Source organism: Apus apus, chromosome 10 (genome assembly GCF_020740795.1).
Source record: "Apus apus isolate bApuApu2 chromosome 10, bApuApu2.pri.cur, whole genome shotgun sequence".
NCBI lineage: Eukaryota > Metazoa > Chordata > Aves > Apodiformes > Apodidae > Apus > Apus apus.
In genome coordinates this window covers 15,269,024-15,340,039 of record NC_067291.1, presented here as the reverse complement: position 1 = coordinate 15,340,039, position 71,016 = coordinate 15,269,024, and the positions used below count along the sequence as shown (strand labels likewise).

At 46.9% G+C, this 71,016-nt stretch overlaps 2 protein-coding genes across 2 annotated transcripts in view; one reads left to right on the top strand and one right to left on the bottom strand.

The window, feature by feature from the left end:
- Positions 1-16,444, top strand: part of FAM174B (family with sequence similarity 174 member B) — a 19,242-nt gene extending 2,798 nt beyond the window's left edge. Inside the window, exons 2-3 of the mRNA XM_051628546.1 lie at positions 6,070-6,201; positions 12,590-16,444. Of these exons, the coding sequence (XP_051484506.1) occupies positions 6,070-6,201; positions 12,590-12,593 (136 nt within the window). The 3' untranslated portion in view covers positions 12,594-16,444. The remainder of the gene's footprint in view (positions 1-6,069; positions 6,202-12,589) is intronic.
- A 21,028-nt stretch (positions 16,445-37,472) lies between these two features.
- Positions 37,473-70,807, bottom strand: ST8SIA2 (ST8 alpha-N-acetyl-neuraminide alpha-2,8-sialyltransferase 2). Its single transcript, XM_051628729.1, has 6 exons — positions 70,586-70,807; positions 55,232-55,294; positions 53,161-53,289; positions 52,371-52,628; positions 49,912-50,205; positions 37,473-39,955 (listed from the first exon to the last, which is right to left on the bottom strand). The coding sequence occupies exons 1-6, from the start codon at positions 70,681-70,683 to the stop codon at positions 39,670-39,672; spliced, it is 1,128 nt and encodes a 375-aa protein (XP_051484689.1). The 5' UTR covers positions 70,684-70,807; the 3' UTR covers positions 37,473-39,669.
- Positions 70,808-71,016: the final 209 nt, after the last annotated feature.

The following is a 71,016-nucleotide window of genomic DNA, read 5'->3' as shown; positions in this document are numbered from 1 at the left end:
ATGTTTATACAGTGTCGTGCTTGTAGCTGACAACAGAGGTTGGAGGAGATTCTGTTGCAGAAGAGATAAGGGATTTACTCTCAATAAATGTAAAGATTTTCCCTATCAGAATAAAAGCTTTGTTCATACTTAGTCAAAAACATTGCTCCTTTTTATTATTATTATTATTAAGTGTCATGGATTCCTATTAAAGAGATTTTGCTGAAATCCAATCTTTGATTAAACCCTCACTGTGAAATTGCTCTGGGTTGCTGGAAATAAATTATCCTTCTAGATATGGGTTGTAGAGATGAAATAAACTAGTGACTAGCCAGATATTCTTGTCAGAGGCATTGGATTTTTATTTTTCTATATTTTTCTATAGCCCGTTTTTATATTTTTTAATGTATATATTTTTCTTTTTTTTGTTCAAGCAAGGATGGATATATTTCTCCAGCTTTCCAGCTCTGTTTTTAAGACAATGCTCGGAAATTCCTCTCCATTCCTTTTGGGAATGTTATGTTCTGATTCTGATCATCCTGTAATTCAGAATGTGGTATCACCCAAAGTGGTCTGAATTTCCTTTCCCTCTGTAGCTACTAGGGACCAGGAAGGCCAGCCAAGACTTTGCAATAGGTTTTTTGGGTTGTGGTGGTTTTTTGTTTTGTTTTGTTTTGTTTTTTTAAGCTCAGTTTTATGCTTGGTTTCCTTCCTATATCCCTGGGCACTGCGTGCTCCCAAATCAAAACCATTTCCACAGCAGACCCAATTTCATGTTACTCTCAGTCAAATAGTTGGGTGAGATGCATTACCAAGAAACACAGTGTCTGGCAACAGCTTGTAAACAGGTTTTGTGGCTAAATTCACTCTTTGATCCGTGTTTTTGATTTTGCCTCTTACCCCCATACTCTGCCCTGGTTCTCTCTCCTGGTGCAGCTCAGTTCATTTCATTGCAGAGCAATTCTGGGGATTGCCTCCCAGGAAACGTATTCTTTCAGATGTGGCTACCTGTGCTGGCAGACTGGATGCCTTCTAGGGAAACTGGTTAAGTTACTTCTGCTCAGATGGGCCAGCTGAAAGCAACCTAAAGCTTTAGTTGCAGAAGGCTGTGTGCTATAGGTGTTTGCTACATGTCTTGACCTGTTCTTGAATGAACAGAACCCAGGCTAGAAATGATTTTTTATCTAGATTTTTACAGAGAAGCTACCTGCTTAAATCATAACTCATTGCTTTGTTAAATGGCTTGCTGTTTGATTTTGATGTCTTCCTCAAATACCACTTCAAGCTTAGTTTTCCAGTAACTGCAAAACTGGTATAAATTACTGAGATTGAGGAGAGAGGTTCAAGCATATGATCATAGGATACAAGACCCATTGTTCTATGAACTTGGCAATTGCTCTGGGCCATCCAAGGCTTAACCCCAGACAGTTTGACTGATGTAAAATTAATTGTATTATAAGCAGACTACTACAGCAAAGAGAAGATCTCTGCCAGGTACAGGAAAGAAAAACTCACCATTAAAATGAGAAGGAAAAAAACCAAAGCAACAAAACAACCAGTCCCAAAACATAGATTTGTGACCCATATTGAAAGCTTCATATAAGCTGCATGTAGTTTGGTTAGGGCCACAGAGAATTACGAATGTGACACTTGCCCTGAGTCTCAGAGGTCCTGTCTTTGAGAAGACTGGCTTGTCCTGGTGTGGGTGTGACAGAAACTGGCAGAGTGAAGGGAGAGGGGATTGCAGTCTTGTACTCTGTTGGGCTCTTTACAGCACTGATGTGAACAGTCACAAGAGAGGACAAATGCTGTTTCTTGTAGGATTCACTACATTGAAGAGTTTGCATAGATCCTAAAAGTTTCTATAGCTCTGCCCTATAAAACAAAGTTACTTCTCAAGCACATCTCAGAGGATATTGTGCTGTGGTGTTTGGAAGTGCAATCTGGCACTGGTACTGACCACCAGATGTGAGTGGCTGTATTTTAATTACTTACAGACATCACTGCTTCACTGAACTGCAAAAATGTCCCATTTAGGTGTTCCTGAAGTTAACTCCCAGCAGCAGCAGCCTCTGATCCATCCCTCCTACTAGCAGCACAGTTAAACAAGGAGGTGATTCTGTTCTTTGTGGCTGTATATATTCCATCTTAAAGATTTGATTTTTAGAAAAAACCAGCAGCTTCAGTTTGTTACAGCAAAATATATATCCAGAAAACATGAGGATTTAGCTTCGTGGTTTAACATGGTCATATACAGCACTGTCCAGAGACCATAGCTACCCAGGCAGATCAACAGTAATGAAATATTGCTGATCTAATTCATCAGTTGGTAATAAGTCTAGAGTTTCCTCAGGTTTATATTTCCATAATTTTTTATTAACTGGTAAGGGAACCTATTAATAGCAAATAAACTGGCCCCAATTCCATTCTTGGTAGAACATTGCTGCAGGAGGAAGGTTGTATCTGGGTTTATTAGACTTCCAATAAGTGCTCTGCTAAGAAGGGATGGAGGTGTGGTTTTTTTGTTTGGTTGTTTTGTTTGTTTGTTTGTTTGTTTTTCCCCAGGGAGATAGTCCTCTCCCTCTGGATCTCTTGACAGGAAATGTTGGTGCTAGAGTAGAAATGCAGAGACATCCCTCTGGGTCAAGAAAAACATGATCTTTGAATATCAGGGTTACTGACTAAAATAGATTAGAGGCATAAATAATAAAACAAACTAGTGAGTTGACTTGAGCATTTACTTCATCACATGATGCCTCAGAAAGGAGGAAGAAGTGCTGCATATGACTGGTGCTTGATCAAAATAGCCCCCGGGTCAAAATACAGAGACACAAAGTCAGCGTTCTGCTCCAGTCCATCTCTGTGTCATCCCTCCCTGCATGGTGTGGTGGGGGAGTAAATCTTGATTTCTGATGGACCTGAGCTTAGTGTGGTGCACGGTGCCAGAGGCATTGAAGCCCAAGGGCAGTACTCATGTGCGAACAACCATCCTGGACAAACAGCTCAGGAGGAACTGGAAACAGGCCCTGGTGTCAGGCTGAATGTGTTATTCTTCATCTTCTCTCAATTAAGTGCTGCACGTACTATGCCTGCCTTCTGTTACTTGGTTTTGGTAGAAGCAGCACTGGGTCTAAAGTGAAAGGTTAATATCTCTGACTGTAGTTAACTTACTTTTTTTTTTCCTCCTCATGATGATTCAGTGCAAGACCTGTAGCATCCCCTTCTAATTACAGGAGGTGGCTGAAGTCAGACAGCAGAAGTAATGTGTTTTTTTTGTTTTTTTCTTTTTAAGTGGAAGACAGTTTTCTGTGCTGAAATACCAAGTACTGCTTCTACCTTGGTTATCCACTGGAGGAGTGTTTCAGCTTGTTGTTCTGCAAGTGGCACACTCTGACCACAGCTTCCAGCACACTTCTTGTTTGCCTTAAAAAACCCACTCAAAACAAATGTGGCTGGAAAGGAGATCCTCTCTTTGTCCGTGAAGGTTAAAGTGTCCTGATCCTACCCAGGCGGTCTATAGAGTTCACGGAACATTTATATTCTGTAGTTCCAGCCCTGTGCTATTCCTCTGACCCTGCTGTCTGTCTGCAAACAAAAGATGTTGCTTGGTCCCACCTGGTGGATAAAGTGCTTTTCCTTTTGCCTTGTCACTGATGATTACAGGGATCCTACTGAGGTTCAGGAGTTTTAATGAGCAGTGGTTTCCTGATGGGAAGGCTTGTTTTGCGTGCGGGCAGGGACACTCCCAAGGCTTCCCTTCAAAGTTAGCTCGGATAATTCTTCCACTATTTATGAAGCCTAGGGGAGTCATTCAAATGAGCAAGTGTGAGAAAACAGACTGCTGAAAAGTACAGATTAATAACAAATCAGCTAGGTAATCTGGTGTAGCATTAATTGAGGAAGAAGAGGCAAGGAAAGGCTCTTTTGCTCTGCCAATGGCAAAGAAACAGTGATAGGAGATTAGCCAAAAAACAGGAGCAAAATGAGCTGCCTCTGTTTTCTAAATGAGCACTGTGGTTAAGTGAGGGTTGTGGAGGATTAATAGATGACTGTGCAGCGAGTTCTGCTTCAGGTCCTCTTAAAAGTGTAGCCCAAATAGACTAATTGCTGGAGGCTAAAGGGTTCTCGTTTTCCATTTCTAAAAATACCTGTTCTGTAGTAATTGCTTCAGACACTCCAATATTAACTGTTCTAAGATGAACTCTGTAGAACAAGTTATGTTTTTTAATGGGGCGAATGAGAGAGGATGTCTCTCAATACAGTGGGCCTCATGTGGAGTCTTAAATGAGTGATCCTATGGAAACCCCCTGCAAACTGTATGTCTAAGGCACAGTGGTGAGGTGGTGCTTGGTTTGTTCTGACAAGTAGGCACAGGTTAGTTTTGGTCTATGTTTAGGTTTCCTTGTGTGACTAAATGTTGCTTGTAAAAGCAATGCGTTACTTGTAAGATGAGACCTCCCTGCATCACTTTGCTGTTAGGGCTTGGCTGAGAAGCAGAATAATACAGAGAAGTGTTTTCTAAAGGATTTTCAAGTGTATGTGTTAAGAGCCCTACTGTATTGAAAATAAAATTGCTTGTTGCAACAATAGCAGTAATAGAACAAACCACCTTGTGCTCTGCGTGACACAGCGACACGGATTGGTGTAAAGATTAGATGTCAGGAGACAACTTTCTTCTCTCTTCTGATGCAACCTTAGCCTTCAGAACAGGGAGGAAATGCAAACTGCTCCGTCCCAAGGGCTGGGTCCTGTTTGTTCTGCTTTGAACTACTGCCCCAAAGCAATGCCAGGCAGAGGCACTGAGACTTCCACATCAGAGCTGTTCTTAAGCCTGGAAAGGACCAGTGTGGTGGAGATGCAAATGCAGGGCTTGAGTCCCAATCTCTCTGTTACGCTCACACCCTGGTTCTTGCCACTGTGAAACTCTTTAAAAGGCATCTGTTCTTGATGTAATAATGTCCATGTCATCTGGCAAACCTTGCATGACGTGCCAGGGCAAGACTTCTTGACAGTGAAAGTGTACTCATGACATGCTGTCTGCTCAGAGCAGTTGTTGTCATTACCAAAAATCAGGGGCTGCTTACTTGTGCCTGCAGCAGCTCCATTCTTATGCTTGCCAGTTGCCAGTTTTGTTTTATAAAAGGTGAAGGGGAATATTTTGCAGTTTGTTAATAAAAAAAAAATGCACTTTTCTCCCTGGAGGCTAGCTGTACACATTAGCACCATATTTAATGTATAATCACAAAACTGGATTCATGCATGAGCAGTGTGACCCTCCCAATATTCATGAAAGGAGGAGGTGAAGTAAAAAGGACCCATGCAAGTTCAAGCTAGAGGCAGAGAATGAGTTGAGAAGCCATGCGCCAAGTGTTTGTTCAATTGAAAATAAGTATTAGACATTAGATCTCTCAAGCAAGTGCTTGAGCATCTCTGTCTCAAAAGGAAAGTAAGGCTGGCATCTGTAGGAGAAGAGGTGGTAGGTACAGTTAGCTTTGAATAGTTGTTTGTTATTTTTTGTAGCACTGAAGCAGCATTGAACACAAAACTCCTCAGATGAGGCTCAAGGTTATTGCTGTGGGAGTCCTGAGCTTGGCCTGATGGCAAGAAAAGAGAGCAGGAAGTCTGTTTATAGCCAAACATCACCACCTCTCTGCTCCTTATAATCCTGCCCATAGCATTCCCCTGTCTCAGCAGGGCTTAACCTAGGCTTTCTCATCTAAATGTGTTCCCATTGGCTGCTTCAGCTGATTAAGCTTGTGTCTCATTTATTGAGTGTGGCAGCAGGAGGACACAGTGGGCTGCTGTGCTCTTGTGCCTGCCCTGGATGCCAGAGGATCTCTGGTTTGTCAGCAGCTGGAAGACTGACATTTACCTGGATTGGAGTTGACAAAAAACTGTTCTACACTGGTGGGCCCAACTGGTGGCCTTGGAAAGGCAGTGGGAAGGAACACAAGGCTGCTTCCACAGCCTTCATGTCTGGGGAGGTCTGAGTCAAACAGGTCAGTGACTCAGTGTTGGTAGGAAAAGCTTCAGCCTCTCCAAGGAATCCTGTATAAAGATGATGCTTCCCTCCCCACCTCTGTGTTTCAGGTCTGGCAAGAGGATTAAGAAGACCAGGAAGTATGACATAATCACCACTCCAGCTGAGCGAGTAGAAATGGCTCCTCTGAATGAAGAAGATGATGAGGATGAAGACTCAACAGTGTTTGACGTGAAATACAGGTACTGCTGCGAGCCTGTCTGGTTAGACCTCCTCAGTGAGCTCTTATCAGTGAAGACAGCTCTCTTTTTCTCTGCTGGGCCAGCTTGGCAGAGTTGAGGCAGTCACAGTCTCCTTTTCACTTTACCCAGGTATTATCACTGTCCTTTTTAGTCCAGTCCCTCTGCCTGCTTTCTCAGCCCCCGTTGCTCTGTTCTCTCCTGCTCTTGTAATAACCACATTGTTATTCCCAGGCTATCTGCCCTCCTATTTCCTCTGCAACTCAGCACAGTGGGATACAGAATGACAGAATCACAGAATATTAGGGGTTGGAAGGGACCTCTGGAGATCTAGTCCAACCCCAGTGCCCTAAATTGCTAGCAAGGTTTAACAGGCTGAGGTTCCCCTCCTGGGCAGCTGTGAGCTGTCGTTCCTCTGCGCTCTCCCTGTCTACGCACAGGCTGGATGGAGAGCTGTGGATCAAGGATTGCCTTTTCAGGCACTGCTTTTCCATGAGCCTTGGAGGTGGTGAATCTATCTCCATCACCTCTGGATTTGCACCAGCACGCTCTCATGTTGTTCTGTGGCAAAGAGAGGTCTGTGGTCCCCTGCTGATATTGTTAGCAGTTATCCCTTAACAACAAACTTTCTTTAAATGTGTTCATCTTTTTGAGATAGAAACAGTGTGACAATCCAAAACCTTTGCTGCCTATTCCGGGCCTGAGATTTATAGCAACCACTCAGCACATAAAGATGTTGCACATTAATTTATGGCATCAGAGTATCTGCATCCCTTGTTTTTTATTTGCATCAAGCCATCCACAGCATTTGAGTTGTGTTCTCATCCAAATAAGGCCTACTCTAAAAGCTGTCTCACTTTGGCTGAAATAAGCTCTCCTAATTATAAAAACACAGACCTTGGCAATTTCTAACTGGTGATTTTAGAGACTTTATTCATGTTGCCTATCTCCTAACTTTGGGAAAGGAGGAATAACTCGTTTGCTCTAAGCACGTGTGCCAGCATCTAAAGCACACACAGTCACATGCTCTGCTGGTCACTTTCAAAATAACTCTGTTTTTTCTATAGAGAAGTCAGGCAATAGTTGGAAGCCATGAAACAATGAAGGTTATGAGTTGTGCCTTTATGTGTAAATAATTAGTTCTTGAATTAGAAGACTCGTATCAGTCCTTGCCTGACTGTTGCCATTCTCTGTAGCTGCCCTGTGTTTGCACTCATCATTTGCACTCATCACTCGTGGATACAAGCTGTGCCAGGGGAGGTTTAGGTTTGATATTACGAAGCATTTTTTCACTGAAAGGGTTGTCAGGCATTGAAATAGATTGCCCAGGGAGGTGGTGGGGTCATCATCTCTGGATGCATTTAAATGGCATGTGGACCTGGTGCTTAGGGACACGGTCCAGTAGCAAGCTTGTGCTGTTTGGTCTAGGGCTGGTCTGGATAATCTTGAAGGTCTCTTCCAGCCAGAGACATTCTGTGATTCTGTGATTTCAGCTTGTGCAGTTTTTACTTTGGGATCAAGCTTAGTTAAACCCAGAGTGCAGAGATCTGTTTCACCATGGCTTACTTTAACAGCCTGTTTCTCCTACCCCTCTTTCTTTTAACTAGCACTTTCAGTGGTGGCAGTGCTTCAGGATAAGATGTCTTATAGTAAAATGCAAGATAAAGAAAGAAGAGAGCTTGCTGGAAGCCATCTGACTCGTGAGAGCTGTAGTCATGCTACCTGACGTTGCTTCCCTGGAGCACACACTGTGCCGATGCTTTCACAGAAGTTATTTGGTCTTCCTGGGTTCCTGCTCAGTACAAGTGGCTCTTCACCTCATGTGATGCTCTGTTCAGAGGCCATAGGGGTTTTTGGCTCTTGGCCAACCAGTCCTATTTTCAGCTGCAGGAATTCCTTCTTTCTGGCACAGTACAACAGTTACTATATTCCACATTTTCTCAAATCCTTGCTGTTTCAGATCTACATTTTAAACTCAAAGAGAACTAGCTCAGTTTAGAGGGTGAGGTCATCTTACAGACAACCCCAGTAGGACTGATTTTCAGAAATCTTCTTTGAAGATACGTTTGCTGCAAAAGGTATCAAGTTCTCTGATTCCTTTGTGTGGCTTGAAGATTACGTCCCCAAACAATTCTTATCTCCTCTCAGCAGTAAAGACACTTCTTTACAAATTGGAATTGCTGAGTTTGACTATTGATGTCCCTGTTAAACCAGTCAGGAGTTTCTTCATAGGTGCTTGTGTTCAGATGGGAAGAGAGGGCTAGAGCTGCAGAAAGGGCACCTCAGACATGTCCAGAGCAGGTCAGTGTGCTAACTTCTACCAGGTCGTCTTTTGGGCTTCCTTCCCCAGCACCCTGCTCACCTCCAAAACTGGCATTCAGGAAGTAGTTGCCTTGTGCCATTTTTGCAGTTGGGTGTAGATTCCAGGAAAACAGGGTATGGAAAGGTAACTTTATCCCTCTCAGAGGTTAATGGGAGTTCTGTACTCATGCAGGTGGCTGCACAGCTGGAGAGAGAGGTTTGTTTTGGATATTCAGCAAGTGACTACAGTTTTATAAGAGTCTTCATTAATTGCTAAGTCAGGAAAACTCCTATCTACCTCAGAAACCAGCTTTCTATAGCTGTTAACTTAGAGTTTTGAAAGTCTCCCTGGCTCCCAAATATCACATGAAATGAGCTGGAGTCTTTTATCCTGTTCATTTTTTATTTAAAGGCCCTGAAACATTGGGGAAAACAGTCCATTCTCCATAAAATTGTGATTTGCAGTGATGTTTGCTCAGTGCTTTCCACTAGAAAGGCAACAAAAATATTTTTTAAATACAGGCTTCTGAGAAAGCAGGGGAATGGAGTGGAAAGGAAAACAGTTTTCCAAAGAGCACCGCAGCAGGGACATGTTGGCTGTGATGGACTGTACACATTATTCAATTCAAGTGTTATTATATGTACTGTAGAACAATCATATGCTTTCAGATCTCTAAGGTTACCAGCAGCACAGCAGAAGGGGAAAATCTGAAGAACTGGCCTGGAATGTCATAATATTGGATACTTTCTGTGCATAAGACTAGGTACATTACCCTGATATTAGCCTACTCTGACTGATATATAGGTCATAAATGGAGCCTTGTTTTGGCCTTGTAGCATAAGTTTTTGCTGAGGATGATGTGAGTAGGCTCTGGGTTGGTTTCGAGGTCCCCTCCCATGTTTAAAAGATCTGTACTGGCACTTGCATTTGCTTTTGGAGGAGTAATTGAGATTCTGTGCTCTCTCCCCCATGTAATGCAAACAGCACTCTAATTAAAAGGCAGTTGGTGTCTAGGAGCAACAGGGGAGAAGCGACATGTACCTCTCCAATTGTTCTCATGCAGTTAATTTTCTTTCCTGTAATGTTTTGTCCTGTGTGCGTTTGTTTCCAGACTTACATGAGGCACCAAAGAACAGCAGACAGTGTAAATTGGGCTGTTGGATGAAGATTGTTACTTTTTTTCTTTTTAATTTTACTTTTTCAGGCAGCTTTGAGGTTTTGGGCTCCTGAGAGATCCTACTTCCCAGTTCCCCTGGTCTGGGGAGCAATGAGAAATAACCACCTTTTTCCTGCAAAGCAGACTAATGAGACCACTTCAAAATCTTAACCAAACACAGTCCTTTTTGTGGATGCAAAAACCACCCACTGCCTGCCTCTGACAAATGCAGAAGCATGTGTGTGCTGGATTAGGTTCCCCCTTTGCCATCTCGTTTCAGTAGCAGGGAAGCAGTTCTGACAATGGCCTCTCTAATCCTGCAAGCACAATTTCTGTGTGACAAGAGACTGAAAGTTTAAATGAAAGATTGTCACAAAGATGCCAAATCACTTAGATACTGACACATCCTTGAAAAGCTTCATGGAAACAATTTTTTTTAATATGGAGGATGATTTTCTGTATGTATTTGTGCTGGTATTGAAGGAGGCATTTGATAAGAAGTTCAGAAATTGTTCTGAAATTATTATAGAACTGTACAAAGAAAGCAAACTGAACATGGAAAGGGTTTTTGTATCTTGAGTGCCAGTTAAATCTCTGTTGCTGAAGGCTGAAAAGTATCCCTGTCCAATTGATTTTTGGAGCAGATGAACTGTATTGGTCATCATTTTTCAGATGTCAGATATTTTTTTTTTATGTTTTATGATGGGATTACACTTGCTGTGCATCTTGGAAAATGAGTTTGTGGAAAGCTAAATCCCATTTTCCAGAGTGCTCTTTCTCATCCCGCCAATAGATCTTGATTTGAAGATTTTTCCTCTCCTTCTTGCTCCTTTAGGACTTTCTTTCAAGAAGGTGAGGGGAGATTTTGCAGGTTTTGTGATCTTCTACTTGATGAGGCTAAGCCATTGGTTCATCAGGCAGTTGGCACTGTGTGACACTTGAGAGGAGTGAAGTAAAGTAGGTTATGGGCAGATGTCCCCGACAATCTGGTGTTAGCATCCATCCCCCATCACAGAGCACTCTGCTTGTTTTGTGGAACGAGAGGAAAGAGATTAAAACAGCTGCAAAAAGAGCCAGTTCCTGAAAAGGTAAAAAAATGATTAGCTTATTAAGCGTATTAACTCTAGCATGGCTCATTGAGGGATTTCTTGTCAGCTTCGATAGAAAACTGAAAACAAGTACTGAATAAATTCTGTGGTGCCTTGCACATGAAAGGCTTTGAAAGCACTTCAGTAATCTGGGATATCAGCAGTGTCTCCTCTCCCTGCTGACTTGCAGCTGTTGAAGGCAGTGCATTCTGCTCCTGCCATGCTTGCTGAGCCCAGCGGGGGGAATTTCACAATTGTCCCCACAGAGTATTTTGAGTCCGGGTTGGTACGTGCCACATGAGAGCCCAGAGTCAGGAAAGAACTTGAAATTTAAATGTCAGAGCTGAAATTGTCCCAGCCCTGATGTCAGGCTCTTAAGTAAGTACTGAAAGAAAGTTATTCTTGGAGCAGATTGAAGCCTCCATCCTTCCTGTCAGCTAAGTGAAATTCCTCAGTTTGTTTTCCACACGGATTGTCATTTTTCCCTATAACAGCAGCAGCACCACCAGCAAAACACAGAAGAATTTTAGGAATGTATCTTCCAAAGTGCTCTTGAAAGCACAGAGATTAATGTGTAAGGAGCGGTGTCAGGCAGAGGGAAGAAGACGGGAACATTTATTGAACCATCACGGGACTAAAGGGCTTTTAAGAGCTAGCAGGGTGTTTTGGAGGAAAGGTGCACCACATGTAAAGGCTGGATTCATCCCTCTTTCAGGCACCGATAGCATTGAACTGGGGGAAAACATCTTCATCACAGTTGCAGGGCTCAGCCTTTGACGTGCTTGAGTCTTTTGGGAATCTCTGTAAAATACAAGTTATACCTTTGGTGTCTTCTCTTTGAATATGTCCTTTCCAGATCCTGACTGTGTGTGCAGGTCTGAAAGGAGCATGGTATTGTCTGCTGGTTACAGCAAGGTGTTGACTCTCAAGGGAGCAGCTCTAATGGATTCTTTTGCCAGCAGAAGCTGTAGGCTGTGCTGGATGGTGCCAGGTGAATTGTGCTGGGGTTTGTAGCAGCTTAATTGATTTTTCGATTTCCAGCAGGCAGCAGTGACAAGTTGTGTATAAATGGAGGGGTATCATCCTCATCTGGAGGGGGGTGCAAATCTCTAACACAGTCAGCTGCTTACTATAAATACAATAAATTGCCAAAGCTTTGGTGCTGCTGCTAAGGGTTTCCTGTGGGTCCATAGCAGGGGAGAAAAGAGATGGTCCAAATCAATTTTTGTTTGGTTTTTGAAGGCCAAGTTCTGTCTCCATGTGGCTGTAACAGTTGTTACAGGGCACACCACATTCTCCAGGCTTGTTCAGTCAATTTTAAACTCCCTCATACAGGAGGGCCCTCACCTCCTTCATGGAGTGTAACAAGTTCCTATTAAGACTGTTTTTTTTAACCCTGAAGCAGTTAAAGCAGTAGGGTGTCAGGAGGAGAATCTATAGAAGGGAGGAAGATAGTCCATGTGTGTTGGTTGGTAAGAGGCTGTACTGGTGTGAAAAAAGCTGCTTGGTGTGCAGTGCAATAGCAGCCCCACTGTGCATGCTCCCTCAGTCCCTGCACAGTGGCTGGTCACAGGATCTCTCAGCATCTGGTTTTTGTCTGCTGTAACTGCTTTTTTCTTTGCTTGGTCTAGCTTCTCCTGGCGTGGTGTTAACATCACATCAGTGTCCAGTGTCACCATGGAAATCAACTGCTGGAGACAACTGATGGCAATCACAGCAAAAAATGGTGCCTTTTCCTTTGTGGCTTTTGGGGTTTTTTTTCCGCTGTGCACGTGGGTTCTCATCTCTGCCTGTAAGCTGTTTAATTACAAAACTACAGCTGTAATAATTCTTTCTGCTTTCCAGGTAAAGCAGCTTGGTGCCCTGCAAGATGTCATTCTGCTGTTGAGGGACCTGCTGAAGCTGTAACTGTGAAATGGGAGACTTTCATCTCTGCAGTGTTACAACCAAATCAAGTCTCACCTCCTCGAGGTGCTGTTTGTACAGCAGGCTATGGATCTTCAGACCAAAACATCACCATTTGGTTCCCTGTGTTGGAATGACTAGAGCTCTTTGCAAATTCAGCTCTCTCCTGCTTTAGGAGGGCTCCATTGTCACTAAAACACGACAAGATGCAGCCCTGTGTACTGACCTGCAGCTCATTATGGTCTAAATAAGTTTTGCAGAAGGCTCAAGAAAAGGAGGATCAAACCAAGCTGCTCCAAGGACTTATTTTCTAAAACCCTAATTCAGTACTTCAGTCACTGTTAAACTTTGGTCATTGTTAAACAGATGATGTGTTTAAAAAAAAAAATCAAGAAGTGTATTTTTCTGGGCCTTATGGAAGTCATTTATGAATTTAGGTGGTAAAAATGTAAGCCATGCTGGAATGCCACAGTGTATGTTTAGTGTAGGATTTTTTGGGGGGTGGGGTGTGAAAGGTTGACTCGTGTAGAAAATTTTCTTGACTTGCTACTGATTTTTTTTATTTTTTAAACAACAATTGCACTAAGCTTTCATGATGACATTGTCATTGTCCTGAGGAGCTCTGATCAGACCAACTTGAATAAACGAGACCACAGGGAAACAGGAAGAATCAGGCATGCCCTAAAACACAACAATCCTGGATTAAAGAAGATATATTTTTGTAATTTTCTGCCCTTCCACAGGGAGTAAAAACAGTGTTTGTACTGTCCTGTGCTGACTGTAACTTGTCTACAATTCATCTATATTACCCTTTTTCTAAGCAAAATAAGTCCTCATGTGGAAAGATTAGATTGCAGGAAGAACACCTCTTATTTTTCATGGAAGCTTCATATAAGTGATCTTAATCTGTATCAAACTGGAAGTTTTCCCCTACCAACTGCTTGACAAATCCCATTTAACTCAAGGATGCATTTTTACCCATCACTCCCTGCCATGCTTTGTGCTGCAGAGGTCAGAGCTGTGGGATCACACTATGAGGATTAGCTTGCCACATCTGGATGGATTTGGTTTAAGAGACCACAGGCATGCATGCTTTCCAGGCCAACATTAGAAAGGGCAAACCTAACTGGTTTAGTCTTTACTTTGTGGTTTTCCTTTAAAGTAACCACAGTTGCAGTTCAGACTTTACTGCACCCCTTAACACATTTTATTTTGGGTTTTTAAGCTGGCTGGTACCTTGCTTTTCCTGGGGAGCGCATGTTTTCCAGTTGTTTTAGGATTGTCTTGCTCTTCGCTTGACCCTCTACCAGCCCCCTGCAGTTACAACCCCTCAAGGAGACTGCAGAGTTTCTGGCAAAGCACCAGCCTTGCAGCAAGCTGCCGGTTTTGGGATTTCTGGGCTTTGGTTTTGGTTTTTATTTTTGAAGGCCTATTGGGATTCAGGGCTTGCTGAGAACACTGAACTGCTGTGTCACGATACCATGACCTGTGCCAGTTCTGGGGGTTCCCTGGGCCCTGCAGTCAGTGCCAGGAGGTGAAGAGGAATTGCTGTTTTTTCCTTGCACTTTCATCAGAGGAGCTCCTGGAACACCACTTGCTTTCCCTCCCCATGACTCAGCAAAGGCTTTGCAAACAGCTCACTCAGCCTGGATGGTGAAGTCCCACAGCAGACTGTTGTGTTACTGTTAGTCATCAAGGCAATATAGGTGTGCTGTGTTATTTTCATTCATGGAATGAGTTTGAGTCATTCCGTATTACTTTTACTAAGCAATATTTAACATGTCAGCTGTGAGGTGAGGATGGGGCCGAGCTGGTTGTGTTCTGGCTGGGAAGAATTGAAGGGACCAGTAGCTTGAATGGTGCTGTGGGTTGAGAGAAGATCTGAGGCTCTTTCCCAACCTGGGTAAAATGGGTTTCAGACTTAGGCTGGATGAGTCTGAAGGAAATAGTGTCTCTTCAGGACTAAAGTACTTTGAAGACCAAGAATTGAACTTCTTTGGCAGAATGAGTCCTTTTGAAGTCAGAGGAGTGGCAATCCTGAGAGGAGAGAGAGGTGAAAAGCTTCTGTTTGCTTTTGCAGAGGGAGGCAATGGAGTGAGGTGGCTGCCCTGTCAGAGCAGACACCATGGCAACGTGTTCATGTCCACTCCTCTGCCAAACTCATTAGGCTGAGCATCAGACAATCTGGATGAGTGGTGGAGAGGGAATGAAACCTCCTCTTCGTACAAAAGAAAGGTGAGACCAAGTTATGTAGGAGAGGGATGAGAGGAAAAGGTGCATAAAGGACAGTTCTCCATTCCAAGGGTGAGTCAGCTATTGAAATAAAGAGGTTTTCTAACAACTTCAGGTCACTTGCTGAGTTAGGCTGATAAAGGCCATCCAGTCCCTTGTGGCCAAAAAAGCCCACTGTTTCTGTAATGTGGCCAAATCTCAATGGTAAACAGGGACCAGGTAATGAAGATATTGAAGATGGAGGTGCCCAGCTGCTGCTGGGGTGCTCTGGCTCCTTGGGGAGGATCCGTGTGTGCTGTAAGCTAAAAAGTTGTTAGGGGGAAGCAGCAGCTGCTTGGTGGAAATAAAAGGTCAACCTCACCAGTGGCTCATGGTCATGAAACAATCTGAATGCTTTGTTTGATACTCAGTTGCTGTTGCAAATGTGAGGCAATGTTTACCTCTACAGAAGTTGCTGTATGTGATTTAAAGTGTCTGGTTAAATATTCTATAGCTATATTTAGTTAAGATTCTAAGAGCACTTGAAGTGACTCATCTAATAGTATATATATGAATATTTTTTTAACGGTAGGAAGTAGTTTAAAAACATAGTTTTAATAATTTGGACTGTTTGGTTCAGGTAGTTCTAGGAGTTCATCAGAGAAGAAATAGCCATTAACCACTACATGAATGTTTTACCTTAATGTTCTCTGTATCTTACCCTGCAGATTTAATCTCATTGTGACTGTAATGTGTCTTAGTATCTGCTGCTATTTTGTGTTGCATAGTCAAGCTTGCTTTGTTCAAGAGCATTTTTAAAGGCGTATTTTTTTGTTACAGAAAATGAAAAGAGAAATGTTATTACAGATGTCTGCCTGTAGCTTGCTCACTGCTTAAAAAATCTACTGACTGGTAGCAGAGTCAAACAGAGCAAGCAAATTAGGGGCTTTCCTATTTGTGCATGCTGTGGAGAGAAACTCTGCACAGAATTGCAGCTTCTTTACTCCAACCAGAGCCCTGTCACTGGAGATTACACTTGAGATGCCCAAAGTTGGTGTGCCATGCTTGCCTGCAGAATTAACTTAGAAGTACACAGATAGCGTTGTATTGGGGGATTTTCTTTTGCTTTTTTCCCCCTGAAAGATGTGGAGGTGACTGCAAATGCTCGTTTAGCACACTAACTTAATGCTATCCTAATGTTTGTCTTAACCCAAACTGACTTGTCAGAGTCTACAAGCACTAATGCAGCTTGAACACGCAAGCATTGATGCGTTCAAATGTTTTGCTCCTAAGTGTTCCCTCTAATTCACTGTACATGGTATAATCCCTGCAAGGTGACAGGCTGTGGTTTTCTTTAAGGTTTTTTTCTTCTGTTAGATGATTTTCTGCTGCTGCAGTTCTTGTGTGAGGAGTTATCAGGACCATACGTTTTGTTTTGTGCAATTGCTTGAACTTTTAAAGAAATTGTTTATGAGAATTTGTCATTGTGACCAAAGCATCTTTTTAAGAAAAATTGGTAAGCTGAGTTTGAATGGACTTCTCATATTTCAGTAGAAACTGCCATCATTAAACATGTTCTTGAAATCCCCCTCGTGTTTTGTGTTAAGCTTAAGGAGGGAAGGGGCTGTTGCATGTTGAAGTTTGGTGAATGTGAGAATTGTGGGATCCCTCACCCTTTGTCTCATGCTCCTGAACCAGAGCGTGACAAGGGGGAAACTGGTTGTAGCAGCATGATAAAGGAATATATTTAATCACAAAAAGTCCTATCAGCCATCAGGAAGCTAGGCTTATATCTGTGTTCAAAAGGCAAAAACTTCTGCAACAGGGAGAATATCTCAGCACTTTCTACTGCAATCGTGTTTGGTAGCTTGGAACTCACAAACTCTAGACCTGTTACCCCAGACTCCAAGGCCAGGTGCGTGAACCAGGCCATACCACAGCATTAAGCAGACTTTCTTCCACTTCAGTCTTGCTTGATCAAGTTCCCCATCTCTGAAGCAGTTTTGTCTTGTGGCTTCCAGGGCACGGTGGGATGCTGAAGTGCTTGAGTTAAGGATCAGGGCAATCTGAGGCTTGTTTGTTGTCCTACAGGTTTCATCAGTACTCTCAAGGTGCTTTTCTTCTTGCACTATTTCTACATGGACTGAAGACACTCCTAGACCCTGGAGCAGCTACTGCACAGGCTGATCCAGTACCCTGTGCACAAATTGGCTCTGACCTCCTCCATGCCTACGTGATTGCTTCTGCCTTGATGTCTCAATCTCTTCAGTAACAGTCTAAGAGTAATGCCTTGCTGCAGACAAAAGGCAGCTGCTGTCCAGCCAGTGCCTTTTAAATTATGTCCTGCCAGTAAAGCAAAGCTCAATGTAATTCAAAATACTTCACCAAATGCTGCCGGGCCTCAGCCACAGGGCAGCTGTTGTGCAGCAAAGCTGGCTTGTGTAGGAAGTTCAGGACCCATCAAGGTGGGCCCCAACCTGACACAGCTGTGGCTAAATAGGACAAGCTGCCCTTAGCACAGGCTGAAGAAGTCAAGATGCCATATAAGGAAAAGGCAACACCTGCAGTCTCTGGGTGTACTTACCTTTCTGATGGGGTGCTAAGTGGAAGATGAGCTAATGACCACACACCTGGTATAAATTACTAGATAAGTAAGAGCTGAAAAGCTAGAGTAAGATTGAAGGTGGGGCTCTGGGCAGGAAGGATGAGGCTCAGTTTAGCCCTTTCTGAATTTTGGTGTGGGGGAATCCTGAAGCTGCAACTAACAAGAAAAGTTTTCTCAGGTAAGCCTTGAGTTTTTTATATATTTTAAAATGGATCCTATGAAAGGGTTATTTATCTGATATCTAGAAGAGTTCTGGATGGACCAGAGTATAACGCACTTCCACTCTCTCCTGCCTGTGACTGTTGCCACCTTTGTACAAGCTGCTGCTCTTATTAGCAAGTCTGTGTTAAAGTGTGAGGTTATCTGAATGATGCTGTCTAATACACATTTATTACCCTGGAAATGGGAGGGGGGGCCTTTGTTGTGTCTCTTGGTGTCAGTGATCTATGGGTGCCTCCATCCTGATAACTGTAAAATTGCCGGTGATGTTTGTCAAGTGCTATCAGAGGTGTTATCTTAACACTGAGATGATTTGAATTATGCCTGACAACGAGCTCTATTAGGAGTGTGAAACATGAATAGGTCTAATTGCTTAAGAACAAGTAGTCTGTAACTAGGCTGCACAAAACCATCATTGAAGATAGTTCATCTCCCTATCAGCTGTCAATTGCCCATTCCTAAGAGACTGGACACCCCTCTAGCTTGGGTTCCAAGCAGACATCTACTCTTCTGAGCTTGGCCTGCTAAGCTCCCAGTTGGCTCACTTCTCCAGTAACCATTTAAACAAGCTGAGTATAATTCAGAACAGCACTGGTAAGTCATGAAAAAGAACTCTTTGAGAAAGCAGTATGGAAGGGGTGGCCGTTGCTTTTAAAGCTAAGAAGCAAAGGGTCTTAACAATTCAGTTCTTGCTGGCTTATGAGGCATAAACCTGATTTCTAGGCTTTTCTCTCTTTCCTGCTTCCCTCCATGTTAAGGGACTGGCAACATGGAGGAGCCCAGCTCCAAGGGAGAACCCACATAGGGTGCAGGTGGATTAGGGAGAGGAAGGCAGATCCTGAGGGGCATGAACAGCTGCTTCGCGGCTCTAATCAGCATGTTTCATCTCTGGTTTGGAAGAAACTATGACCTTAATTGCCAGCTTTCAAAGGCTGCCAGCCCTGGCTTGAGAACACACTGCTAGTTGCTGCTTGTCACTGCCCACTCCATCCCTCCCAATGATGGAGGGAACCCGCTGATCTGAGCATGAAGCAAGGACTAGGATTCCCTGGCCAGGGTTTCAGCTCTGTAGTGTGCAGATGGGGGACTGTTGGTTTGAAAGATGAAGAGGGATAAAGATTAGATGACCCACTGCACCATTTCAGCCAGGTTGATTTATTTTGAGGCTTTTATATGAAGGGTAACAGATAGCATCTACTTAAAGCTCTTCCTGACTCCTCTGGGCTTCTTAAACTGGTTCTTTATAGATAATTTAATTCAATGTGCCTGTTGTTATTCTGGCCTAGCAACAGATACCTGCTCAGGACCTTTACCAATTCCAAAACCCAAATGACCCAGTTTGGCCATCTTCTCTGACTTGTGTTAGGCAGCACAGAGAATTGTCCTTGGGGACTTCTCTGCCAAGCCTCAAAGCCAGTGAAATAAACTGGCAGCACTTCCACTGACACAGGCAGGAGAGCAACTTGCTCTGGGCTATAGGGTCAAGAAGCCAAACTCTATCCTCCAGACTTCCTGGCCCTGCTCACAGTAAATCCTTAGCTGGGACTTTCAAATGTGCATTTCTTGCCAGGTAACAAGTGTATTCAAGGGACATTAGGAGGGTTGGACCGATGTGGCTGGTCCTCAGCAGCTCTAATGGCAGACCAGAATAATCACTGTGGTGCTGCTGAGCAAAAATTAATAAAATGCTTCAAATCATCATCATTTCCTTGACTTACCAGGTCTAAATGTTTGCCTCCCCCAGCTGTTTCCCCCTCCACTTCTCTCAGTTTCCTGACTGCCTCTGTCCTGATACACACATATTTAGCTGAAGAAAAGCTTTTCTTTACAGACTCTTTTCTCTTCTCCTGCTCTCAATTCAAAAAGCTTTAAGATCAGGTCAAGAACATTTGACATTTCCCCACTTCATTTCTGTCTGGCTGTCAGCAGACTTGTCTCAGCAGCACCTTTTGGACAGTGTCTGAAATTACCCAGCTCTCTCCATCTCCTTGTATAGGGATTCCTACAGTGCAGATGTCAGTGGCATCAAGATGGTCCTCACATAAACAGAAAAAATAGTCTATTTAGGAGATGTTTTCTGTTTCCTTGATCTGATAAATTTTTTGGAGAGTCAGATGAGTTCCTGTTGTTGATGGTGCAACAATGCTCTCAAAGCTTGGAAGTGAATGTCGTGGTCCCTGCCCTTCTTCTCCTGCCACCCCATTTGCTAACCAGCTTCTTCTCACATTTCTGCCACCAATTTGCCAGTTACCTTATTCCCTCCCCAACCACTGCGGGTTAGCAACAGCCTAGTGGATAAAGCTATGGCAAAGGAGAAATAAGGCTATTTTTTTGTGGACTAAGAAGATAAAATATTGTTGCAATAAGGATGAGTCTTGCTAGAAAAGCTGATACTGGCCAGAGTGATCCCGAGAACCTCAGGGCCCACTAATCCCTGAGGCTGACTCAACAACACAAACCCAGCAGCTAATAAAAGCCATGTGCCAGCCTGGACAGCAGCAGTGAAATCCATCCCCCAGGTCAGCTGTTTGGTGCTCCAGCTCTAACCCTGTCCCTAAAACACCACAGGCTTGACTATGGAGTTTGGAAGTGTGAGATGTGGAGGTTGTGCTACACCATAAGTTGAAACGTTCAGAGTTGACAGTCACCACAGTCTGCACAGCAAAGCATGTGGCCCTGAGTCACCCAGGCACCCTGGCTTCTCCTCTGGGCTTGGGAATGGGCATCGTGGGCCATTCTCCAGCCACTACTGCTTGGTAACCAGCAAACTTCAATGTGACTGAATTCAAGGTTCAAATCTGAGCTCCTGCAATTAAGAATCAGGTCTATTTAAGCAGTATTAGCATTCCTGAAGGTTTCCGAGCTTAAACAATAGTACCACTCAGGATACTTACAGACAGGGTGGGGTTTTTGCTGAAGAGCAGCTATTTAATGAGCTGCTCAAACTAACAACGTCCCCCTGCGTATATGTAATATTTTTAAAATCACACATTTGCAGCACATTGTTTACTGCTGTTCAAGGAAACAAATTATTTGCTTTTAACATAATTGCTATCAGAAGTAAATTATTCAGCATTTGCTGCTTGGAAGTTAAAAAGGGAATCTGAATTTCTTTTTAGTTCCTTCCTCTTTTTTTTTATAATAGATATACAAGCTGCAGGGCATGCTTTTATGCTCCTGTAGTCAAGATTTTGTAGAATTGACTAATAATCTATTTTGCATATTTATAAACACTTTATTATTTATTAATGGAGTATTTCAGGAGTAAATTTATAATCCTGCCATGTGATCTCAGCCTTTCAGAGAAAAATGGTTGCTTGTGTCAAAGAGTTGGAAATTAGAGCTGGCGTAACAAAGAAATGAGTGAGAATATCTCATTAGTGTGAAAGGAAACAGGCAAGAGCCTTTCATGAGAATGAATGCACGCACGCAAGATGCCTCAAAAAAACCCCCATTAGATGTCAAATGGAGAACATAGCACTCAAGATGTATCAATTCCCTGCTCTGCTTGCTATAAACCCACAGGAATACAGTGCTGCCCTGAGCAGTGGTCCAACTCACTCTCCAAGTTGCCATCCCTGCACTCATCCACTTCATCTCCGGGCATTTTAAGTTTCAGGGATTTTGAAGAGAGTGCTGAACCCTTTAGGACTCAAACCTAAAGACCAGGTATAGGTGTCCCATCACCTCCCCACATCCCACTTTGCTGATGCTGGGAGCCACAGGCCACTCACCCATCTCTGATATCAAAGCTGGATTTTTCAGGCAGATGTTCAGAAACAGGCACAAGCAGCAAACAGACACACATATGCATTCTGATACCATCACTGCTTCACCTAAAGATAAAAACAAAACACCAGTTAGGTACTTAGAAAAAAGCCTCTGAGCTCCTTTTTTAAAAATTTTTTATTTTTTAACATTACCTGTCTCTAGGAAGCCCCTGGAAATTCACCACCCTTATCAAGAGCATCAGGGTCCTCTGATCTTCACAAGCTCTTTGCTAATGAGGCATCTCCCAACCACCTTCTACCACTTGCAATGATTGCTCCTCTTGTGCCTTTTATAATTTTCTGTTCTTTACCACCTGGGTCACCTCATCAAGTGACCCAATACCTGCCAGGTGCTTTCCTTGCTAGAGATACTTCTCCCACCCCAGTCCTTGTCTGTCAGACCCAGGTGGAGGAGGAAGCCCAATGAAGATGGCACAAAGCTACTGATCCAAAACTGAGTTGTCAGCTTCCATAAAGACATAGTTGTGATCTGAAGGTTTCTGGATTATACAGAATTGTTTGGTTTCTGAATTATTACAGCCCTTTAAGTGCAAGGATGCTGAGGCTATCCCAGGGCTTGCACCCTGACTGTGTTTCCCCTGGGGCATGGGTGTAACATGCCATTTTTGGAAGCCGTGTGTTCAGAACTTCAGAATATAAGGCAAAACCCTCCAATATAAAGCAAAAATGTCCAACAGCTTCAGTGGTGTTGCATGCATTTCCCAGCCCAAGAAGATGCTTTCTCCTGCCTGCTTCCAGCCATAAAATGAATGACACTTGCTAGGCCCTGCCAGGGCAGTGTTATTCAGCCATTTAACTGTGTGCTGGGCTTGGCATCACCAGCAGCTGCTGCTCTGCCAGGCTGAGCTTGCAGCTCCTGCCAACCTGTGTAGCCTGAGCCACAGGGAAGACCTTACAGAGCTCCATCATTTACCCATGGCTTCACAGGTTGAGCAGGACACAACCATCCTGCACAGAGGGCTGCAAAACCTAAAGCTCCCAGAAACCTCAGGTCAAGAGCCTGGGAACAGCATCCATCTCACTTCTATCCAGAGCTCGCTATGCACTCCCTGCTTGCCAGGTCTCCCTTGATAAGGGAGAGGTGATTAATTAGTCTGGCTCATAAAAGCTTGGACAGAGAACTGAGGTGACTTGCTGGGCTTTTCAGCAGCAGAAGAAGCAGCCAGGTGCAAGGTGGGTCTCCTCCCATCACGGAGAGCTGCTGTGCAACTTGCCCTGCACCAGAGGCATCAAGGGGCTGCCGCTGTTGTGGGCAAAAAAGCCCCTGGGAGGTGACATTTCTGCACTCATTTTATTTTATTTTTCTGAAAGGGACTTGGAGCATTTGGAGTTTTCTTTGATTTGAGTTTCAGAGGAAGCAGAGCAGTCTGGCTGTGCCTTGTCTTCTGACAGGAGCAGGTGGGGGAGAACAGAAGTAGAGGAGAGAAGGTGAATCGAGGCGCCGATTGGCAGAGTACCCAAGTGTAACAGCATGTCATTTATGCCATTTAATTGTTCCCTGCAACTTGAATAATGTGTCAGGCATTAGTAATAATAGCAGCTTCATTATGTTCCTTTTTTGATGTGCTGTCTAAAAAGCTGAAATCTGAGGAAGGACATTAGGAACCAACATCTGAGGCTATCTTGGGCATTTTGTTTTTCTGCAGAACCTGAAGATACTTCAGAGAAGCCTATTAAGGCCTAATACAAATGTGTGCAGGGGAGACCTGCATGCAGAATACAAATACAAGTAACAGGTGGATGGTTAGTCAGGGTTGTGGTACTGCAGTGCTGAGCTTTTGCACCTCATGTGCACCTTCCCAAAAATGCATGAGCTGCTAGGTCAGAGAGCAAGAGCCCTTGTAAGGAGCTACCTTAATCTAGCACAGAGCAAAGCGTGTCCTGTGGGCTTAGAAGCTTTGTTGGGATGGAGGCAGGGAGGTGCAGGGGACACAACGTGGCTTGAAGAGCTGGGGAAGAATCTATTCCTGCCACCTTGTCCATGTCATCATGTCCTGCTGGCCGGGTCTTGTCAGTAGGGTGTTTGGAAATGCAGTGTGGCACCTCAGAGTGCCCCAGGGGTGTCACAGCTTTGCTGTCATTCAGCCTGCATTAGGCTTCGGTGAAGCGTGTGCTGACCAGCAGTGAAAGGAGGAGGAAGGGCTCCTGCCAAAAATACAGCCAGTTCAGCTATGGTGCTGCTGAGACAACAGTAGAGGTTGATTTTATGCTCCACCCAACAAGCCCTCATTTCATTCTCAGTGCATGGGATGCACAGTTTTGCTTTTTGGACTTCATTGCCTCCCCAGCAATAAAGAGCTGGAAGGACAGACCCAGTTCCCACTACCACCACCACAAATGTGGAGCTATCCCACTGCTTGCAAGAATATCAGTGCCTGCTGTATACAAGACAGATTGTTTTTTCTTTTCACTCCAGTGCACAGAAGGAAGACATGTTAAAGAGACATTTTAATGGCATTGGGGGTTGTGGACAGGAGGTTCCATGAAAGACATTTGTGTGAGATGCGGGAGTTTGTCGCAACTCAACCTCCTTTTCCTCTTGAGGAGCTCTGCAGCCTGCAGCCCTTACATTGCCAAGAGGGTATTTACCAACACTGCTGCCATGAGTTTTCCTGATGCTAGCTGGGGAGCACAGGCTCACTGAGAAAGAAGAATTCAGTGCAGCAGCAGCCTGGAGGAATTGGAGGTGAGAAAATCCTCTTGCACATAAGAGGCTAAGCTGAGATTTCATAGTTTGCTGAGACAGTCTCTGTAATGACCTACATTAGTACATGATGTATGGGATCCAAACCTAAAGCAGACACGATGGAAGAGCTGGGGAAGGGCAGAAGTGGTGTGTGGCTCCCAGGAAGGCTCAGGTAGGCTGTGCTGGTCAGAGCTGGGCCCTCAGAGCTGGGATTGGTGCTGCACCAAGTGTGCTGGTCTTAAATCACACCCAAGTGCCTGACCTGTTTCCTGTCAGTGGATAACAAGACCAAATCAGTGACAAATACGGCTCTCCCTGGGCAGCCACAGAAAGCTTTTGATGGGCAGAAGAGAAGAGGAACATTGACGGTGATTAGTCCAATGCACCTGAGTCTTAAAAAATATTTCAGGAGAGAATTTGGACTACTTGTATTGCTCCAGCTCTTCAAGCCATGCTGTGTCCCTGATGCCAGGCTATTCTGGGTTTGGAGATAAGCTCTGGATGAACACTGTTGTCTTTTCAGATGTCACTGTGTCACTCAAAGGCCATCAAGCACAGCTAGATGACCTGAGTGGCTGCTGTTAGCTATTACATGCCTTGCCCAGGGTATGTGGGCACCAGGAATGACATTTTTTTCCCATGCCTCATTCTCAGAGTGCACAAGGATGCTCCTTTTTCATGCCTTTTCTCTCCCTACTCCTCTTCCTTCAGATTATTTTATCTTTTGTGTTTAGCTTGTAGAAGGAGTTACTAATAATAGTCTAGCACCGCTTTAAATGTTCTCCCCAAGCTGGGGAATGTAGCAGGCATATAAGGGCTTCTCCTTTTCCCCTGTGCTTAAAATCGAGTCAGTATTACTCATATTTTCTTAAGACTAAAGATATGCTAGATGTCGAGGTGACATGATGGATGGAGTGAACACAAGGTCTGAAAGGATCAGTGAAATTGGCACTTTTACAAAAGATGGATGAAGCCTACAAAGAAATATCTGCAGAAAGCACCCGCCAGGTTGTTTTTTCTTCCCCCATATGAAGGAAAAAGAAACTTGGAGTGAAAAAACTTTATCTATTAAAGGCAGTGTTAGGAGTGCTGCTGATGGCAGCCAAGCCAGGACATTTCTGCTGGAGCTGCCACAGTTGCCATCTACCCATGGCCCTGCCAGGGGCTGCCATGCGGTGGGTGCACCTTCATTTGCTCCTGTCAGTGCCATTCAACATATTAAAAAGACAACAGGAATGATAACATTACTTTTGTTGTTCATCCTTCCCCTGTAAGGCAAAAATACAGATGGTCCTGGGTGAGTAGATACCTTTACATGGAGACCTGGGTGTGCTGTTGGCTTGGGCAGGGCATCGTTGCAGCCCTGAGTGCAGGACATAAGTGGTCTAGGCAGCATCTGCTTGTGTATGGTTGTGACTTCATTCCTTGGACAGTCAGGCAAAACAGGGCACTCGTGTGTGTGTTCCAGATTCAACTTCATGCTAGAAAGCATCAACACTGGCAAAAGGGGCTTATTTGGAGCTGTGAATGTAGGTCATGCTGCAGTTCAGTGGCCTACATTTCTCAGGTTTGAAACTGCAGAATAAAGTGACAGTTGTCCAGCCCTGTGATGCCCCTGCTGCTGTCCCTGAAGGAGGGAAACCAGCTTTGAAGGTCCAGAACAAGGATGGAGATGGCCTATTTTAGGGGAAACTAAGATGCACTAGACTGGCTGTGGAAGCCCAGTTTGTAAGCCAAGGCTGTGCTTATACTGACAGGGCTGTGAGCACCTCTGAGGGGTGTTGGGTGAGGAATCAAGGGTGTCTGGGTGCCTGGTGGGAGACATACAACTCATCCCTTCAGCAAGAGATAATCAAGGCTCACAGCTATGAACAAAGTTAAGTGGCTTGTTCTAGGTCAGTCAGGCCACTTTTTAGCTGAGCAAAGAAATGAACCAGCATCTCTCTCCAGGGAGCATGAACCGATGAGTCCTGCTCTGAACCACAGCTCTAAGTTTCCTTCCACCTCTTCCCTCCAAGTCCATGTTCTGCACTACTGCTGCTTCTGCCCCTCCTCAGGCTCTCAAGCACCCAAAAGCCAAAACACTGGCTTGAAAGGATTTGAGAAGATCCAAAATTCAGTTTGTTTATTCATTAGTACTTTATTGTGTTTTATATAAGGTTGTCTTCTAATTAATTGGAGTGTCTCAGGAGACACCTGTTTGCATACTTTTCTGCAAATCCTGCCATCTGCAAGCTCTTCTAAGTCAGGGTTTTGAAAATGAAAACTGAACATGGAGTCAGATCCAGGAGCTGGAGCTGCAGGAAAAAATCACCCTTTGAAACTGTGTGAGGCTCAGAAGAGCCACTCTTGGATCAGCAGGCACACTCATGGGTCTCATGAGAGCCTGTGCTGCTGTGCCTGGTCCAAACATATCCTCCTGGGTCTGTGTTTGATCTCGGAGAGACAGAACCCACTGGATTTCAGACTGTGTGGAGGTCTGGGCAGAAACAGAGCCATGGCAGGAACAGTTTCTTGGTAGGTTTGGGCAATTAGCAACCCTTTTTGAATGCCCAGCAGCCTCTGTGCAACCTGTGTAGTCTCATTGGTTTTTGTTTTTTTAGCATTTGCAATTGTCAAAACCTCAGCAGGGAATCAAGTGTTAGATACCCTGTTCACCTGTCATGTCATTAGCTGAAGAATTATTAGTATAATAAACAATTTACCTTGTTTTTTAAAGCCTCAGCACAAAACATTTTGTAGAATTTACTACAAATCTGGACCCTGTGGCTTTTGTCAAAATGCTAAATACTGAATTCTCTGCTTTCCTCCCTTCTGACATGGTTAGTGATAATAATCTTTCCCCCACAGCTGCTAATCCTCCTTGCAAAATGCTCTGCCGAGCACTGCTCTGAGTCTGCTCTGCCCTGCATGGTCTGCAGTCATTTATATCAATTCAGTAAAACCATGGAAAGTACCTGGTGGGAGTTTAAACTGCTGTAAATGACCACAGAAGTTGGAGGCCAGCAGAGACAAGCCCAGTCTGGTCAGGGATGGCCTAGCCAGGTGCTCTGGTTTGGTCAGCTGGGAGCTGGAGCGGAGCTGTTGTCCTTCAGTGTGGGGATGGCACAATCATGTCTTGGTGCAAAGGGATGCCTCATGAAATCATGCAGAAGGCACTTGCCAGAGCAGGAATCTCTTCTGAATCCTGGCTTAAAGATTCAGACCTACTAACTTTTTTTTTTTTTTTTTTTTTTTTAACATGGGCAAAATCTACCTTGGTTGCTGTGTTATAAACACACCCAAGCAAGCAGAGCCTGCCGGTGATTAGTCTGACCCCCTGCCTGAGAAACAGATTTATTTTTTACATCTATCTTCTCTAGGTGTGCAGGTGTTAAGTCTCAGATCATTTTGTGCTCTCCTTTAAAACCATCTCTGAAGTGATGGGTCCCCTCAGACTAACACTATAGCAGTGAATGCAGCATCTCTGGGACAACCTTTGCGATGGCCACAGATTAATCAACCCCCAGTTATGGTCCAAATTCAACCTCACAAGAGAATGGCAAGACCTCAAATGCTCCCTCATATAACTGTAACAGTGAGCTTTTATTTAATGCTCTCCAGCAATCTATCTCCAAGAGACAGCTTTAACAAGGTGGGCTACTGTTTCTCTCCTTTAGAAAATAAAGAGCTGTAGCAGAGATGCTAAATTATCTCCTCAAGTTCACACATTTTCAAACCTGCCTTAGTAGAACCAGGAAAAAACCCCAACCATTAAATGCACTTCTGATGAAATTTAAAATTCTGTGTGCTTGAAGTTTTCCATGGGAACAACATGATTTTTACAGATGTTCTTGGCTGAGAAAAAGCCAGGCGAGTCAGGATGATCCTGCCTGCAAATTTCAGGCATGTTTCTCCAACTCACAGCCCAGCAGTGAAGTGGTGTAGGTAGCAGAAGAGCATCAGGGCACTTTAAGTCCAACCTGTGATGCCAGTGGGGTGTTTCAGCAACAGGGGTGTATGATGGACAGGCTGAAAGCTTTTTAGTCTTTCTAAATCCCTCTGTGTGTGCATTTGTGCAGCTTTCCCTTCTGTGAAAACGGTAGCTTTTGCCTTCACTCCCCAAGAAAGCAAGTGCTGAGACACTGCAGAGGGAATGCTCCTCTGTCTGGGGAGTAGGATGAGATTGAAGCTGCAGAGGGATGAAACACACAGAGAGATTCCTGCTCACAGGTCCCCTCCCACCTGCAATAAGTCTGTGCTCTTATCAAAGAGCAAATTTGTGACCTTCCTCCAAGTTTTGGACTGTCCACATGCCCAGCTTTATGATAACCATTGGGGTGTCCAAAGGGAAACATTTTCCTTGTGGTCTGTAGAAGATTGCTATTCTGGGTCCTTCAGTACAGCCCTTCCCCATTTCTCCTTCCTGGTTTATTACAGCCCTGAGACAAACCCACTGCAAGGCTTCATTCTTTTTTTTTATGAAATGCCTTGTAGGCCATTTACCAGCACATTGTAAAAATCTTATCATAAATAATTAAAACTACAGCTGTCAAAATAAATGGCTGAGGTCCTTTTTGGCAATGCTATGAAATATTATCCCCCTAGGTGTTTTGGTTTGGTTTTTTTTTGGGGGTGTATTTTTTTGTTGTTGCAGTTGCATGCTGGCAGGCAGGAGCCTGGCAGTGCCTTGTAATCAGCAATGAGTTTCTCAGTCATTACTTCAAATTAGAGCAGCTCGTTTGACACGTTGAATGGCAACTCCAGCTTCTAATGACTGGGGAAGGTGCAGACTGACCCTTCTCAGCAGCAGAGCAGAATGGTTTATTTTGTCCCGCTTTCTGAAAAGAGGACAGTTGTGTAAAGCTGTGTTCAGATGGGTTTGCAGCCTGGAGGTCTGGGGACAGCAGTGAGCATGTGGCTTTGGTTAGAGAAGCAGAAATCTTGGCAAGAACCAGCAGACTCCTGGGGTCTGGAGAGGTTGCAGCCTCCACATGTTTTGCAGAGCATGCCATTTCTTTAGGCTTCATTTCAGACCCATCTTTTCTTGATCTTCTCCTTCCAAAATAGAACTAGGGAGACTTTCTTGCTAGAAGTTAATACACATTGGGTGGGATACACTCTGGTGTAACGTGTGCAAGGTTTTAAGTGTGCACAGCAAGGAAAGGGGCTTAGAGACAGCAGGGCTGGGAGTGGTAGGAGGTTCTATCTGGGGCTTCCTTGAAAGAGCTGATGGGGTCTCTGGCTCTTGAGGTCTCTGCTCCCAGCAGCACAGCAGTGAGACCAAGCCCCTAAGATCTCCTAGACCTCTCTTTTTTCTTCCAGTCATTGGACTTATCCCGAGGAGGTTTTCCTACCTTATTTCTAACAGCGAAGGTCCTGACCCAGGGCCTGAAACCATGGAGGAGATGAAACTAAACTATGGCTGAGAGTGTGATGTGAGCTTTGGATAAGAGCTGAACTCTGCAGGGATGAGGAAGAGGAGTACTGTGAGCTCCCACAGCTTTTTTCACTGGTCACAAGATACACGGGGTTTTTGAAGTCACAGCTCTTGAGGTTGAGATTATTTGAGATGCTCAGCTCTCATTAATACAACAAAAGCTGCGAGTTTCTGGTCCTCATGGTTACAGGGAAAAAAGCTTGAAAAAAGACCCTGAGAACCAGAGAAACAGAACAAATTAAAAATACATGGCATACAGAAAGATTCCCACAGGTATTATTCCAAAAAAATGTTGTGATTTGGAAGGAAGACTGAATGCTGGAGTTATCAGCTCCAGAGCTTGTACTTCCTTCCCAGGAGAGAGAGACGCATCCTGAGTCTTTCATGGCTGTTTGCCCAGTTCCCCACCCCCTAGCCTGGGTCTTGGTGACCCAGCTGCTCCCAGCCAGGGTGGAGGTGACTGTCCCCAAACCTGCTCAGGTCTGGCAGAAGCTGGGCTGGCTCTGCCACACTTCTCTGTCTGGTGGCTGCCAGGAAAGGGTATGTTGGTAGGTGCACAATAAAAGGAGCAGACCAGTGGTCCAGGAAACCTGGGGTTTTGCCTCTGGCCCTGCCACTAACTTGCTGCCTGATGTGCAGTGGGTCACTTGGGCCAAGACCCCCAGCCCTTTAATGGCCAAAACACTGTGTATGAGTACTTGGCTGAATGGTTTGCAGAAATACAGGGCACCCACCTCTGCTGAACATAAAATTGTGTATTTATAGTCCCTGGCTTTAGCTGTGGAGATGATGCTGAAACCCTCCATTCCTCTGTTTTCCTTATCTGTGGAGGGAGGATAATGGTATTGGCTTATTGTCATAAATTGCATTGAGCCCTTCGTCTGAGGCAGGAGTGGATGTTTCTCAAAGAACCTCAGGCATGGAAGTGTAAGTCCCAGTGAAAATCAGTTTGCAATTAGTTTTAGATGATTTTTGAAATTATTTCCTCCCCCCCCCCATATTTCACTAGCACAAGGTCTCATTTCTTGCACAAATTTCTTGCCCTCTGCAGGAACAGCGTGTGCCTGCAAAGGTTTTCCCCAGCTCCTACCCAGCCCCTAAGGAAATACTTCTCCAGGTCCTGGAGACCTAGGGCTGGACCCATAGATCATGGCTCCTTGTGCCCTCTTGGGTGTGAGCTCTGGACACTGCCAACTGGCTGGAATATGCATCTGGCTTCTCCCAGATCACACCTGCTGTTAGATTTGTCTCCCTTCACGGATCTAGCTGAGCCCTTCAGGTGATTTTTAAATGCCACCTCCCCTGGGACTTGTTAAAGTGCTTCATCAGTGCCCATCTTCCTCTGCAGGGATGACCTTTAACTCATCTCTGCTGTTGCTACCTGACTCGGCTCACCTCAGAAAAAAGGTTGCCATGGCGATTTCATATTCAGCTCAGCCAAAAAAATCCAGCTTCTGTATCTTATTAAATGCTCCCTTTTGAGGACCCTGAGCCAAGGCCAGAGGGTGCTGGTGTTTGCTGCAGAGAGGACTTTGGTCACTGGGAGTTTTCCCACCAGCCAGTGTGGCTGTTCCTTACCCCTTTGCCAAGCCCAAGGGTTGTTTTTGGGTTTTGTGGTTTTTTTCCATGTTAGGATAAAAGCTGAGGGTTTAAAGCCATTAGTATTACTATGAAAACACTCCTTTGCAAAATGTCAATCTGCCTTTTCAAGGGGATTTTTTCACCGCTCTAATCTAAACTGCGCTGTCAAATGTCAGGAGTGGATCCTTAATGAGGATCAGTGGGAAGCCCTAATTGGATGGGTATTCAATGGGCTGTTTTTTTTGGTTGTTGTTTTATCCTTGGGACTGTTTTTACAGAGATTCTCATTAAATTTTAGAAGCTAATCTCAGTTTAAACTGCAAGCTGAGGGAACCTTGGTCCTTGGGGGCTGCTTGGAGCCATGGCTGTTGTGGGCTTTCATGGAATTCACCTGGAAGGCAGAGAGAAAACCCACCCAGGATGCTTATGTAGGAGCAACAAGGATCATTTTGGGGCACAGGCAGTTCTTTTCTTGCTAAAAGCTAAATAGCATGCACAGGGAAAACTTAGATCTAAGTCCACCGAGGATGGGAGTGATGGAGAAAGAGCCAGGGAGTGCTGGGGTGGTTGGCACAGGGTTCCCTTCTTCACTGAGAAATGTGGATACACAGGGGCATGAGAAAAGGGCCTGGCTCACAGAGGTGTTCACTGCATTTACCTCCAGATGGTTTGGGCATCCACAGCACTAGGCAGCAAACCCCTGATCCCTCCCAAGGCCACAAGCCACCCCAAACTTCCAACCCGTAGGATTCTGTGATAACCCCTTAAAACAGGCAGATGGTGCCTGCAGGCCCTGCAGCAGCCTCTCCAGCCCTCAGGAACTCCCCCCCATTGTTTCCCTCCCATGGCCTCTGTCAGAGGTGCTGCACAAAATTATTTTTAGGGTGTCTGTCACCAAGTACACAATGCATCGTGTTATATTGCCTGGGAAATCACAGCTGAACCTTTCCATCCAAAGATCACCCCAGGCTAAATCCCAAAGTCCTCTGCCTCCCACCTCTTGGCACATGCTCCCACTTCCCATCCTCAGGCATATGCTGTGTTTGTGGCAGCCAGATGTGTCCGATGGGGAAGCAGCCACTTGGCAGATCCCTGTGGTGGCACAGAAGCCCCCCCTGCACTTTATTGTCTTGTGCAGCACGTGCTTCCTGACGGGAAGACTTTTCCCAAAGGGTTTATTTCTCCATGTGACCTCAGTGTTCTAAACACTTTAACAAAAATAACAATTGTCCTTTGATTTTCTTTCCCCTATCAACAAAACAATTTATAGCGGATGATTTTTAAAACATCCTGGTTTCCTATAGTTGTGCTTTTATTGCATTTTTTAATTAAAACCTTAGGAAGACCATAAAAGACTCATCACAGACACCAGTGTTTCCATACTCTGTTTCACATTAAGTACTCATAAATAACCATGCACCCCTAGAGGACCTAGAGAGGTCCTCGCTGCCCCCTTCACCCTGCAACATGTTCAGGGGTCCACATTTTCACCAGATCCCTTGGCTAGGAACTGGCTCCTATTCCAACATGCATGTAACACCTTCTCTCCACCCCTAATTGCATTTCATTTACTGCATGCAATTAGCAAGCTATCTTCTTCCAAAAATAAGCCACAGGATGTGCAGAGCTGCCTGGCTTTTTGGATGGTTTTCTGCCAAGAAATCTGTACCCTCCTGGTCTCTCCTGGAAAGCCCAGAAACAGGTTGGTGGGTTTATAAATCTGCCCCTTCCATAAAGTTCTGAGGAAAGGTGCCATGAAGCCTGTCCTGGAGGCAGGTGAGACACACAGGTTACAAATCATAACGCCTGCCCTGTCATATCTGGGCATTTGTTACAGTGTCTTATGTCAGCAACCTCAGCAACTCCCCTGGTCTCCAGCCAGGAATAAAAGCGCTGAAGGAAATCAGGCCACAGTCGTTTCCCCAAACCACAGATCTAACATGCATGGTAATTAATTCTTTTAGTGGAGAGAGGTTTTTTTTTTCTGCTATGAACTCTCCCAGGAGCCAACACAATAGTACATCTCCTTGGCGGTCATCCCATGGCTTTAATCCTGTGTCCCACACAATCCTGCAAAAAGTTTTCCAGCATGGTGCCTGAAATTGAGCTGCTAAAGTCCATCCCTCAAAACAGGGATGTGACCTTCTGAAGGGGGAGATGAAGTTGTGGTGCTGCTGGGCTGGGTGGAAGCTGCCTCTTGAGTTCAACGAGGTTAGGACGTGCCCCACCACGTGCTGGCTTTTCAGTGCAAGTGACAGCATTTCATGCTAGCACCTGGCTTCTCTGGGGGGTCATTATTTGTTTTAAATAAAAGAAAACATCCAAGTCTAGGGCTTATGGTTGATATAGAGCTTGCAGGAGCACAGTTAATTTATCCTAGAGTTGTCTTAGTTATGGAAGAACTTCAAGAGCCTTCCTTCAGCTTCCTTGAATTTGTCATTGAAGATTTTTCTGAATTATGCTTGCAAACCTCTTTAAATTTGATCACAGATGGAGCATAAATGCCATGTTATTGAAGTTGAAGGACACAGCTTACTTTCTGGGGAGTAATACATTGCAGTAAGCTGATACAGAATAACTAGGATGATTTTTGTTTTGTTTTCTTTTAAACCATGTTCCCTTCAAAGCTTCCATCCACAATACAACATTCACCCACCCCCATAACTAATTCATTATTTTACAGCAAGCAAAATCAAACAGGAGACAAATGACTGTTGTTTAGTGCCATTAGTTTCAATGGCTTTACACAATATTTGAGTCATTGGCTCATCTCTTACTTTGGAGGAATCCCAAATCTGGATGAATCTACACACATTATAAACCATCCATGGGGCCAGGCCAGGCCTGCCTAGCAGATGGAGGTCCATATGCTTTGGCTCTGCACCCATATGGAACACTAATATGCAGCCCAGGAATGAAGTGTGCCTCTTCTCTTTCCTAGCAATCTCAGATCCAAAGTCATTTTCAGACACAAGCCGAGTTAAGCAAGTTCATCTGGAACTTGTGCAGCAAGACACTACAAGACTGATGGTCCAAGCATAATATTTTCCTTGCTCTGTGGTTCCTGCTGAAGCCGAAATTGCAACGTTTTCTAGAAAGTGGCATGTCAGGCTTTCCAAAGTGGTAGTTAAAAAACCCATTACAGCCCTATAATGGGCTTTAACCTCTGCTGCCTGGGCCATGCAAGAACATGGAGTGCTTTATCGGCCCTCGCTGGAGGGATTTCTCCAGGCAACCAAACCAGCAAATAGCAGTGGATATTTCACAATGCCCAGGAGGTTTTGTTTGCTGGAGGCACAGGATTAGGATCAGATGTCCTGCCACCATTTCAACATAGAGGGACTTAACTTTTATTGCTGCCTGCACTCCTCTGCCAGTGCTGGCAGGTTTGCTCTGGCCAGGGACTCTGGGGGTGTTTGGAGGAACAACATAACACCCCCAAGCTGCTCTTTGGTGTTTAAGAGCGATGCTTGTCCTGGTGCCTAATCCTTGCTCAAACTCTGTTTTTTCTCATCACCTACAATGCAACAGATTCAACTTGGGCTTGTTTTGAGCAGGAAATTCTTTTCAGTAGTTCCCAGAGACAGGGTGAGAGGCAATGGGCACAAGCTGGAACACAGGAAGTTCAATTTAAATATGAGGAAAAACTTTACGGTGAGGGTGACAGAGCACTGGAACAGGCTGCCCAGGGAGGTTGTAGAGTCTCCTGCTCTGGAGAGATTCAAAACCTACCTGGACGTGCTCTAGGTGATCCTGCTTTAGCGGGGGAGTTGGACTAGACCATCTCTAGAGGTACCTTCCAACTCTGACAATTCCATGATTCCATGAAATTCAGTGCCTGCACTGTGCAGTCTTAAAGGACGTTGGTATCTCCTGTAAGATGGCATCTCCCCAGCCATCCCTTGGGTATGCAGGGCTGGGATGAAGGCCCTCCTCCTGCCCTGTGCCTTTTTTAGGGGCTGGAGATGGCTGCTGCTGCTGGCTGGGTGCTGGGGATTCCTTCCCTTAAGATATTTCCATCTGTGCTGATACTTCATGTTTATCCTCAACTCATACACAAGGTCGTGAGAGCACCACGGCGGGAAGGGTTGGCAGGTGCTGATTGTGATTCCTGTAGAAGTGTTTGTAGATTTGCTTGGAGATGATGTTGAGCAGCTAAATGCATCTGCCTTCAGCTGGATTGTGAATATAATTGAGATGTGATGGCGGCACTTGCACGGCGGGTTAGGTTTGATGGAGACAAACAGGAGTTATTCCCAGCTGGAAAAAGAGCTTATTGCCAAATGCCTTGATGTAGCTAATACTGGGAGAGAAGTCCACTCTCTTGGGAGGATGATGATTTGTTTGGTTATCATTCAGGCCTCTCTTCAAGGTCTTTCTTTGCACATGTGGGTGACACGCAATTGTCTTGGGGGTGGAGGGTAGAAATAAGACACATAGTCCATTCCCTGCTGGTGGTGGCCTCTCCAACCTAGAGCTTAAGCTGGGAGTGCTGTAGTATCCACAGTGAGGAGATGAACTGTCTTGTGATGATTCTGGGGTCAGAGAGGAGATTTGCCAGCTTGTGAGTGATTGGTTGTTTTCATAGTGAAAAATAAAAGTAGAGGTGAAGAAAAGCTAGAAAGCATTTGATGTGGTCAAAAGGGGGACCCCAAAGTGAAATTCCGTTGTCAGATGCCAAGGGCAATAGAGTAACATTTAGAGGTGAAAATATATGTTAATAAACCATTCACAAATGTGAGAAATCCAACAAGGAAAACAACTGAAACAATGAAAAAGCTAAAAATAAAAAAGTGTGGTATAGCGAAGCATTACACTGCACCTGGTGTTACTGCCTGATGTTGAGTGGCACCTTGGAGCAAACTGTTTCCCTGTTGCCTCCTCTGGGTCTCTCAAAGCTTTAAGCTTTAATTCCCACGGCTTCGAGCCTTTCTAGCATGAAATTGCATTGTTTAAATTTTTAAAAGGAGGGTGGTCAGAAAAAATAACACCTATATATCAAGATCTGTAGATGATGCAAACTTTTGAAGAATATTTTGCACAACATTAAAAGTGATTTTTGGATCAACTGAAACCATTTATGTCATTTCAATGAGACTGACTGAAGTCTAGAATGTTTAGTGTTATTCCCAAGCAGTATCCAAAAAGGGATGTAAAAATGAAAACAATTTTCATCACACCTTCAAAACAAAATATTGTGTCTTTCTGCTTTGCAAGACTGGTGTCTCCAAAAAAAAAAATTAAAAAATTAGAACATTAAATTGTTTCTTAGCAGTAAAAAACCCCCAACAAAACAACCTTCAGGCAGCTTGAAAAAAAATATTAAAAATTGTTATTTGATTCAGAGTGACTATTTGCACTTTGGTCACTGATTATCTGGGCTCTGACTGAAGCAGAGGATTGGTTATTGACCCTGCCCCGAGCCCTGGCTGATGAAGCGTTCAAAGGAAGGTGATGTTCCCTCCTCCAGCCCTCTGGTTCAGTGGCTGGGAGGGATGCTGGGACTCCGCCAGCCCGGGTGGGAGGCATCCAGGGTCCTGTGTCACAGTACAGAGGAGCTGCTGCAAATCACCCAAGTCAGCTTTAAATAAGGCAGGACAGGCCTCAGTTATAAAGGATCTCGGCAGCACAGAGCCTGAGGACCCTGCAGCTTGACCAGAGGAGCTGTACTCTGTGCCAGGCAAGATCTCCCCCAGGAGAGAAACAGCCACATCACTATATATGAATATATACTTTTATAGGAAGAGCAGAAGTGCTGTGCTGGCACATTCCTCCTCTGCACTGCTCTGCAGCACACGCATAGAGCGAGTGTGGCGAGAGCTGAATCAAACTCTTTGTCTGGAGGCTCCTTGCTCAGCCTGGCCAGGTCTGTGGTGACAGGTTTGCTCCATGAGCTTTGGGACTAAAATGGCTGGAGAAATGGAGGGGAGAGAGGAAGAGGAGGAACTGTGCACTTACCACAATGCTCGGGGGGTTCAGAGGGTGCAGTGGGGTCTCAGGGCTGGGATGGTTGCCAGCCTGGGGACACACGGAGCACACGGCACATCTGATGTTCAATTCAGCTCAATAATCTCTGTGGGCACAGTGAGGACATCCTGGTGGCTTCTGATGTCCCCTTGGCAGAGCATCAACACCCACCCCAGATGGGCAAATTAGCCCAGCCTTCCCCTCTCCTTCACTGGCAAAGCAGCTTACAGGGTGTCCCCAGTTAATTGCCACAGCGTTTTATGGCCTTGCCCTCCTTCTCACCCTTCCAGTGATGAAAAGAAATGAAAAATTAAAATAAACCTCTGCACATTTGTTCCATTTCTTGTATTTTTATTTAAAAAGAAGGTTTGCTAACAGCAGTCAGGACCGTGGCCCAGGCCCCCCAACACAGCAGCTGGCCTCAGCAGTCCCTGTGGCTCCAGCCTGAGTCTGTCCCTCCTCCACTCTGGGGACAAACCAGGGAATTACCCAGCTTTATCAACCACTCCTGAATCGTGGGAAGCTCCCTGGGATTGCAGACTTCCTCCATCTTACACTTTTACTCTGTCTCCTCCTATCTCAGGGAAGTCCAACAGCTGGAGCTGTGGTTCACAGCCAGGTTTAGCTTTACTGTGCAACTAAACTCAAAGCAACATTTTTCTGAAAAAGTCAGCTTAAAAAAAAATACATAAAAGAAATACTTTTTTGGAATTGGAAAGAAACAGCCCCTAAGTGGCAGATTAGACCACATTTATCCACCACAAAGTTGCTTTTACCTTAATCTTGGGCATCTTCATCTGACACTAATTAGCAGGCTGCAGGCTCCTACGGGTACAGTAGCTTCTAGGTCCCAAATCATGAAAGTGAGTTTTTCCTTTCACCACTTGAAGCACTCAGTTTTTAAAGAGATAATGTCAACTATTTCAGTCCCAAACTGTACACTTTTTTAAGGTAAAAATCACAGCAGCAGGAGATGGCACAAAGGTAATGATATCCAGCCACGAAAGCACTGCAGCATGTGTCCAAGGCTCACCTGGACTGTTGCTTTGCTCTCTCACAAATAAAACCCCAACTGCACTCACTGAACCCCCGACTCACCTGCATTTTGGCACTCAGTGCTAATTAGGAGGCAAATAGTTCTGTTTCTGGCTACAGAAAGAGAAAATTCAACAGGCTAATCAGACCAAGCTATTTGCTTCCCTCAAACAACCCAAAGCTTAAGAGAAAAGCAAGTGTGGTTATAAACACTCCTGTATGTTTTGAGTTCATTCTGGAAAGAAAAAAGAAAAGATAACTTATTGGATGTTCACTGGGCCAGCATTCCACCAAGATTCATCTGACATCCTACTTAACTGTTCAGAGTAAGAGCTAATCAGAGCTCAAAAGAAAGGAGAGAGGGACTCCAGGCACACAGCGCTGTACGCCGGGTCTTTGTGGAAAGAGTGAAAATAAATTATTTAGACTTGACAAAGTCCCTTGAAGTCCCACAGTCTTTCTGCTTGGCTGGGTCTCAGGGCTATCACCAGTACTTCAGTGGTTATTTTTGGAGGGGGAGAGAAGGCAGGTAGCATGTGGGAATTAAGAGCTAGATGTACTTATGATTTTTAGAAGCCCTGACAGATGTTGAGTGTCTTTGTGGCACAGTAAGATACTTAATACTAATGGTGTCAGTTTGCGGCAGCAAACCTCCTCCTTCCTGCCACGTTCCAGCATCTTTGCTCCTTTCTCAGTTGCTCCTTAGGAAAGGAAGAGGAAATAAAAGCTCAGTATCCTCCTCACTGCCTGCCCGGCTCAGGACTAGGGCACCTGCTCTCCGGAAGCTCTCACATTTCCTCTCTGAGCAAATGTCCCTGGGATCAGCTTAGCACAGCTCCCCACCACCTCCTGGAGATCAAGCTGCAGCCCAGGAGGCTTCTCCTTCACCTTTCTGAAGGCTGCACTTAGCCCCAGCGGTCCATGTTTTGGAGGCATTTGTGCACGGCTCTGCTGGGCACCAGTCCCTGCTGGGCAGGAAACAGATCCTGCTCTGTCCCTCGGCCGTGAGAACCGCCAACAAACCTTCCCTGCCCACCCCGCTCCCTGCCCCTTCCCCTCCCTGCCACGAGCACAGGGCCAAGGACGTGTCTTGCTGCTGAGCGACAGCACCGGCGTCCTTGGCCAAACAAACTAACTACCAACCTCGGACCAGTCACGACAAACGGCTTAACGTTTAACCCATCACCTAACATACCCTCAAAAACCAAGGCCACCTTCACACCTTTCGGACGTGGCTTGAATGCCCTGCCGAGCCCAGCAAGCCCACGGCGAGGGGTCTTGCCCAGGCCAGTCACGCCAGATGCTCCCGCATCTCTCCTGCCCCTTCCTTGGAGAACACCAAACAGTTATAATACTCAGGTCAATATATATAGGTACCACGTATATATATTTGTGTCGCTGTTCTGCGCATTAACAAAGACAACCAACCCCACCAGGTACCACTCATCCTTTTTATCCCCCTCCCCTTCCTCCCGTGGCTGTGCAGGAACGCGCCCGGGGACCACCCTACGTGGCCCCATTGCACTCCCCCACTGTCAGCTTCAAGGCTCCCTGCTGGTGCAGCATCTTTAAGGCTTTGAACTCCAAGGGCATGGTGTGCGGGCTGGCCTGCGAGGTGTAGCCGTACTTGAGGCTGTCGTAGTAGTGGTACTTGACCGGGTTCTGGTTCTGGTCCAGGGGAAAGGGCCAGAAGCCGTAGAGATAGATCTGGTTGCAGAATCGAGTGGCTAAGGTGTACATGAGGAGGCCGGTGGTGGGTCGCTTGATGTGCACCTTGTTTGTTAGCCAGTACCTGCAAAGGGACAGCAGAGGACGGTGTGTTATTGCCCCTGCACACAAAGCTCGTGTCCTGCACATTTTCCCTCTCCAGCCTCTGGCTGAGATGCACTGGCAATTCAAAGCGAGAGGTTTCTGACGAGCAGAAGAGTTATCCATGCCAAGAAGAAGCCTCTCTAGGGACTGCTTCATGAATAGGCATCCTCCTGCTCCCTGTCGGGCAGCTACATCACACTTGTTGCTATGGCATTGAAGCATCTCATGCCCCAGCAATCCTATATGAAAAACAAATTGCTTGCAATGGTGGCCTTCAGTACTTCAGCCCACAATTATCTTCCAATCAACCTAGGAGATCAATTCCACAGACCAAACCATCCACATGTTAAGCAGACTCCAGCAGCCCCTTGATGCAGACACACACTCTCTCTCTCAGACACACACGTGCTGATGATTTTCATTGACAAATAAAGATTTTTAGGCTGACAATAAACACAACAGGGCTGTAAAAACGTTTGCCTTGGAATAAAGGGTCACCAGACTGAAAGAGCTAAAACAACCTGCTGTGTCCCTGTTATACCCAGCGATTGCTGCTGTGATCCTGGACGAAAAATACATCACCACACTCTGCAATGGCAGAGATACACAACCTGGCATATTGCAATACATAATAAGCAATATGGAGGCTGTCCTCACTGCTGAAAAAGTGTGCCAGTTTTTGTGAGGGATGGCAAAAAGAAGAGGGAAAGGAGGCAGCCTGTAGTGATGGACGAGCAGAAAGGGTATCAGCAGCTGCACTTTGGGCTGCCAATAAAGGTTATTGCAGCATCAACACCCTACCCTGTAAGGAGATTTTTCCAGTGTTACTGCACAGGCAACTTCTCTGGTTTGCTCAGCAGAAAAACACTGCCAGAGGAGTAAAAATCAGAAAGCAAAAGGCTTGGGGAGGTAGAAGAGTTCTACCAGTCCCCCTCACCTTCCCCCCCTCCCTGGGTGCACCTCATCCTCCCTCAGTATGTGTGATGCTGGCACTGCCCTGCAGCAGGCAGGGATGGTGCAGGCAGGACATCCCACCTGGTCACAGTCCCTTCAAGCCCTTGGATTATTTTTAATAGACATTTCCAAAGGCCTGAGTTCAGGTGAGTGCCTGGCAGCTCTTTGGATAAAGGGTATGAGGAAGCAGAGCAGAGCATGTGGCATTTCTCTACTCTCAGAGGTTTGGGATCCTGAGCTGGATCCTGCTGTCACATGTGAAGCGACAGGAAGTGTCCTGCTCCTCATTCACACTTTCCACCCAGCTCCTGAGGGTCTGGCACTCAGACAGAGGGAACTCTTGGGAAAGCTGAGCCTTAATTTTGCAAATTAGCTTTTTATGAAGGCCATTAAAATTTAGCAACCAAGGCACAAACATACTTGCTTGTTCTCGGCCAGACAAGAGAAAAAATTACTTTTCTGGTGAATCAAATTGTGGAAGCAGAGTGGCAGCCTCAGCATGTGCATGAAGGGCATGGCCAGGTTTACTGAGGTGAGCAGGAGCCCAGCTTTAGAAAAGACAAATACGACATTTTGGGGAGGTCCCTCTTGCTTGAGCACCCAGCACAAAAAAACAGCAAGAAACGGGAAAAACTGGTGAGACTAAGTATCTCTGAGGTACAGCATCACCATTTCCTGGGCTTGCCCAGCCACATGGGTTGAGCTACAGGGGCACCTCAAAGCTCACTGCAGTGCCAAGGCAGTCTTCTCCCACAGATAGCCATAAACCAGCCTCCTTGATGAGGTACAGGTAAGCACATTAGACCCCTGGCACATGGAAAGAAACAGAAGATCACCACGATGATTTAACACTGTGATTCAGGGTAGCCCCATGCAGCAGGGAAACTACCTGGGAAGAACTGTCAAGCAACATTATCTGACAACTGTCTGTGCTTGTCCTGCAGCTGCTTTAGCCTTAAAACTCTCCTTTTATCAATTTACCAGCTGGAACACTGAAAGATACTGGTGACCTTACACCTGCCCAAAATATTAACTCTCAGGTTTTGTTGAGAGGCTGCACAAACTCTTACGAATGTACAACGACCTTGACAGCATGATGAAGTGACCCTTGCACAAGGCTACAGGACATTCCTGTGACCACAGATGTTTCAAGCATATTAACGATGACAAAACTGGCCTGGGTCACACACAGCAGTGCCCTACAGAAGCACATCGTCCGCTGCAACCCGGCACGTGCAAACAGCCTCAAGACCAACTCAGTAATATTGTGGTAGGGAACAATGACAATTCAGTTTCTTATAACAAACATTTTAAGCCTGGCTCTTTTATCTGCATTCCCCTCTACAGCAGGCATGGCATTGCAAAAATGAGGATGACAAACCTTGCTCCTACAGCATCATAAATTCTCGCTGCTGGCTGCAGCTTTGGGGGAGGGGAGTGGTGGACTCCAGGCTGTCCCAGCCCACCCACACAGATGACATACACAATATACAATGCCCAAAACATAACACAGGCCATGCCACAGCACTTGCAATTTGTTTCCTGGACAGCAAAGGTAGGAAATCCTCCAGGGAGGTCTGGGGAATACTTTCTAATGACTGGTTTGTGATGGGAGCCATGAAGGAAGATCTCCATCTTATCTATCCCACCGCTGACCAACTGAGACAGCAGTCACATTCCTGGTGCAGGAGAGAACAGCTGGGGATGGAAATAAAACCTAATTAATCCTGTAAATTCAAATGAGGTTGTCTGGGTGCACATGGGATGCTGTGTCAACAGCACACCTTTAATACGGGAGGTCCGGGATTTTAATTAGGGGAAAGATAATCTTGAAGCAGGCAGTAATTATTTTTCAAATTGGCTACACCAATCACCATAACTATTAACTGCAACATTTTATGGAAAGAGACAGCAATTAAAAGAGAAAAGCAAAGAGCAGTCCTGAAACCCAATACCTCCTTTCTCAGAGTCATCCTCACAGTGTGGACCTCCTTCAAAAGCTGGTGCTGTGTTGTTTCTGTAAATAACCCTCAGGGTGGAAGCAGTTACAGAGACTGGTCGGTGCCTGAGCAGGATGCAGCTATGAAAAGGAACTGTGTTGCTGTCAGGAAAAAAATGTGTGAGACAGCTCTTGTTTCAGATCATGATAGTGACAGATGAGAAATGCTATCAGATCTTCACAGCCATCTTTTGTAAGGAGGCAGCCTAGACACAAGCCTTAGCACCTACTTGAACTACTTCTCAGTGGTCACTGAGGACAGAGGTTTCAAGAAGAGCAGTTTAGAGAGTTGTCCTAGCTGGTAAGTGGTTCTGGTTGCTCCTTGGAAATGTCAATTTTCCAAAAGGTTTCCAAGAAACTTAAGTCTCCTAAGCAGAACTGCATAGCTCTGCTGCTGGCTGTATGACTGTTGGTGTGTGCTTCCTGTGAGGGGGCTGCACGGCAGCCACAGGGGAAGCCACCACTGTGTTTGGACCTTTAAGCCCAGTGGGAATCCTTTGGGAGACAACACAACCTGAAACTGCCCCTAGGAATTGGCAGCTCCCACCCGAGGCAGGGGAGGCAGCAGCCTCCACATGGCACAGCTGGAGCTCCCTGCTGTAGACAGTGTTTGAGGACTGCCAGCAAGGGCAGGGTCCTGCTCTGCGCTTACCCATCACCTCCTGACGTGCCTAAGAAAACCCTAAGGAAACAGGTGCCCTCCAGGTAAGGATGCAGTAAATAAAAGAAATGGAGGTCAATGGAGAAATCAAGTTTTAGCAGTATCAGCTGCATGATTTAGTGTTATAAATCAGAACAGCTGAAATAACGCTATTTCAGATCCTTTTAAAACATCTTATTCATGAAAGCATGATACAAACACAAGCTGTTGTGTGGCTGCTAGTCCTTGACTGTCAGAAGCATATTATCAGTCTGCCACACACATCCTGCTCCCAGTAATGCTCATGAAAAATCAGCTACAGATAATCGGAGCGAGTGCCCTGACACAGTGCTCCGACGCTGGTGCAGGCCAGGCCAGGTCCCACCCGTGCTGGCAGGGCACAGCATGGGTCCCAGCTGCTGGATGGATGGAGATGAAATGCTGCAGCCCAGGGAGCAACTACTATCCCCCATCCAGCTTAGAATCATAGAATCCTAGGGGCTGGAAGGGACCTCGAAAGATCATCTAGTCCAACCCCCCTGCCAGAGCAGGGTCACCTAGAGCACATCACACAGGAAGGCGTCCAGGCGGGTTTTGAATGTCTCCAGTGAAGAAGACTCCACAACCTCTCTGGGCAGCCTGTTCCAGTGCTCTGTCACTCTCACAGTAAAAAATTTTTTTTCTGATATTCACCTTAAACCTCCTATGCTCCAATTTGTATCCATTACTCCTTGTCCTATCACTGATCATCACTGAAAAAAGCTTAACTCCATCTTCCTGACACTCACCCTTTACGTATTTGTAAACATTGATGAGGTCACCCCTCAGTCTCCTTTTCTCCAAACTAAAGAGACCCAGCTCTCTCAGCCTTTCCTCATAAGGGAGATGTTCCATTCCCTTAATCATCTTTGTGGCTCTGCGCTGGACTCTTTCAAGCAGTTCCCTGTCCTTCTTGAACTGAGGGGCCCAGAACTGGACACAATACTCCAGATGCAGCCTCACCAAGGCAGAATAGAGGGGGAGGAGAACCTCTCTTGACCGACTAACCACACCCTTTCTAATGCACCCCAGGATGCCATTGGCCTTCTTAGCCACAAGGGCACATTGCTGGCTCATGGTCATCCTCCTGTCTACCAGGACCCCCAGGTCCCTTTCACCTACACTGCTCTCCAGCAGGTCAGCCCCCAACCTGTACTGGTACATGGCGCTTTTCTTCCCCAAATGCAAAACTCTACACTTGCCCTTGTTAAACTTCATCAGGTTTTTCCCCGCCCAAGTCTCCAGCCTGTCTAGGTCCCTCTGAATGGCAGCACAGCCTTCCGGTGTGTCAGCCACTCCTCCCAGCTTGGTGTCATCAGCAAACTTGCTGAGGGTACATTCTGTACCCTCGTCCAGGTCGTTGATGAAGATGTTGAACAACACCGGTCCCACTACCGACCCCTGAGGGACTCCACTAGTCACAGGCCTCCAACTAGATTCTGCCCCATTGACTACAACTCTCTGACTTCTTCCTTTCAACCAGTTCTTGATCCACCTCACTGCCTGATCATCAAACCCATACTTGATCAACTTCTGGGCTTCTCCCAGCCCTGTTCTGTCCATTCATCTCCTCTGTCACCTCCACCAAAACAGCCAAGAGCCATGAACAGTGATGACATCTGGTCCTTAAACTATCTCTGGGACCAAAGAGGAAGGGCTTTAAGGCACAAGTATTTCAGAGGAGCCCCTGTGAGCTGAAGGACCATACACGATGAAGCATGAAGGAGCCCGCTTAGAAAGCCCATAACCGGGTGACACTGGCTAACCAACAGCAGAACCCATCTTGAGACACAGCATGAGAAAAGATGAGCTGGGAGGGCTGTGAAAAGCAGGAGCTGAGGTTTGATGTGTTAAGAGAAAAGGGAAGCCCAGAGAGGGATGCAAAAGAGTGGGGTGATGCAATCAAACCAACAGGTTAGGAGAATAACCTGTACACGTGTGTCCTGCGTGGCTACAAGCAAGACAAGACTGTTGGAAAGGATGTAGCATAATCAGGACAAAAAGTAAGGCAGGACCAGGGGAAGGTTTCCACTCTGGCTCACAGATGGGAAAGGCAGAGGCTGAGCAGTGTTGCCCCGAAGAGTCAGCAAAGACTTAGATGTTGTTTGCATATCAGGAGGAAGAGAGACATCTGAGGCCTAGATAGAATCCACCCTATGCCCCACCAGGTTGCAATTCTGAGGACACGTGGCAGAGCTGCACTATGCAAGCTGTGGACCCTGAGCAGAGCTGTTGTAAGGAGCACACATAAACTGCCAGAGCTATTTGGATGCTAAACCTAAGAGGGGACCTGGCCAAGGAGCTGGGAGATTTATTTTTTTCTTTTTCCTTTACTTTCAAGAAGCCCTTCAACCAAATCTTATGGGACTAGAACTGGTTACTGTCAAGAGACCTTCATGATGGACACAGTGAGAAGTGCTAGACTAGATTGTACAAGGCAAACTGAAACATGTCCATGAATCCCCTGCAAGGAGTGACAGTCAGGCCTCCAGACACAATTATTTTCCCCTGCTTCCTGCATTTAATGTTATTTCTCTGACAGAAGCTGCTTGGCAATAGGGATTACAAGGCTTTTTGGAGACACTAACAGATGACTTACAAGGAGCTTGCTTGCTTCCCAGCCAGGAGATGAGCACTGCACTCACCAGATGAATTGCTCAGGAGGCATTTTATAGAACCCCTCCAAAGTGAGTCATGTACCCCCAAAATACACGACACCATCTCTGTCCCCACAAGCTGGCTCCCTGCCATGGCACAGCCTCCCTCCTCAGCCGTAGGTGGGGACTCAGCTTCCTTCTGAGCTCCTCCACAGAAATGCTGATGGCTCTGTCCCTTCCTGGCATGAAGATGGTGAGTTTAACCGTGTAAGAAGAGCCTCCGTCCTATTGCACAGATTACCCAGAATCACCAGCACAAAAAGCTATCAGTAAACATTTAAGGCACCCTCACAGCTAGGAAGGTGATGTCTCCAATGATGCTGTTGAGGGCAACAAAACCAAATGCTTTTTACTTATCTCAGCAACGCATGCTCTACAAATACCCCAAAATGCAATGAAAATCATAGAAAAAAATGCTCAGTTGCCACTGAAATGCATTCTGGTCTGGGGGAAAGCAGAGTAGGACAATAAACACTGCAGTTCAAGGAGAAGTCAAGAACTCAGAAATGTATTTCACTGGAAGTGAAGGAAGAAAAGACAAAGCTTTTGTAGCCGAATTGAAGTTGGTTGAGATAACATTAGTCTTTGTAGTAAGTGCTATTCCTTGAAAAAATAAATAAGAGTGCCTTGGCTGAAAGACTTCCCCCATTTCTTTGTGATTTCCAAATCAACTTAGGATAGATTATGAAAGGGTAGCTTCATCCAGCAAAGGTGAAGACAGGACATCTCTGCAACTACAGCCCACTGTAGCCCAGAGGGATGTTCTGTGGGGCTTTGTGGATTATTGATTCTCTGCTGCACACCACAAGCCACAAAATGGATTTGTTTCACCAATCTCAGATCTGTCACATAAAAGTGTAATGCTACGAAATGGCACGTTCCTCAGAGAGAGCTGGAGAGACGGAGGAAGTTGTTGGAGACCATAGCCCTGTAAGAGCAAGGAGCCCATAAGTAAAAACATATTATGATCTTAGGAATCAGACAGTACCACAGAAGATGAATAAGTAAAGTCCTAGTGATTCTGGTCTGTTTGACCTGAGGAAAGACTCCTCCTTCATCCCAAACTTCATATCAATTAGGTACCTGAGAGAAATCCTATACAGCACCAAGAGCATCAGCACACCCCCCTCCTCAGCTGTGGCCAGTTCATTCTATACTGCCTGAATCCCTCCTAGACCAATCTAAGTCCAAACCCGAGGAAGCTGCACCAAGGAAAGGGTTAATGTTGCCTTCCCCCAGAAGAGCACAGCCCTTTGCCTCCAGCCCTGGGTGGTCCCTCTGCACAGCTCCTTGACCATGCCACAACACACCAGGTAGGTGTTAAAATGCTCCCGTCAGTTCTAGCTAGCTGAGGTGCCTGCAGTTTTAATTATATTAATCGTTAATTACCAGGCATCCTTGTTTTCCTGCTGATAAGTGTGAGAGCAGGGGGGCAGCTCAGGCAGCAGTTCCTTTGGCTTAGAGGGCAGCCCCTGAGGAGGATCAGGACTGGCCTCTGGGGTTGTAATTGAATTGCTGCTGCCTCAGTGCAGCCACAACCCACCTTTCTCTGTTGCCCCCCAGCACGGTAACCAGCCCAAAGACCAGGCTCAAGGTCTTGGCTGTGGCTCAGACCAGGTGCTTAGAGCCTGTCATCAGCATCAGCCAGTGCCCAACCATGTGCTGATAGATATCCATCCCAGACACCCACCAACACTGTCTACTTCACTCATTTGCTGGTCTTACTGGTCACATCTCTCTGAGCCCCAGAAGGTTTTCAGAAGCCCAGACCCATGTGTCTTCCATGGGACCCCATGAAAACCCACAGGAACACTAACACGTGCAAAAGAAAGACTCCAAGCCATGGTGAAGAGGAGTGCATCCCTCCATGCACTGAGACAGCACTGAAGCCCTGGGCTTGTCCCAAAATCCCTGCATCCCTCCAGCCAGGCAGGACCTGCCAGCCACCAGTGGTGGCTCCAAAACTGCTCTGTGAGAGATGCACAGGGACAAGAAGAGTGCCAGCCAGCCCAGCTGGACTGAAGGCTGCAGCACAGGAGGGCCAGGAAGGTGTCATGAAGTGGAAGATAGGCTCAGCAACAGAGCTTACCGAGGAATCCTCCTCTTCTCCCATGGGAAAGTGATGCCCAGCCCTTGCCAATCCCTCTGCAAAGCTTCCTACAGAAACTTTCTGGCACTGGGAATGCTTGCCAGCTCAGGATTAGCAGCCTGTTGATTTAAAGGGTTTATTACAGGAGCTTAATTCTATTTTGACAGATGAAAGTAAGTCAATTACAGCTAGAAATAGCTCTGAATTTGGGCTGTGGTTCTTTTTTTTTTTTTTCTTTTCTTCCTCCTTTCCCTTTCTGTGAGTTGTGGGATCATTTACTTTTCCTTCTTTACCTCAAAGCCAGTGTTTTCCATAAGATGCCTCTCCAACCCAAGGAAGCCTCACACACAGGCATGTGGAGCAGACATGGTTCTTGCTGCCTGGGATGCATGGTGGCACCAGAGCCTCTGCTCCTCCCAGCCTCCTGAGGCTGCCTGCAGAGCTGCCTTTCACACTCCTCTCCCCAGAGCACCCCCTTAGGCTTGTTCCTGCATGAAACGACCCCAAAATTTGTCCTGTGCCCATTCCCTGCACTGACACGTCACCCAGGCTGGGGTGGAGCAAAACTCAGCAGAGACCAACTGAGCAGAGGAGCTCAGGCTCAGAGGTGGGCTGAGGATGAAGTGCTCAAAGCAATCAAGACACACTAATGCTGAGGCTCGGAGGTGGAAGCATCAGCTGCACGAGTGAATTCCCAACCCAGGAAAGCAACAGGGTCTAGTCAGGATCAGAGAGGACAAGTACTGCCCCTAAGCCATCTCCAGCACAAGCCATACCTGTCTAGATTCTCTAAATGCCTGACGAATCATGAGTCTCCCCAGAGAAATAAAGCAAGAGCCTACTCCATTACAAGGCCATTTACACGGAAGTCTCACACCTGGAGCGTGCTCTCTATTTATAGCCTTCCCATCCCCACCATACCTGTGTCTCCCAGACACATGGTTGCAATGAAAGAGCAGACAGACCCCTTTCTCCCCACCCAGTAAGTCTAGTTACTACTGCTTGGCCCTATTTATCTGACCAGCATGACCAGACCATGTCAGTCCCTTCTCTGGGCTGGTCATTTAAGATGAGCAGTGCAATTTGCACCATCACAGGAGCACACAGGCCGCTTTTGAACAGCCCTCAGTCCTCTGCTGAGCCTGTCCAGCCTGCCACGAGCAACCTGACCTGTGCCAGACTTGCATGTGTCATTTAAGCGCAAGGTAACAAACCTTGTCACTAGCTCCACAAACCACAACACACACACACGTTCCACCAAGGAAAGCCCTAACGGTAGGTCTTGGAGTTACTGTGGCTTTCAGCCAGCAAAGTGCTTGTTATACTGCATGGCTAGAAGACCTCACACTCAATGGGGCAGAGTGGGGAGACCCTGCTTGCCAGGTGGTCTCCAGTTCTCATCTAAGGACCAGCCACCACCCATGGAATCCTCCTCAAGGTTTGCAGAAATAAACGGCTCACGCCGTTTGCCTGCAGCACAAACCCACTGATGGCTCTCCATCTCTCCCTCAGGAGGCTCATGAAACCCTGGCTCCAAGCACACCAGAAAGGCTCTCACCCTCGGACAGCATGGAGCAGGCGCAGCGAGGGGTAAGCAGTCCTGACGTTGATGTGATGCTTCAGGATGAGCTCGTTCACCCACTCCACTCGCTCCTTGCCCCCCTTGGCCATGAACGCCGGGATCCAGAGGATGCTGCCGTTCAGGCTGTGGAGGCGTTGCAGCAGCTTCTCCCTCCAAGTCTCATTCACCAGGTCCTCGAAGGCCCGTTGGATGACTGAGGGGTTCATAGTCACCAGGTCTGTCTTCAAGCCCACGTCCTGCGAGTACTCCTGGACAGGGGCCAGGTTGCACCTGCGAGGGGAAACACCAAACAGCCCTTTACAATGAACATGAGAAGAGAGGATAGCAACAAATATGAGGGGTGTCTGATGCCAAAAGCTGGGGCCAGTGACAGATTTGCCCTTGCTTTTTGGAGGAGGTGGGAGAATGAGTATCTGCAATAAATTACAGAGGCTCTGACCTGGTAATGATGAGCCATCTTAATACCAGGTCATCATTCCTTAATATGCCTGCACATGTCTGGATATTCCTGTGAGGCAACGCTGCCAACAGGCATCACTTTGGTGCCTGGTGGGTGGGTTGGTACAGATCGATATCTCTTCTGGTGCCATTCCAAAATAACACATAGCAACAAACCTCCCATCTTTGCTGCCATGGCAGATTTGAAATAAAACGGCCTTTTCCATGCAAGAAAACCACTCGCCTCTTCATTTCGGTCTTGCTGGGTAACGTTATCCCCAGTCTTTTCCTGAGTCTTTGCTAACAGCAGACGTGGTGGCACTAGCAGTGATAATGAGACCAGAGGGAGGCAGATGCCAGGACCTGGTCTCCACAGGGTTCGGCTGTCTGGAGGCTGTGACCTTCAAAAAAACATCTCTTTCTGTAGAACTTTTTTAGGCTCTGCACATGGATGCAGGGACACACTTTCCCCCAGGAGCTCCTGTGTCATGCCAGGGCTGAGGGATAAACTGCCAACAAATTACCCTCATTACACAGTGGTTTCCTACAGCTCCTCAAGGTGGGATTCACAGCCATTAAGCCTTGGCAGTGCCATGAACGTGGCCCTGGGGACCAGGTGATGGGGGGGATACAGAGAGATGTTCCCCCAGTGTGGTGAAAACCAGAGGGTACCAGCGTGTTTGCACACTCTGTGCTCTCCTGAAGAGTTTTACAGTGAAGTTACAGTATTTAATGATCAGGAATTGCATCCTAACCATCTGCCTTGATAATCAGCCACTGCTGCTGCTTTCCCTACTTTACAGATGGGGAAACTAAGGGAATGGTGTAAAGAAAATCTGGCACTACTGGCACACAGGGCCCTTCTGATCCACTCACCGAAAAGAAACATTGGATCTGAAGGGCCAAGTTATATTCTGGACACAGAGCCCATTGCTGGTCACTGCCAACCCTATTGAAAAGGCTGCCTGGATGCTGCCAGGTTCAAGTGGTGGCTCAGATAACCTATGGTGGGAAGAGCTGGTCCATGCCAGATCTGTGCTGGCATACACAGCTGGGGAGAAGCTGCTCAACATCCCAATCCTGCCACCCAGAAAAGCTTTTCTCCTGCAACTTTGCTGCCTGACATGAAAAGCCCTCCCTAAACTTTGCCAGAATTGCCATCAGCAGCAGTTTTCCCCTTTGCTCACTCTGGTTATACTTAAGGGTGGAAATGGTAGGTTCCATCCCCTGGGGACAGGATGGAGCTGCTGGCAGCCAGGCGGACTGGAGCAGTCAGGCTTGAGCTGGGGCAGAGGTGACATTATCCTCGTTCCCACGTCACACTGGGGGACTGCCTCTGTGAGCTGCTGATGGATTGGGCTGTCTTCATAATAGACTCACCAGAAAGCAAATGTCTGCACATACATAAATCATCAGCAGACTCCTGCAGCCCCTCAGCTAACAGATGTACCCAGGTGCTGGGGATGGGAAGGCAGGTGGGCTCCTCCTCCCCTCTTAAAGCATCCTCTGTGGTGAATTCAGTGTGTGCCCAGTGAGGGTCAGGATCTGCTGCTGCAGATCCACAGGGCAGTGCATCTGTGGGGACATTGGTGCTGGGGATGGAGTGGTCACAGGGGAGAGCCAGACCTGAGAGTGCACAGGTGTGGTGCCAGTGCACCGTGTGGAGGGCAGGACTGATTTGGGGAAGAACCAAGCTTGTGTCCATGGGAGAGTCCAGGACAGGGTTTGTTTGCAAGAGAGCAAGTATGTGGGAAAAGCAGGGAGTGCTTGGGACTGGGGCTGCTGGGGGCTCACGGTGCATCTTGAGAAGACAGGAGCTGCATTTGCAGGGAACTGGAGGAGCACTTGGTAGTGGGAGGAAGACTTTGCAGGATGCGCCCACCCACGGGGCTGCAAGGCTGTGCTGCACCATGCCAGCAGGACTTCAGCCCTTCCCACAGCTCCCAGCCCCCTGAAGCCCCCTCAGCCCCCTCGTGCTGCCGGGTGCAGGCCCCTACCTTATCACGAAGCTGTGCGCATCGATCTCGGGGCCGCAGCCGCTGCTGAGCAGGACCCCCGAGTTGCCCACAATGGCACAGGTGGGGAACTGCTTGCCCTTGAGGGGGGAGGTGCGGGGCAGCAGCTCATACAGGTTCTGGGAGACGTTCATGGTGCTGTCCCTGTCAAAGACATAGTGGATGATGTCTCCTGGCTTCAGTGTCCCCTTCAGCACTGAAATGTCCTTCTCTGCATCCAGGAACTTCAAGATCTGTTTCCTGAGGACAGGGAAGAGAACAGCCCCATCAGGCAAAGTACAGAGATAACTTGGGTCATACATAAGATGACCTCTTGCCTACTGGTTGCCCTTGCTGTGTGGCCAGTCCATCTAACCGATGCTCTCCAAGAACACCTTACAACCAGGTATCTCCATCTTAACACCTGCTCCTTCTTCACCCATCCCTTTCCAGTGCAGGCTAGCACAGTCAGCCCACCATCAGTGGGGTTCCCCACATTTATCCCAGGAAGAGGGTCTCCTTCTCCCCTCCATGACCCACCGCCAATGAACACTAATCCCACTTTGCCTGGAAAATGGGGGCTCGAGTGCTCTGTGTTTTGTTGCCACAAGACCAGCTGGTTCAGCCAGGAATTCATTTCCAAGAGATCGCTGACAGATACGAGGCCGAGCTCTGCAGGAGATAAGCTTTTTACTTCTTCCCCGAATTTTTTAGATGATATACAGGGGCAATCTGCCAGCTCACACCAGAGAGGACCGTATCTGTTCCTGGTCCTAGAGGTAATTACCAGTACCTGATCTTCAAAGAGAGTGTCTGGTTGTGTCTCCATTTGGGTGAGGCTGGTTTAATGTTGTGCTTAATGCTTTCATTACTTCTGTCAACAACAGCTGGAGACGAAGAGTCATTTATTACTACTTCGGCTCTAGAGAAAAGAAAGACAAGGAGAGGGAGGGAGACAGGATCCGTTAGCATCCCAGTGGTACTTCTAATCACTGTCTTCGGCTCTGGCTGCTGGAATTCAAATTTCCTCAGAAAAGCAAAATTGTAGTTATTAGCTAAACAAGAACTGAAAGCCTGTTTGTATTCTGCTACACTAAAGCAGACGGACAAATCATTAAATACAGGAACACAGACTTACAGCCAGGCACAGCTCGACAGAAAACACAATCTTGCACACCTAGCTGTAGAAAAGCATGCACACAAAAACATAAGCAGGCTCTGCAAAGACAGGTTGGCAGGTGGACACTTGCAGACAAGACACCCTAGAGCCCCAGGGAGCCCCAAAAATTCACTGAGACATTTCCTACATGGGCAGTCAAGGTTGTTGCTCTGCTGCCTTGTGGTTGCACATGGACACCCCAAAGCGGAGCCAGATCAGCTCCTGCAGCAGGTTAAAATCCTTGTCAGAGAAGTGCAACCTTCACTTCACCCAAAGGAGAAATGAATTTAGCTGAGCTGCTGGGTGCTCCTTGTGAGGTGGGGCTATGAGCACCTTGTACTGAGCAGGGGGAGGCTGGCTTGCTTGTAGCTTTGCACCCCGTTAGAAGAAAGCATGAGGATTTCAGCTTCCATACCACCTGCTCCAGACACAGGAATGAGCAGCAGGATGGGCAACAGCCAGATCCTGCAGCTTGGAGACGATCACTGGGAGACCCCAGCTTTTAATCCCTGGTCTAAGAAGCAAATCAGCCCTAGCACTTCAGTGCCATTTACATCAAATGGCATGAATCTAAAGATTTTATTCCAGCCAGCCCCCTCCAAAGAGAATACCCAAGCATCTTATCAAGAAGCTGTGCAAGTGTCTGCAGCCCTGAGAAAACCTTCACACTTCAGAGCACTCTGAAAAATACACAGCCAAAGCACTCACCATCAGCTAAAGGGATTCTCCCCCTCCAGTGCAAAGAGCTTTTTCCAGCTGGGAAATGGTTTGTAAATAAATACATTTATAAAAAGTGTGTAAATGCCAAGGAGGGAGATGAGTGAGAGATTGGACAGAGTTGGTAGCCCAGGCTCATGGACAACATGCAGCTCCCAGGAGCACATCTCCAGCCCAGGGAGGGAGCTTCCAAGGACTCGCTGTGGCTCATTCTATGTAATGGTTCAGAAAGGCAAGGAAATATGTTCATAAACACTTTGTGGACTTGTGTGTATTTGCACAGTACTTTTCTAGAGGCTGCCAGTCGAGGCTGTTGGATTTGTTCACATCTTGCATTTTGCCAGATCACCTCATGTCTTGCAAAACTTACCCCAAAGGTGTCATAAAGGGAATGGAGTAAAAATATCTTGGGAATAACTACCATTTATTTGTTTGTTTTGTCCATTTTCTGTGTTTTGACCTTTGTGATGACATCACCCTTCCTTTCTTGTGTGGTGTCATCAAGCTCTGCCACTGTGCCCCCAGGTAATTCTGGCCTGACATGAAATGGTTGTAAAAATCACACAGAGAGACACTGAACGAAGCTGCAATGCCAAGAAATGACTCTGCAGTGGAGCAATGTTACACAAGTGCATGATGATAAAACCAAATGAAGTTCTGATGTCAAAGACAGCGGTGCCTCTTCCAACAGCACGTAGTAAAACTAGAAGAATTGCAACTCTATCACTGACTTATTTTCACAATAAGTAACTCTCTCCTTCTCATTCTCTCAATCACCGCAACTTGCAGATTCTCGGTTATTTGCAAATGATTATTGCACTGAGCTGGGGGAAGGAAGGGGGGGAAACGATTAAGAAAATGCAAAGCAGAAGTGAAAAGAAACAGATACATTTGCTAAATAAGAACAGCACTATCCAGTGAAGAGGAGAAGCAGATTAATAGCTGCCTTACAGCAAAAACAAATGAACACAAAATCTAATTTACAAACCTATTAGATTTGCTATGTAAGCTGTTCACAGCTGATCTGATTGTACCTCTGCCTCCAGAACTCCTGCAAGACAAAGGAAATGCATTATTTATAAACCCGGCTCCTCTTTGCCAAGCATTGTTCAACAGTCAAGAGATCCTGCTCTGAAGGGCTCCGGAGACACTGCTGTGCCACTCACATCCCACCCCATCCAGAAGAGAGATGTCCTGATGCCCGTGAAGGGCTTTTCACATCCACTGTCATTGCTGCCCTACCGTGACTGTAAAATCATTCTGCAAAAAAAAGCTCCTAAACAACCCAATTAATAATACCTGCGCATCTAACCAGCCATCAAAGACATCTGGTCCCTGTCATCAAAGCAGCATGCAGCCTACAGGTTGCATTAAATACATCTCTGGTTTTTGGGTTTTTTTAGGAATCAGATGTTAGTAGCACATAGAGAAGATCTCCTCCATCTCCAGGTTGCCAAGGGACTTCCCCTGTTCTTCTAAGGTGGGGACTGAGCTGGATGATCTGGACAGGATTCCCACCATTATTTTCATCTTGGGCTTTCAGTTCAGACCACCCAACATCTCCATTTTATGCAGACCAAGCCACCAGCCTCCTGGGTGACTTGTGGAGACCTCATCCTCATCTTCTTGCGGTTACCGGTGACCCAGGCCAGAACCAGGTCCTGTTTCAGCCCCCTCCAATCCTATAAGCACCTTGAAGCCCCTTGTCCTCACCTCCAGTGTAATCTGGCTGAACCTATGAGGCCAACTCTATTGTCACTCCCACGGCCTGACACCACCGCACAAGGATGGGTGCCAGATCTGCCTGAGAAGACCTGTGGTAATGGAGAGCCAAAGTTTCCAGCACCAGGCAGTAGACTGATGCTATAATGAAGAATTTCAGGGACCAAGCCCCTTCAGAAACCAATGCCACCCATACAACCTGCCAATCCACCTGTAAAAATACACACATACAATACTGGTCTGCACCTAGTTGGCTGCAGAGCCAACTGCTCCTTTTGCTACAGCTTGCTATTTTCAAAGGGGTTACAAAGAGCCAGTTGCCCACTTTGTGATGCTCAGTGGGAGCTGGGCTCCAAGACCGACACATTTTAACTGCCACATGCTCATTGCTTGGTTTTATTGTTTCCATTGCATAAACATCCAAATGAACAGGCTCATAAAGAGAACCAGATTCTCTTCTAGCAGAAATATTGTTAACTGGAAATATATACCTTAGTGTACATGTATCCCAGAAGCACAAATTCCTACCAGTCCAGAAAAAAATCCCAAATGCATTAAGCATAAATGAAAAAGAAATGAGTGCATGAACATTTGGTGCCATCAAAAAAGAGTTTCAGACTTGCAGAATGTGATGTAAATCCCTTTGTTATGTTGAGCACAGCCCTCAGCACTGCATAACATCAAACCCTTGGAAATGCCATGATGGTTGCCCCTTTCCTCCCCCCTGCTGGAGACCATCTATGGCCAAGTCAGAATGATTCCTGCTCCAACACTCTCCTCTTTCCTTTAACAGAGTTGAGAGTCTGTGAGCAGTTTCATTTTTTGGTGCATCAAGGGAACAGCAGGACTAGTTTATTCCTAGAGCCTACTGGCATTTAACAAGCCTCCATTTAATGGGGTTCACTGCAGGGTGTGGGAGCAGACTGGATTAGTGTGCAAATCACGCATCCTTTCAGAGAGGTCTATTCTGAAGGAGCCTTCCAAATGGGATTCACACTCCTTCACACTTGCTATAAGACAGATAGGGACTAGATTAAGGTCTTAGAAAAGAAATGTTGCTCCCCGCATAAATGCTGGTTCACAAACTCTGCAAAAGGAAAAAAAATAAATCACAGAAATCAGGAAGTGGAGAACACCTATTAGCTCCCACCTCATCCATGTTTTGCATCTACAGCGGGGCTCATCTGAAGCATCACAACTCATTATTCAAATGCATTTAACCAATCTATCTTCACAGGCCCCCAGCGACAGGTCTGTGCCTGTCTCCTCCTGAAATTCAGGCAGGCATCAGGGCTGAAGATGCTGGATGTGAGGAAGTCAAGTTAAGAGCACATCTCCCAGCTCACTCTGTGCAGAGGTGGTGGGGAAGGACGTCGGCCGCCCAGATAACCCTCCCAGCAGCCTCTCAAGGGCTGTTTCATGGATTACTCTTTCCACACACTCACACTGAAATGCAGAACTTTTCAAAATATCATCATGCAAAGATGGCACAAAGTGTTCTGTTGCCACATATGAACATGGAGGGGAGGAGAGAGCAGGTCTCTGCTAGCCATCTTCCTGTGACTTGCTCCACTGCACAGGGCTTTGTTGGCCACAGCCACCACTGTAGGGCAGCATCTGGCCCAGAAGCATACAGAATGCCCTTGGTGAACACCTAAGATGCTGGCAAAGACACTGCTCCCTGTGCCAGGCTTGGTTTCTCTCTCCGAGCCATGGGTATTGTCTGAAACTGAGGCATACTTGGCAGAAGGTCTCTGCTGATTTAGTGAACCCTAAAATGCTCCTCTTACTTCTAAACCATTTGGCCAGTTGTGGCCACTGCAAGTTCTGGACACCTTCTCTTCAGTCTCTTTTTGTACAAAGACAACATGCACTGTGAATACATTGCATGGGGTGACACTGCCCTGTCCAGCCTTTCTGCTCAGCTCAGCCCACCCCTGGGCACCAGCCAGGCAAACCAGCTGCTCAGAACACCCATAGTTGAGCCAAATGTGGCATTTTCCAAGCTCTGCCATACTTCAGTACCAACACAGGAAAGCCAGTATCACTGCACTGCTTCACTTCTCCCACCTAAGGAAGAGGAAAACATTAAGAAATGGAAGGCACTAATTAAGAGGCACACTTCCAAAAAAAAGGAAAAAAAAAAAAAGTCAGTCCATTTTATTACACCTTTCTGACCTGCAGTTTCAAATCTCCTGGCTTCAAAAGGCAAAGGCCAACCTCGATTAAAATTGCACAGATAGGCATTGATTCTGAAAAGCTTTCTAGTGCTACACCATGTTTAGATTGAATTGCCTTATTAATCTAGTTGTTATCAGTTTGATTGTATAGCCAGCTCCACAAAGTACCAACCTGCCTCTTAATCCTATTATTTACAAAACGCTCTTCTTTTGACTTCTGTCAGGATGTTTTCCAGTGATAAGTTGCATCTCCATGTGCTAATGCCATATTACTGGCTCATGCCATCCGTTCTCATTTTTGCTTTGAGATTTCAAGCTGAATTTTCACTATCTAAGATATTATATAGGTCAAAACACCCTGTGCTCAGATGTAAAGTGACACTGATTCACATATCAGGGAATAAGAAAGAAAATTGTCTTATGGTTCAGGTCCAAATTTTTGTGGATGAATAATTCCTGACAAATCAGGTATGCAAAGACTTTTCTATTCACCCACTATGAATGGACTGGTTTGGGTTTTTGCTTCCCTTTTCATCGTTTCCCACTTAATAAATGATTATCTTAATTGTTGCTAGATATGACTCAGTCCTGCTTGGAGCAATTTCGATACATGAAATCAAAGCTGCTTTGACTGAACAAGTAGGTCACCCAGCCTCTTTGGGCAAGAGGATCTCTAAGAACAGCCTTTACACATCCATATATTCTCAGGCTTACAAATTAAAAAATGTGTTTTCCATGGATATTTTACAATACCCACCTCCAATTCCTGCCTCTCCCCAGCCTCTGTGTCAGGGAATCCACAGGGGAAGTGGGTACGAGAAGTATGAACTACCCAGAAATTTCAGCCATACCCAGTCACCAATGGAGACACGTTTGTGGAGCCCATTCCTGATGGACCAAAACTTTTGCTTCTTCCTGAACTTGGGCAACCTAAGTCCTTGACCAACCCTTCTCTCTCCTCCACATAAAAGAGATAATAACATCTCTGTAACCCCTTCCCTCAGGGGATTGTTAAACAGAATTTATTCACCTGAATTCCTCAGAAAGAGAGTTCAGAGTGCCACAGTTTTAACAGAGTTCAAATTATTAACACCTACTAATTAAGTTTTCACAGCCTGCTTTTGTATTAGGAGCATTTTATGATCCTTGTTTTATGGCTGGGACAGTGGGGGTGAAGTGGCTTGGCCTGTAACACCTAAAAGGACAGTCCCACAAGTCAGGACAGGAGCAGGCACTATGGGCTTACAGCAGACCTGTGCTCTTGAAAATGCTGCTCTTTACTTGCTGAGAGCAAGTACAGCCCTTGCTGGGTGAGAGGGCAGGACGCACCACCCAGAGAACCATGCACATGATCTGAAAAGGTCTTACTGGTTTGAAGTGCACATGTAGCTATTGGTCTCCTGAAATGGCTGCAGGTTGCAAGCCATGTTTATTTGAAAAATAATCACCAGGTATATAAACTTAGGTTTTTAAGGGTTGCTCTGATACAGTCCTCAAGACTGTTAATTTCTTTTTTCTATCTGAAAAGCACCTGAGCATGATGGCAGGCCTGGTCAGGGACCATCACTCCCAAAAACACTGCCCCCTCAACCCATGGGCTGTCCCTGAGGCAGCTAGGTGGGGAGGGGATGCGGAGCAGGATGCTCACAGACCCTCTGCAAGATGTTGCTTTGTGGCTAGATGGACCCAGGCACTGTAACTAACAGTTTTGGGGAAAGAGAGATGCTGCCCAGCCACTGAAAATGAAATACAAACACATAAATCACCCCCCTCCTCTCAAACTCGATATAGATTTTGCTCCTGCAGACACTCACAGTGATATATAATCTCATGTGCATTCACGAGCATAAGCCAGACCATGTAACACTAGGGATGAGCTGGCATCTTCATGCCATCCTTAGAGATGGGCTTGGATGCACCAACTGCTCTGTTACGTGAGCGAATTAATTTTGCTAAGAGCAGTACAGTCATTAAGCTCAGCCATGTGCTCCCTGAGTCCTCAAAGGTGAAGCAGGATTTGCTCTGACCGCTGCTTGGGATATAGGTTTAAACTCTCCCTCTTCTTCTCTGAAATTCAGGATTTGAGACCAGCAAAGTAGCAAATGCTACTCCAGAGCTTTGGGGGAGGAAATGGTTACATTTCCAAGTTGTCTACAAAAGGGAAAATGATTGACTGCCAAGTGCCAACCTGTCCAGCCCGTCCCACGGGGTAGGGAAGCAAACGTGCCCAGGGAGCCCAAACTGAGCAGGAAACAAGCCCAGAGGCTGAAAATAAGGATTCCTTGGGGACCATAACATGGCTTTCCCAACTGAGCAGGAACCAAGCCCAGAGGCTGAAAATAAGGATTCCCTGGGGACCATAACGTGGCTTTCCATCTGCACATCAGGGTTTTATTGAAAAGACGGAAGAAGGCCACATTCACAGACAAGTGCCCTTACGAGCTTCTCACTAGACACTCAAGTGGCTTCTGCAGGTTTTAGGTCGAAGTCCTCTCATGTCCATTAAATACTATCACAGGAGAGAAAAAATTTGGAGAGGAAAGGCTTCAATGCTGGTTAGCCCCACATGTAAACCAGCTTGCAAACCAGAAAGAAAAGCCAAAGCCAGGTGAGAAATGATGAGGTCAGAGATGCATTTTTGAACCTCGGGCCCATGTACAAGCACAACATCACACACCTGCTCTAATACCTGGGCTCCCCCCTCCAGAAATGCAGCTCTCACAGGCTCCTTTCTCATCTCACCTCCCTGTATCACTTCCCATAACACACCAGGAGGAGCCAGGACATCGGACACTTGCAGATCACTCCCTGTGACATTTCACCAATCAGTTTTGCAGCTTTTATCACAGCACATGGAGGAGACTGTGATTAAGGGAAGTGGTGGCTGTTAGGTAGCCTTGTGTACCTGCACTTGCCTGGCAAGTACGGTCCCCTCTGTAGAGATTCATTTGAAAGATATTTCTAAAGCATTTATCTGCTAGGATGAAAGATCCTCTGATACATCTTGATGAGACATTTGAAATCGCACTTCGATGTGTTTAAAATCTCACTTGTTCATATTGTCACATCTTGGCAGCCTGAGTGTCAAAAACTTCCTAAATATCAGGTACTATTTTTGCTGCTCCAAGTTTTATTATTTCTACTGAGTCATATGACCACGTTTGGGAGTGTGCCTGTACCATGGCTTTCAGGAAGATCACCTTGTCCTGCTGGGGGCCTGATGGAGCTCTGGTGCACGAGCCATGGGGCAGTGCTAGTGCAGCCTGCTGGTGGTGTAGTCTCTTCCAGCAAGCCAAGGAGACTCAGTGTAAAAGCAGCAGTTGCTCAAGGTGCTTGCTATAACTCACCATGGGGAAAGGCAGATCTGTCAGTCTCATGCAAACCAGCTCTGCTAACCTTTCTTGCCTCCTCCCATACCCCAATCCCACCTCCATCACATCACCCATCCTGTGGGCTCCTTCCCAGGGACCACAACAAGATGGGAAGGTGCTCAGCATCCCTACCTGTCAGGCAGCAACTGTGGCTCCACAGCAGGTCCCAGGAAAATGAGAGCCAGGTTTAGCCCTGAGGTTTCTGCTTGGCTGCAAATCATGGTGTGCAATCATTGCAAGCATATGCTGAGGATGCAGGAATCAAGACGTATGAGTTTGCGAAACAGAGACACCTATTGCCTAATAGGGAATAAGCCAATTAGGCTGAAATGCTTATGTGACAAAACTGGTGAGGAATCAGCAGGAACAGCACAAGACTAAAGGACACAAGGCAACAGGCAGCTGCCACCAGGACACTGAGGATCACTCTGCCGTGGTGTCACCAGAGCACCACATCCAAACCTCTGTCCTTGCCTTGAGCTCCCTGCCCTGAAGGACCTGCAAGAGGCAGGAGGATGCTCAGAGCAGCCTGAAGGTTACTGCTGCTCACAAAGGAGCCATGCTCCAGGACTTCCAGGCTCTGCCCCCAAGCGAGAATGTGCTTTCCCTGAGCCAGAGAAATCTCTATCACATGTAGAGTATCAGGTCTCACATCCACATGTATTTACCATAACGTCAGCACAGCCTGACTCGATCACCCCATGATGCTCTTGTTTTAGTACTGCTGTAAAGACAAAATACTCATGTGCTCACAGGACTCAGATGTCACACCCTTCACCACTCCCCATCCTGCAAACCAGCAGGACCTTCCTTCCTTCCTCACAGGACTTCCATTAAAAGTTTATTCCTGGCAACAGTTCAGTTTCTTTGGGTGTGTTGATGAAACAGCCAGTACAGACAAAGACACTGAAGCAGGAAAAAGTGAGGGGTTTGGGACTTGGGGGAGAAGGGGGGCATGGTGTTTGGTATTTAGCCTTCCCTTTGGAAGGGAGAAGGAAAAAAAATGCCAAGAGCCCAGCAAAGCCCCAGAAAGGAGCCAAGACAAAAGCCTCACTGCTTAAAAAACATACTTACACTGCACAGTTTTCCCAAGATAATTTTTTCAGCCAACAGAGCGGAGCTATCAAGGAGTGCAAAGAGCACAGCATCTATTTTGCAGCAGATCCGGTCACCCTGAATGTGTCCCAAAAGGCAGAAATCCAGGGGCCCTGCAGCACCTTGGATACCACATACCTTGGGAAATGGGAATGGTGCAATATGAAAATATACAATATCTGAGGATGCTCAGGCTCATCCTCCCACACTCATCTCTTGCCTGTTTTTCCCATTGCTTTGCATGGCCCCTTGGAATACTAAAGGTCTCATGTGGTTTCTTCTTCCACTGTTGATGTGGATGCTGAGGACCTCTTCTGGGCAGTGACATCCTCCTGGCATGGTTCTTCTGTACCAGCATGCATACAGGCTGGGAGTGCCTGGATGAGAGCTGCATCCCACAGCCAGCAGCTGCCTGAGCTATTTGCCCACCATAACAAGCACTCACCAACAACAGAGCCATTCCAGGGCCTTTGCAGGGACTTACTCCCCAGATAAAGGAGATGCCAAATATTGAAAAGCCAATAGTGGTTTCAGAACTTGGCTTGCTCTCTCCTCCCCTGGTTCATAAAGACACACCATGGAAGTCCAGGCAGCAGTAAGAAGGAGAAGTTTAATGACCAACTGAGCAGCTGCAGGTTGACAGTCAAATGCATGCCTGGGTGTCTTAAAAAGTGCTAGAGATGCCTTATGATGATGCTTAACCTTTGCAGGGGACATATTCCCTGTTGTAGCTGCTGCCTGAGAGCTGAAACCTATTCCTGAGGATGCTGATAGAGCCTGGGCTGGGAGGTGATGGGTCTCAGCAGACGAACCATTCATTGATTTAGAGTTGTCAGACACATGGGCAATACCTGGAGCCCACCACGATGCTGTTCATCTGAGGGAGGCCTCAAGAGAGCACTTCAAAACTGTGTTGTGTCTGCAACAATATGGGCTTTTAAAAGCAGTCTTGCCTGTGGAGAGCACTGGGCAGGGAGGGCTGGTGTGCCCAGCATGCAGATGGCCAGCCTGGGGATTTTTGGTGTTTGTTTGTGATTTCTGTACGTAATAACCAGGACTTCATTTGGAGTAGCAATAAGAAAGAGTCCAGCACTTACATTTGGAAAGAGCTGACCCAGCGCACGGGCAGCTAGCACGAGGAATCAAACTCCATGTAAACAAAGAACCTCAGAAGGGTCAGAAGTGGGGCCAGCAGAGGTAGTGGGATCAGGGCGATTGGAGCTGCTGATGGCCTGACCAAGGGGAGCATTCCTACAGCTGACTGTGTGTCTGCCTTACTGTGTGCCCCTCAAGAGTGATGATCACCCAGGGGCTGGCGCAGGGAATCCTCCTAAGGGGTTATCTGATGGCAGGACATGGCATTGCTTCTGGACTGTTTTGGTCCCACCACTCACACATTGAGCACCTTGACCATGTGCTGCCCTCCTGGTCTATCTTCCCTCCTGCTCCTGCCTTGCCATTGCCACTACCCAGCACTGTGTTTTGGCAGCGCCGTGTCCTGGATTGGCCCTTTCGCTTCCCGATCGGAGACAGCGCTGCTGCTCTTGACAAAGATGCATCTCTCAAGATCAAAACCACCACCAAGGCTCCTGCTCAGCCAAGGCAAGGAGTTGTTTAGATCGACAGTGAAAACACAAAGAAAAAGGAGCTGTAAATATACTTTTTTTTTTTCCTTTTCCCCCTTTTTTTTTCTATTGCTTTGCAAAGGGCAGAGCTGCTGACACCTGCCGTGGTGTTTGCTGAAGGATACCTGAAACTCTGCTCCACAGTGGATTTACTGTGCAAGGGAACTCCTTTGTTTCCAGAGGCAACTTGGAACAGAAACCAGAGATGTGGCAAAATAATTTTCATTTAATATTGTAGTTTGGGCTTATTTCTTGCTGCTGAGGATGACCCAGGCCCAGAGGAAACAAATGATGGAGGCAATTAAAGGAAGTCTGTCTTTGCAACAACAGGTTTTTATAGCAACTGTGCCTGTAGATATATTTAAGTTGTGCTGGTCTCAGGGATGAAAAAACAAAATACCTGTAGCCTGAAAGCCCAAGTAAAGATAAGGGACCTCCTGCTAAACACTTTTGTGGAAGATCAAAAGCACATCTGGCATGCAAGTAGGCACCAACGAACAGATGTTCTAGCAGAATAACCACAGTTGCTGCTGAGAATGCAAGAGGAAACTGAGCCCTTTATCCTTGCCCAGAAGAGGCCAGAAGGGGCTTACGGTGGCAGCTGGATCTGCTGTGTCACTGCTGGCCATGGCCCTGGGCTTTGCTCTGCCCATGAGCACAGCAGTAGCACGGAGGAGCAGTATGGGCACCGTACTGCTGATGGCTGCAACACTTAACCTCCCCGTTAGCTGCTCAACAAGCCTTTTCTAAATGGAGCAACATTTGCAACTCCTTGTTCTTTCCAGGGAGAAAAAGATTTCCTTTGCCTTCCAGACTGGAATAGGGCATTTGTGAGGTTAGAGATGGAAAACCAACCCCACCTGGGTGCAGTCCTGAGTAATGTGGTCTAGGCAATCCTGCTTTAGCAGGAGAGTTGGACTAGATGATCTCTACATGTCCTTTCCAACTTTGAAAATTTTATGAAAAGGGAAACTCAGAGCACTTGCAGGAGCTGCTTTGCTCATTTGCTGCTCTGGGGGTAGGACTGGCCATGGCTTTGGCAACTCTGCACCCAAGAAGCACTGGCTGATGAAGTGCACAGCCACTGCCCTCCCCATTCGGCAAGCTCAGGGATTCCCTCTTTTGGGGGTCTTGCAAGGTGCTGACAATCAGGACTGGACCAAAGAGTAACTTTTCACCAACTGTACTGGAAAGCCCTTAGAGGGACTGTTAATGTTCACAGAGCTGAGTTTTCTTTTTGTTCCACTAGATTCTTCTGTGCTTTCCACCCTGCTGCTCCTAGCCCTTCTGCTGGACAGATCCCCTGCAGGTTCATTGCTCCCGCCATTTCTTAAGGAAACAAACTATGGACTGGATCATAGAATGGTTTCGGTTAGAAGGGACCTGAAAGATCACCTAGTTCCAACCCCCCTGCATGGGCAGGGACACCTCCCACTAGACCAGGTTGCTCCAAGCACCATCCAACCTGGCCTTGAACGCTTCGAGGGATGGGGCAGCCACAGCTTCTCTGGGCAACCTGAGCCAGTGTCTCACCACTCTCACAGAAAATAATTTCCTCCTAATGTCTAATCTAAATCTATCCTCTTCCAGCTTAAAGCTGTTACCCCTTGTCCTATCATTACACGCTCTTATGAAAGAGTGACCTTTAAAGGTCCTTTCCAACCCAAAATATTCTATGATCTCCTTCAGCTTACTCTGGGCAGGAGCACAGGGGTTTTGGAGACATCTTTGCGGCAGCCAGCCCTGCAGGGCAGCAGGAGATGAAGGAGTGCTTTACAGGGAAGGGAAACACTGCACCCAGCCTAACATAGGCTCCTTGAGCTCAAGTTATCATCAGAAGAGTTGCCATTAAAGCCTACACTGAGTATTTTCTTGGCCAAACCAGTGCTCCAACATTGCTTCTATCTTCCAGCCTGATGTGTCATGGGGCTTTATTTAGAGCCCTGCCCTACAACTACAAAACTCTCTCCATTGGCTCCACTGACTTGAATAGTTACAAGGTGCCTGTGGGCTTCTGTTCTGGACAGAGTTATTACTCCTCCAGACCAACCTGGATTATTGTCGGCTTGTGTGCACCCACTGTATGCGTGCACAAAAGTATATGTTGGTAGAATATCACACCTTTTTCAACAAAATGTTCTAGTGGAGAGCAAGTCTTAGACTGACTCTGGGTCAGGTGCAGTAAATCACAGCCCCAAAGACCCAAGCAGGACATTTATAGCCCATGGACCAACCTTGACAAGAAGTGTTATGACTACAGCACACTACAGACCATTCAGAGCAAGCACATGAGCCACCATAAAGGACACAAAATCTTTTTGTGGCATTCCTGGGCCTTCAAAAGGAGACATTAGAAAAGGGCACATGAGGAAAAAGTGGCAATTCACTGACAAGGTGGCAGGCAGGCCGGCCAGCAATAGTAAGTACTCCAATTCATCACTTAAGAAGAGCAGAATATAATTCCTCTTGTAATCAGGATAAAAAGGCATGTGGTCTGGACTAGCAGAGAAAAGGTCCGACCCATTACCAAGTGTCAAGTGCTCCCTAAGATGGCTCACAGCTAATTTGAGAAGTCACCTGGAGGCAGCAGGTCACCAGCTCCCTCTACAGACAATCAGGACACAGCCGGACCCCTGCAGAACTGCTACAGCAGATGCATATTAACGAAGAGTCCCTTTAAAAACTGCCACCAAGGAGCTGAATTTTCCTCCTCATCACCGGCAATAATTATCCCACTCGACGCCGAGTCCTTTGTCTTCCTCCACGGCGAGAGGTCTGGCCCGCTCCCCTGTCCTGGGGTGGGTGAAGAAACGGCTGCGGCCGCGTTTAGTGCTCCCCGAGAGAGACGCGAATGTACCTTTTGTTTCCCTCCAGCGAAACAAAGAGCCCGAGCAGGAGCGATGGAGGGAAACGCCGGCAGCACCGGGCTGCAGGAAAAGTTCAGCAGCCCGGAACCAGGTGGTTGGTGGGAAACAAAGTGTCAAGCCCGTTCACAAGGGCAACACTTCAGTGCTTGGGCCGCGGCAGCACGACCCGGCGAGGGGCGAGCCCAGGAGAGCGCGACCACTGACCCTGCAGCACCGCCCAGCACAGCCGGAGAGGGGGCTGTGCGCCGGGGGCACACGCATGGAAACACGGGGATGTGGCAGGATGAAAATCCGCACATCAGGGGTGGCTGGAGGAAAGGAATAACAGCAGGGTCAGGAGCAAGAAACTGCTGAATTCTCATCCTTGCCCTGAACATCTCTTTGTTTCAGTATCTCCCGTCTGCAGGAGGTGGGGTAAGAATATCTGCAAGAGCAAGACGGGACTGCTTGAGAAGCAAACATCTTTCTCAGAAACCTCTGGCTGGCAGAGCAGCTCCAGCCACCCTTAGCTCCTACCTCCCTTCACCTGGGAACTTACTGTTTGGAGAAACAGCATGATTTCCCCCCCCCCCTTTTGCCAGTAATACTATATTCTTACTTTGTACCTAATTAACACTTTATTCTTTCTTTCTGCTATTTCTCAGTATTTGTAGGTGAGAGAAATATGCTCCCCCTGCTCCCATCCATATGAAGCATATTCTTCCAAAGACAATCCAAATCACAGGCAGGGTATGTGTAAAAGTGGGCAAGCTGTTCACTCCTCACAATAATTACGGAGTGTTTTGATGCCAAGGAACAAGAAGAAAAGAGTTGCACCTGCCTGTGTTTCCCAGCCCCCACTTGGTGCCATGAGCCTGCCAGGGGACACCCGCCTGGCTCTCCTCCTTCCTTAACATGGGCAGAACTGAACACAGGGGCCTATGGGGGTGTAGAGGAGGATTCTGAGCCACATGATCCAAATTTCTGACCTGGGCAATTGCTGCACAAAAACCCCATACCTCCCAAACCGCTCACAGAGAGGAGCTGTTCCCTCCTGGACAACTCTAGAAGGGTCTTTTTCCCTACACTGTTGCACACATTTGCTGTCACACAATCCTTGTCACCTACAGGACCGGTTTGCAAAAGATGCTGCAATCACTTGGCCCTTAAAGTTGAAAACACTTTATCATCCCCTGGCCTGCTGCCGCAGATCAGGCACTTGGGTTTTCCACATCTCCCCAGGAATATAGTTCAGCCAGGTCAAAGCATGGTGTTGACCATCCCTGGTACCACAGCAGCACAAGGGGATGAAGCACTCTTTGTGCCAGGCTCCTGTACTAAGAGCTTAGGGTGTAAGACAGACAGCATTTGGCCACTTACAGTGTTTGAGATGAAGGAGCTCATCAAACCCAAACCACTTCAAACATGGAATGGAGAAAAGAAGCAGCTGGGAGAGGTCAAAGCAATAGAATGGGTCAGTTTGCCCTACTTCATGATCACTTCTTAAATAGCAGGTCCTATCTTTGCTCTGTGCACCCCTGGATCAGAAGCACAGCTGATTTGGGAGCTCATCAAGGAAAAACTGGTCTGGGACTAACGCCTACCAGAGGGCACCAGATTGCAGGACCTCTTCTTCACTCCCTAGGGAATAGGGTGCTCCTCTCTTCTGCTAGTTACCTTGTGCACTGCAATTTCAGAAATGCTCTATGGAACAAGCTGCTTGCTGTTTCTATAGAACTCGTCTGACCCTGCTGCTGTCTCTGCTGCTGCACTGCTTGGCAGTACTTCCTTGGAGGAACTACAGCAACAAACTCGGATGCCAAGGCTTGGAGATAAGCTGCCAGCAAACATCCAATTTCCATACAATGCACAAAAAGCACAGGAGAAAAAAAACCAACAAAAACCCACAACACTGGGAATCCCTAATGAACCAGAGTGAAAACAGGACAAGTAACAACACAGAATAGATTTTCAATAAGGGCACAGCAAGTTCTAGCGGACAGATCTAGCAGATAGACAAGGAGAGAGAAGAAAGAACATAAGCTGGAAAAGAAGATGGGAGGAAAACAGGGGGCTCAGAGCAGCCTGTCCGATGGGGAGGATCCTTCAAAAGCTCTTAATTTCCTTCAGTACTACATAGATCGTGCCAGCTCATTGCAGAGCAGCCATTCATCTAGCCTGGTAACCTACAGTTTGGTGCTGGATGTTTCTGGACAAGGCTGCTGACCTGTGAGCAGTTCTCGCCTGTGGTGCCCAATATAATGTAACAATGAAACAACGAAGAATGTCACTGTATTTCATTTACAATTTCAGCTCCAAGTGCCAGGTATTTATTTTGATGCAACACACAGTGGGCAATGCCACCTGGTCCCAAGCAGAAATACCTTGTGCCAGTCGGGCACTACGAGTGCACCCCACATTACTAGAATTATTTTGTTTGTTTTCCCACACTGCTGTAGTGAGTTCCTCAAGTTAATGCAAAACCGCCTCTCTGCATTTGTTCCTCTCATCCCCTAAGTTTTCAAGCAGCCCTAAGAGATGGTGTTTATGAGGTGGGTAGGGTGTTGCTCCTCTCCCGAGACTTTGAGGCTGCTTTTGCCCCTGCCATACAGGTAAACACCCACCTGGGAGGTGGCCAGGAAGGGTTTATCACAAAGCCCCTGACACAGCCTATAGGGACAGACAAGTGGGTTGAGTTCTCCCACCCTGCTCCATCACCCCCACTCTGCTCAATCTCTCCCACCCTGTGGACTGGGTCTTGCTCCAGCATCCTGCAGACTGGTTCCTTATCCATCATCCCCGAGAACCGGTGGCCTCTGCACCACGCCCATCTGGACCAGGACCGGTACCGAGGCCCCCCAGACTGTAACTTGCCCCACCAGCCCCGACCACCAAACTGTCTGCACCAGCATCCCGCTTAGGGACCTGCTCCACCAAACCCTCAACACCTGAGCACCGTCCGCGCCCAAACCCCGCTCTCCCGAAGAGCATCTGCTCCAACAGCTCTAACCAGGCTGGTACCCACTCCAGCATCCCTAACCAGACCTACCCCTGTTCCAGCATTCCTACCCACACCTGTACCTGTTCCCGCATCCCTACCGGGACCGGCACCTCACTGTCTCTAACGGGACCGGTACCTGCTGCAGCATCCCTACCCGGACCAGCATCTCGGGGTTTCCAAGGGGAGCGTTACCAGCCCCCGCACCCCTGCCCAGACCGCCGTGGCCGCTCCCCGGCCCCGTGACCCGGCGCACCCCGTCCTGCCCGGCGGCGGGGCGGGCCCTCCCGGGGCTGCCGCCGGCTCCGCGGCGCTGCGCGGGAGCGGAGCGAGCTCCCTTCCCACTTCGGCGCGGCAAGAAACCGGGAGAGCAGGAGACAAAGAAACTGTCCGGGCGCTCCCCCCTCCTCTCCGCCGCCGCCTCCACCTCCTTCTCCTCGGCTTCTAGCACCCGTATCCTCCGCGCCCCTCCGCACCCCTCCGCGGTGGGGAAGTGGGTACTTACCCGCTCTCCTCCTCGATCTCAGAGATATCGGCGAAAATGAGAAAACCGACAAGCAACGTGAGCAACGCCAGCGTCCAGCCCCGGCACGGCAGCGGCATGGCTCCCGGGCTGGGCTAGCCTGGGCTGGGCCGCTCCGCGCCGCTCCGCGAGGTGCGGAGCGCGGCGCCGCGTCCCGGCTCGGCGCCGCCGCCGCCCGGCGGGGCCGCTCCGCCCCTCGGCGCCCGCGGAGCGCCCGTCCCGCCCCGCCCGGCGCGGAGGGAGGGAGGGAGGGAAGGGGGCGAAGGGGCAGGTCCGCCCCCGCCGCCCCCCGCCGAGAAAGTTTGCAGCGCGGTCCCGGGAGCCGAGGCCCCTTGTCCCGGGGTGGGTGGGGAGGACACCCGGCACCTTCCCCGCAGGTGGCCTTTGCCAGCGGGATTTGCTTTTTTGTTGTC

What these genes read in the sequence shown, in the direction of transcription:
- ST8SIA2 (XM_051628729.1), bottom strand. Translation starts at nt 70,683, where the DNA reads ATGCCGCTGCCGTGCCGGGGCTGGACGCTGGCGTTGCTCACGTTGCTT. An exon ending in TTACATAGCAAATCTAATAG is followed by an intron (nt 53,290 to 55,231) that starts GTTTGTAAATTA and finishes TCTTTTCTCTAG; the next exon opens with AGCCGAAGTAGTAATAAATG. An exon ending in ACACTCTCTTTGAAGATCAG is followed by an intron (nt 52,629 to 53,160) that starts GTACTGGTAATT and finishes CCCTGTCCTCAG; the next exon opens with GAAACAGATCTTGAAGTTCC.